Source organism: Dasypus novemcinctus, chromosome 2 (assembly GCF_030445035.2).
Source record: "Dasypus novemcinctus isolate mDasNov1 chromosome 2, mDasNov1.1.hap2, whole genome shotgun sequence".
Classification (NCBI taxonomy): Eukaryota; Metazoa; Chordata; class Mammalia; order Cingulata; family Dasypodidae; genus Dasypus; species Dasypus novemcinctus.
Window position 1 is genome coordinate 176,768,399 of NC_080674.1, and position 72,089 is coordinate 176,840,487.

The window sequence follows — 72,089 nt, forward strand, 5'->3', positions numbered from 1 at the left end:
CACCACACACACACACTTTGCTAAACAGGCTAACATTTCATTGTAGTCTTAAAATATATCTAACCTTACTATGCTAAGAAAACAACAGAAATGACTACCAAAAAATGAGAACATACATACATAGCTTCTTCTATTAAAAACACATGATTATTGTTATTTTTTATTTACCAGATGATGTTCTTTTTATTTATCTTTTCTAAATTTTTAAATATATATATATATGAATGTATACATTTTTAAAAAGACACTTAGATTCACATGATTATTTGAGTCTAATCAGTTAGTCTTACTGCCTCCTGCCCCTCTACATTGTAATTTACTCTGTGGACCTCTTCCAAATTAATCTTTCTGTAATACTGTTTTTATCATATTTCTCTATAGCTCAAAAACCTCCCATCGTTTCCCTTTACCTTGAGATAAACTACAAACACATATCTTTTCTTTGCAGTCAACATACTCCTACTGTCATATATAAAGACCCCTGCAATCTTATTGGTGTCCACATTATCTCCTAAACTCTTAAGAAGATGATAACCTCTGTGACCTCTCTGCTACCTCTGTTAGTCATCATCCAATACATGACAGCAGAACCCTTGCATTATTGTGGCAACCAAAAATGTCACCACATATTTCTAGTCACCTGTTATATTGAGAACCACTAACATCTAACCAATTTATTCTTATTTTCATCCCACTTCATTTGATTTATTCAGGACTTTTTTGATCATAAGTAAGAGGAACCCCCAATCAATCTGGCTTAAGCAGATAAGTGGACTTATTGACCAATGGAACTGAAAAAATTCAGGAATATATATCTTCAGATACATCTTGATTTAATCATGTCTAAAACACTTGCTCTCACCCTATATATCTTCTATATTTGTAGATGGACCCTCATCTTATGTTGGCTTCCAGTAGAATCAAACTTACCCCCTCATTGTTCCACTTCAAGCAGAGAAGAGCTTGACTCTTTCCTAATCACTCAGACAAAAGTGCCACTTCGGTTCTGAATTGTCTTCCCTGAGGTCATGATCCCACTTATAAAGTAGCCACTGTGGCCAGGAGAACATAACACTCCTTTCTTTGTGTACTCTTCAAGCCTAGGGAGAATATAGACTAAGATTAGGGGGTTGGGGAGGGCAGTTCACTAAAGAGTTACTGTTACTAGAAAGAAAAAAATAACGGACCCTGGTAACAAAACAAGAAAAAACTGACCTATGCAAAATATTCATTACTTAATTTTAGGCAAAAAAAATTCAATTCTTACCATTTGTTTCCAAAGCTATAAAATGGAAATTATGACTGAATTGCAGATAGATGGTGTGAGTTTAAACATGGAAAGTATTTAGTGTAATATCTAGCATATATGTGCTTAAAACATGTGTTCCCTTTCCATTCCATCTGAAGTACCAGTTAGAGATGGCTTTTAAAATAATTAATAGATAGGCTTGAGGACGAGGCAATCAAAAGTGTTCCCTGACCCATCTGAATTGAATTCAGTCAGTACACCATAGCTTGGTCCTAGTAAAGCCTTCAGGATTGCTTCTGTCTGCTCTCATCTCCCTGTACCCTTTGAAACCATGATGGAATTTCTTGTGATTTCTGTTCAAAACTTTTTACCACCAAAGATTTCTTTCATTAGCCCCAACCATCTGTATCTCTTGATTTCAACTATTGCCTATTTGATACTTGCATTTTTTTTCTGTAAAACCTATATTTAATCATTCAGTTTCCTGTTTTAAAAATGAAAGACATGCCAGTTGGAAGTCCATGAACACCTTTTTTATATAATCCCTGCCTTAAACAATACCATCACCTAAATTAGCCTTCACTCATTACATCTCATAAACCCGAGAGGCATTGAGGAGCTTTGGGTGAAAATGGTTGGATGTATAAAACCCCATCCATTAATCCCATCGATTCCTCAAATTCTAATGACTTATATGGTACATGGCTAGAAAATCACTGGTGCTAGATAAACATTATGGTTTGTATGGTCAGGTTCCTAGCTTTGCACTAATTAGCTGAAGACTTTGGGCATTAGTTTAGCCTTGCTGAGCCACAGATTCTTCATCTGTAAAATAGAAATAACAATCCTCCATTTTCAAGGAGCATCTGAGAATTGGAAATCTATGTACCAAATTGCCTGACAGAGTGCCATTCAGAAAACATGCCTCACACTTTTTATCAAGATGATGGTTTTTGTTACACCTTTGCTGCCTTAGTTGGTTACGTAACCATTACCTATGTGCTATTCTTGTTATCTTGGTTTACTGGGAAACTTATCATGTCTATGAGTTCTTATTCCCTGCTTTGTATATTATAATGCTATAAAAGCATTATGGTACTCTATTAGTCAGGGTTCTCTAGGGAAACAGAATCAACAAGAGATACGTGTCAATAGTACATGGTTCTGTAAGGGTCTCTTAAGCAGCTGTGAGGATGCACAAGTCCAGGTTCTGCAGGCTGGCTGCAACCAGGGGCTGCAATGAAAGTCCAGTGAAGGTTCTTGATGAGTTCTGGGAGATGTTGGCTGTCCAAAGACGAGCTGGGAAATTCTCTCTCAATGCTGTAATCACATCCTCTTTTAAGGCATTCAGCTGATTGGGTTAACCGTTACTCATTGCTGATGGCAATCTCCCTGACTGATGTAATTATAACCAGCTATCTATGATTTACCACTGCTGTAAAGTCAATGGTGACTAAAGTCCATAAATGCCCTTGTATTACAATTAGCCCAGTGCTTGCTTGATCAAACAACTGGGCACAATTACCTGGCCAAATTGACACAATAGCCTAACCATCACAGATACCAAATAAATAATTATTGAATGAGTAAATGAATGAATGAGTGAATGAAGAGCTTGTCAAGTATACCTTTGAAAATGATAATGGAAATGATCTGGAGACTCTTACATGGGCTCGCTAAATTTGTGGGAATACTTTAAACCTAAGCTAAAAGACTGATTCTTTTTTTTTACAGGAAAAATAAACTCAGATTTTCAGAAAATAAGTTAAATCTAATTCAAGTATTTTAGATAATTTTAGACAACTCTATCTTTACTAAAACCTTGTTTAAACTAAACACTCATAATTGATTCTGATACGTCAGAAAGAGTTTAGAAAAGGGAGAAAGAAACAAAGGTCTGGGTCTGCCATTTCTATTCAGCAGTTTTCAGCTTTAAAACAAGGTGGGTGGACTAGGTAATCTTTCTGATTCCATTATTCATAGATTCTATGATCCATTGCCAAGATTTTGCAAATACATTTCCATACATTTCCAAGCATACATGCTCAGTGGAAAATAGAGCAGTTTCAAAATATATCAGGATCAGGGCGACTTCGGCAAAGTGTCTTTTATCAACCACGCAAAGGCAGACGACTACTACTGTCAGGAGCTCACATTCTGATGGAAATAAAAGTAAGCAAAAATATATAATTTGATATGAAGATCATGAAACAGGGCCATGTGATGAAGAGTGAGTCACAATGGCCAAATTTGTTGAGTGGTCCAAGAAAGTTTTTTTGAGGACTTGAAATTTGAGCTGTGCCTGGAATGAAGTAAAGAATCCAACCACAGAAGGATTGATGGATTAATCCTGGGAAGGGCCACTGCTGGAGAAAGACATGCAAATGTAAAGTGCTGGAGGCTGTCTGTGCTTAGAAAGTTAGAGCCAAAGGGCAAGAAGACTAGAGTGTAGTAAGATACATGACAGTAGTGGGAAAAGAACTTGGCTGAGTTAGATAGTTGCAAGATTGTACAGAGTGCTTTAAGAGTTTGGATTTTATTCTAAGTGCACTGAGGAGTGATGGTATCAGATTTATGTTATAAAGCCCTGTTGTATGAGAAATTTGCATTCCTAAAAGCTAGGAAGAAAATGATGGAGGTCCTGATCACATGAAAAGTACTGTTTTTTAAAAAAAGATTAAACATTGATTCCAAGTATCTACAACTATTTTATTCACACTCCCGAATCAGTGCTTAAGGAACAAGTTATAACATCGTTTAAAAGGAGCCAGTTATTGGCTGCCATACCCATTGCTGGCATGTCCATGCATTCCAGTAGTTTTTTTCTTTTTTAAAATGCATTTTACACCAGGAGAAATTGCACACAGTAAATGTCAAGGATTCACTGGGGGCATTACAGTTTCTGAGGCATGAAGCTAATACATATTTGTCTCATTACTGTCAGCAGATCAACTTTATTCTGTGGATGGCAAGGGCTCATAGCTCATAGGAGATGTAGTTACAAACGACCTTTGGGAGGTCGTGGGGACCAGAACTTCCAAAATTCACTGTGGCATCATGTCGTTAATAAGAAACTAGGGAAATGATGTTCATAGAATTTTTGATATTTGGCTTTCTCAGAGAAGCATGTTGGGAGGGTTCACATTTTTCAGCTCTGATTCATCAAATCTCAAATTGAAGACAGCATAGAGTGTTTGAGTGGGCAGCCTAATCCACTCCTGTGGTTTCCATATTGCCCAACAATTTTCCAGAGGTAAACATGTTTTGCAGGATCATCAGGCTGTTAATGGTCTTTTGCTTGACTAGTTCTAAAAGACAGAGGGGGAAAAATTCCCGATTTCTTGGTGAAGGCAATTATGCAGTAAAGCAACATTATTACTGATATTCCTCCAACCTCTGTAGGTTTATTCTTCATATTTAAAATCAGATATCATGATTTTTTATTTTATTTTCTAATTGTGTTTTTGCTTTTTTGAAACTACAATTCTCAAAATCTTTGTTTTTCCAAAAAATGTAGTGGCCAAAAACATCTGCAGAGAGCTTCATTTTGTAAGATATGTTCATAATCATAGAAAATAATATATCATAGGCCCTCAATTAATAATCACTCATTATCAGCAGGTGATTTATGAAGGGGTAGTGAGTTGCATAGTTTGAGGGATATAGTCATCTGCTTCCTGTTCAGTTCCAGCTAACCTAAATGCAATGTTAAGGGGCTTTCATCCTATTCCATGCACCACCACCTCCAAATTGGCCATGGCCCCACCACCAATATTGGGGAGTGTATAGGCAGTAATATTTGTAACATTCTCCGGTGTTAAAGGGAAATATACACCCACCATGACTGATAAAAAACTACCAGCATTTAAAACCTGACAACCATGAGCCTGTATGTGCCAGCCCCAGCCTATCACTGTATAGGTATCCTGGGCAATTGGAAAGAAGATTTTTTACATAAGGTCATCAGAAGGGCTCAGAAAGAATCGGGTAGGATTACTGCCCTTGGCAAAGTGCAGGCAGCTGTGGATGGGACAGATCACAAAGGAACGGCAAAGGGAAGGATAACTAGCCTACCCCTGAAAACAAGCAGAGTAGCCTGGTTCCTTAAATGGTAAATGACTCATTCTGAGCTTTGGTGAGGATTTCCGTAGTTCTCTCTTACTGGAGGGTTCTCACTCAGGCAGAGGCTGTGAAATGTCTCAAACTGAACTACGCTGTGGTCTTTGCAAGATTAAGTGGCTGCATTGACCTCCCTCCACAGGTCCCCATCTGTTTTCTTGCCTCCAGACCATTTAGTCTCTTGTCAATTATTGTTTACAGTTAATTTTCTGCCCTGTTCTTTCAGAATGAGCACCCATTTACCCTTATCTTCCCCCCAAAATAGTCCCTAAGTGATTGCAATTTAGAATTGTCAATTTTATTTGTAAGTGTTTTCTCCAATACAGACCTCAAGGGCCCAATTTGGAAGTCAAAATTTCATCATTGATTCATCTTTCTCTTTGCTTTCCTTTCCTTTCAACCCTATTCTTCCCTGAGGCAAAAGGTGAGTGTGACCAAATAGGAAAAATGGTCATATGAAGGAAAGAGAAAAAACAGAGAGCATCATTTGATATTTCAAGATAATATCTTGCTACCCATAAAAAGTCTTTAACCTAAATTATAAATGTAATGTTGTGAATCATTGTCAGAGAAAAGTGGGCTTAGATCTTATATGACTAAACATTAAAGTAACTAACTCACTAATTGAATTGCTAGCGTACCTCAGCCAGATTTTTGCCTGCTATTGCAGCACAGCAGATACCTGTCATGCATGCCAACAATTATGGGGCCAGCACGCACAACTGCCATCACTAATCAATCCGGGTACTATCTCCTTCTGAGCCAGGACGAGGTCTCAGACTCTTTCTCTACACTTAAGCTACTACTAACCTCTTGAATGTGGTACTAGAAGTGAAAGTACTTAATTAGCATAGACTAACATGTGCACTTTTTTTCCCTTATAGTAAATAATTAATCCTCTTTTGGTGCCCATAAAAAGCAACTCATTGCATTTGCTATTTTTATCCACATCAGAAATCCACAGTAGCAAGAATATGCCATGTCTGTATGCCCATGTTTGAGGGTGGATTTCCAAATGGAAGAAATAAGCACACATGATTTCTACAGATATTCACAGTGAGAGAAATGATGGATTATTATTTATTTAATTTCACTTTTCCTCCAGAACTCTTTCTAATGTTATTACCATACCCTATGTTCTTTATGGGCATTTCAACATCTTATCAAAGAGATGCCTAGCTATGAATCAATAAATGTCATGCTTGCTAATTAATTTTAACCTGAGAACAAGTGATTGGTGTTGTGATCACACTAATTAATATTTTTCAGATAGATGCTGGTTAAATTCATTGTTCTTCAAAAAGTTGTAGCAAATCAAGAACCCAACTTTGTATCCCCTCTTTGGCAATAACTATAAGAGGTTGAGCATGTGAAAGTCTCTAAAAATATTGAAAAGATAATATATATTATATTTTAACTCAATATAGGTCTGAAATAAATGTCTCATTTTGATATTTATCTCAAATTGGTTTCTTTGATGTTTATTCCTATGATTAATGATCAAGGTATGTACACTCCAAGAAAAGTCATTTGCATTTAATCCCTCCATTAATATGGAAGTGGATAAAACAATGAGGATTGAATGTAGACATTTTCCAGAAGTTCAGTGCATACGATATTCAACCAAATAAAAAAGTACAGTATTCACAAGTCAAAACATTCAAAGAAATACTTGCGTAAAGCCAAGATTATGACAAAAAAAAAAAAAGTATCAGTTGAATAACATTAGATAAACATATACTGTAGTAGAGAGGGGGTGTATCAAAATTATGGGTAGGCAATTCAGGATGGCTATTCTAATTTAGCAAAGGATGTTCTCTGCTCCATGGAGTTATTCACGGATCCAAGATGACAACAGTTCTGCCATTTTCGGAAGATGTCTTTTTAGAAAGGCCTAGTCTTTTGTCATGCGATCAGGTGGGAGTTAAGAGCATATGGAAAAGAATTCAGAGGAGGTTTGATGGGTCAGGGCACCATTACCGTAATGACTCATATTCTGCTGGATAGAACTTATTCATTTGGCTATACCTAATTTCAAGGAAGGCTGGGAATGTACTGTAACTTTAGTTTTATGTGAAAATTCTAAGGGAAAAGGGAAAGGACAGATGGTGGTCAGCAGTAGTTCTGCAATAGGGTAGCAGTGAGAACAGGTGGGAAGCAGGTAAAACTTGCCTAACCTTGTTTAACCTAGTGTTTTCCAAACTTAGTTAATCACGAAAGCTTCATTATAAGACACCTATGAAAACATCGCTGACAAAATACTAACGTAGGGCAAAAATTCCACTCATATGCCCTTAATTTAGTTGAAATTTCCGTTAAAATTTATGTGAAGCAAAACCCCTGGCATCACAGTGTTACAATCACTGCATTTGTAAAGTTCTATGCATGATTGCCATTTTCATCCCTCTGGTTTGGACAGGTTTGGTATTAAATTTTTGCAGGGCATCACCTGGCATCAGGAATCATTCACCCCCTTATTTTCACCCAGAGCTTGCACACTTTTTCTTACTATAAGCTAAAAATAACAGCACTGAAAAAATGACAGAACACGTTTTATGAAGGCATAATATAACCCACTGCTGGGAACATGTCACTCGAGGCAAAAACAGTTAGATCTGCTGGCTGGATGCTCTTCTGATGTTTCTCCTTAAATAACTTCATTATTCAATGAGAAGCATTTCAATTATTTAAGTGACATAAAAGATGAGGTTGTCGTATTTATATCTAGATTGTGTTTACTGATTTTTAAGTCTTCTTGTCTATTTATATTGGAGTTGTAAGCACTTACCAAACCCCATCTGGTGGGGAATCTCTCTCCATGTTTAGAGAAACAGAAGATTTCTGTGCCCTGCAAGTTTCTCTGTTTTCCCAACAGGGTCCCTCTGGTAACTCTTTGGCTGCCAAGTGTCATCCTGGCTTTACTAAAAGAACTTTGCCGCTTGCCTCATCAAAAGCTTTTACTTTTGTTCTACTAGAGCTCATATAGCGTGCACTGATATTTACCTATCAATGATTTATTTTCCCATCCATGTTGTATACTATTGTTAGAGTTTGCTGTCATCATCATAATAAAGTAGAAGTAATTTATCACAGTCACCCTCATCACCACCACTATTTATTTAGTGTACATTATTTACAAGGCACTGTTAGCTTCATAGATATCATTTTATAACAACTTAGAAATAGGAATTATAATGTCCATATCATAGATGAGGAAGCTGAAGAAGAATGCCCAATATTAAAACAACAACAACAACAAAAGTCAAAACCAAATTGATTTTGGGAAGTAGATTCAGGATTCTAACAGGTATCTATTATATGTGCTTTCTTTTTGCATTGTCCCATTCTCCTCCTAATGTAGAGATAATAGATTTGAAAACACATCTTTACCCTTCTTTCCTCACATAACCAATTACGTGTGAATGCTATGATATTTGCATTTGTAAACTGAGAGCCTATGAAATGATGAGGGCTTGAAATTAAATAATCCAGTAGTAGAGAAATGGAAAACTGCACAGAAGAAAGGAATGAATGAAAATGCCCACCATAACCTCAGTGATATGGCTGATAGAGGCAGGCATCTTCTTTAGCATTCACAGCCAAGAACAGCTGTTAGCAACAAGGACCTTATTCACAGGGCCAGAAAGTGGGATATGTAGGTTCTACTCCAGGGAGTTCCATGTACATTTTATTCCGGGAGTTGTGGGCAACAAAACTCAAGCAACTCATTACAGAAGTTCTGCTTATAAGTAAGTCTTTGATGGGCTGAAGGTGATGGCTTGGGCACAATTTGTGTTCAAGAAATAGGAAAAAAGAAAAAGAAGGTAAGAGTAACAAAATTAAGAAAGCTGTCTTTAAAAATATATTTAAAATTGACATGTATCCACTAATAGATACTTAGATAATTGGTCGCGAGATAATGAAGAAAAGCAGGAAGGAGGGGAGAAGGAGAAGAAAAGAATAAGATGGATAGGCGAGGGGAGGGAGGAGGGAAGGGAGAAGAGAGGGAGGAGGGGAGAGGAGGGGAAGGGAGGAAAAGAGAAGATTCAATGAACTTCTAGGGTTTCCCTGACTATTTTACATATATAAAAAAAGACCTGAGCTCCCATCTTAAATGTACTAATTATGGTTCTTTGAATATAAACAACAAAAGATGAGTAATGGTTAATATAATGAAAAAAGGGGGAGGAGAGCAACTGAACAACTGAAGACCCACATATCAGAACACATTTGGAGCGAAAACAGCTCCTGAACATTGGCAAGCTGAGACTAATGAAAGGTCCCTTCAAGCTGCTTACTTTAGGATGAATTTGCTTCAGCCATTTTGTGTCCTTGAGCCATTTTGCGAAAGAATCAAAAATGCTTTAGAGTTTCCTAGGTAAAGCACAGCCCCGGTCGCTTGTCCACTACCTGCAGAAGCTAAGGAGAGGAGATGTGCATGTTGGTTGGCAGTTCTCACAAAGCCACCCACAGTAAGAGAGGAACAGCTCCTTCAAGTGAAATCCCACGGGTGTTATGAGAAAAAGAGTGCATGGTTACTGGGCCGGCACTGCCAACTGAAATTTACCATACTCTGAAACTGTGCCCTGGCCAAAGATTCCCCTTTTCCTGGCACGAAGAACCATATAATCATCTGTGCTAACATGACCGTGTTGCTTCAAACTTCTGTTCCTGAGCATCTCCAGATCACTTATTGCCCTGCCCCTGCAGGCTGCACCAATTCACCCGAGTCCTATCTTGTCTCAAAACAAGGTAGGAAACCTGTGGTTTATCATCCTCCAGAGCAGCAATAACACACCATTCTGGTCTATTAACTCTTGTGGAAGGTTTGTGGATAAAGACAGGGGATGAAAGCACACAATGGGAAATAACTTAAAATTGGATATCAGATGTGGTGCTTGTGAAGTTTGCCCTCATTCCCCTTCACAGGAGCTTCTCAGGGGCTCTGTCTTGTTAGGCCTCAGGGCACTGCCTCATGGATTCAGCACCCACCCATCTTTTATTCTCCTGCTTCTGTGAATCCTAAGCCTCTCGCTTCTCCCAGCATCCTCCTTCTCAAGCCTCCAGGGAACAGTGAAAAATTCTCGTTACATTATTATGCAAAGCAAATTGCCCTTTCTTTGTTTCCTTCTCTCCAATCCTGGCTAAGCCTTAGGATTTATCCCTGCATATTCAAATAAGATGCTTCCTTAAACAAAAGCTCTTTCCATCCTGGTTTCCATGTTTAAGGGTCTCAGAAAGTTTCAAAACTATATTTCTTTTACATTCCTCAGATCAAATTGTTATGCTGGGTTCAAAATCAGAGTATCAGCGCTTTTATCTAAGGGATTAAAAAGGGATAGGGACAAACAAAATAGAAATTTTATTTTCTCCCTCTGTCAAAAAAAAAGAGGGGAGGGCTTCCTTGTTTATTTTTAAATTGTATGTGTAGGAGAAAGAGAGAGTGAGAGAAACTCTTCAGCAAAATGATTTTAATGGCCATATCCACCAGGATACGTTTAAAAACACTCATTCCTTTTGCTTACCTGTGTATTTATTAAATTTATATTTACCATTTTCATAATTGAAAATAAATACAAATAAAAGTCAAATAGGATGAAAAATAAAGATAGACATAAGGTACTTCAGAAAAATAATATTACCATTGGTGGACAGATAGATTTACCAATAAATTTCTGCATATTAAATGATCTAGGAAGATGTGACTGAGCAATTGACTGAATAATGATCTTAAAAGATATTATATAAATATTTTATAACAGGTAGCAGAAATTTCCACCTCTGCAAGTGGAAAAGATTAAAAAAGAAAAACAAAAGAAAAAGAAATGCCTCTACCACAACAAATATTCCTAACAAGAACATTGACAAGATCTGGGTATAAAAGACCCTACTGGTTGTGGTATTGCTAATATCAGGGGGTACAAAATGGTTTTCAAAGGACCATATCTGGTTTATAGGGATATTTTGTTTGCAATGCAATTTTTAAAAAATCATTAAATCGTATTCTTTATGTTAAAATAAGAACATTTACAATGCAAATATCCAGATCACTCTTTTTCCCCTTCCTCCTCCTCCTTCTCCTTCTCCTCCTTTTCCTTGTCCTCTTCTGTGTCTGCTTCTATGACAATAGGCTTTCATTTCTGCCTAGTAACAACAGGCTGATTAACATTTCTCCCAACGTAGACGCAGGGATGCTCCACGGATCCAGATCCACTTGGCTGGAAAAGTCCTTATTGAACCACAGTAGTTGTGATCTGACACTGATGCCCTCTGAGGACATTTTTTGCTTCCCCCCTGGGGAGGTGTGTTCCTAGTTTCCATGGAGACTCCTCTTCTGGAGAGCTCTCTGTGCCTTGGCTCAGGCAGTATCCTCTATTTGATCTGTTACAACTTTCCCTCAGCAGCTGGCTTTTAGTTGTCCCCTTATGTTGGGGTCACTTGCCTTGCAGGTGTTTTTCTTGGACAGCTTCCCATTCAAGACAACTAAAATTGGTTCCCTTTTCTTAGAGTTCACATCTGTTCTCTGCTCCACCATTAATGAAAGGGCAGTTTATGTCTACTCAGCTCCCTCTCCTCCTGTCTTCTGTTGCTGGTCTTTGGCCTCTCTAGAAGGTCTTAAACAACAGAAAAGGTTATTTTTAGCATCCTGTTCATTGGCAGAGTCTGAAGATCTTTTACAGGAAGTCTACTAATCCTTCATGCTGTTAATATCCATCATAGCACATATGTAGTTACTTGATCAAAATACTTGTATTTGGTTTCACTTCCTCTCTAACTCTTGACCCATGGATTAGCTGGTCTCTTAATCTTCTGGTAATTGCTTCAGAGTCCCCAGCCTCCAAGTGTTAGAAAGGATCAGAGGAATTATGTTTATTTCCGCTTCTTTGTTTGTCACAAGAGTCTGGCACAAGCTTCCAAATGGATGAACATAGACTTGAGTGCAATTCATTTAAGAATGTGGGAGGCCAGGAGGAGGGCTTGTTTACAGAAAAGATGATCTGTGTCTGGTTAACCACCTAAGCCAGTTGTGCTGTTCTATAATGATGCTCCACTTCTCTGCTGAGTAAAAAGTTGAGTTGAGCTGATAGAGAAAAATCTGCCATAGCAAATTGACCATGAATAAAACAAATTTACAAGTTTCTCCTGGGTGTCTGAGTATCTAAATTGAATTACCTGTCAGCTGCCCAAATTATTTTACTTGCTGCAATTGAAATTCTTGGTGGGATTGGTTTTTTAGAAGGAAAAAATAGAAAATGAGTTGGAAATGATTGATCAAACTTGAAAATAACAGTATATAAAGTCACTTCTTTCATGCAACCAGGACACCTTCCACTGCATTCTTCTCTCATCTATCTAAAAAGAGAGAATCAAAGACAGAAGAACCATTTTAAATGGGACAACTATTTTACTTGAGGTTTACTGATGTTTCTTTTATGTGACATTGAAAGATAAGGATTCTAATCATTTTAGGATCTGACTGTATTACTCTCTCATTTAAATTAATTAAGATTGAAATTAAGCCATGAATGAAGTATGAATTAAAGTAAAAATATGAATAAAAGTAAAAGAGTAACAAAGGATGCAGCTCCTCTAATATATAATGTATTTGGATTATAGTGTTCAAATTCCATCAAGGAGATTTATTTTTCTTCTTGCAATGATCCATTAACTTTTGTCATTTCCTGCTCTTCTCTGAGGAAATGATTTCCCTATGTTTTCTTCTAAATGTTTTATGGTTTTACCCCTTATATTTAGGTACTTGATTTATTTAAGATTAATTTTTGTATGTGGCATAAGCTAAGGGTCCAACTTCATCTTTTTACATGTAGACAACTACTTTCCCCAGCACTATTTGTTGAAGAGACCATTATTTCCTTATTTAATATATTTGCTACCCTTGTCAAAAATCAGTTGGCCACAGATATATAGGTACATTTATGGACTCACAATTCTGTTCCATTGGTCTATATGTTTCTCCTTGTAGCAGTACCACACTGTTTTGATCACTGAAGCTTTTTAGTAAGTTTTGAAATCAGTCTGAGATCTTCACCTTTGCTATTCTATTTCAATACTGATTTGGCTATGCAGGGTTCCCTGTGATTCCATATGATTTTGAAGTTTGACTTTTCCATTTCTGCAAAAAAAAAAAAAAAGGCTGCAGGATTTTGATAATGATTATTTTGAATCTGTAAATTGTTTTGCGTAGTATCTTAACAATATTATCTTCTTATCCATGAACATAGGCTGCTTTCTCATTTATTTAGATCGTCTTTAATCACTTTCAGCAGGGGTTTATAGATTTTATCATACCAGTCAGTCACCTCATTGATTAAATTTATTCCAAGATATTTTATTCTTCTTAATGCTTTTGCAAATAGGTTTCTTTAATTTTCCATTTTGAAGTCTTTTTGCAGCTATCAAAACTCAACTGATTTTTTTTTTCATTTTAATTGTGTAGCGCACAACTTTTCTGAATTTGCTTATTAGTTTTAGTAGCTTTCTTGTCGATTTTGGGGGGGGATTTTTTACATTATGTCACCTGTCCCAGGAGTTTTAAACTGAGCAAGTAGACAAGAAAATAAATCAAATTAAATAAAGGTTCCAATATAGATACCTTTGATTTATTTTTCTTGTCTAATCACTCTGGTTAAAACTTTGGGGACAATGTTAAATAGTAGTGATGAAAGTAGTCATCTTTTTCCTGACCTCATGGGAGGGCTCTCACTCTTTCATGAGTGAATGTAATATTTGCTTTGGGTTATTCATAAGTGTCCTTTATCAAGCTGATGATTTTACCCTCTATTTCTATTTTTCTGAGTGTTTTTACCATGAAAAGATGTTGTGTTTGTCAAATGCCTTTCTGCATCCATTTAGAAAATCATATGATTTTTTTCCTTTATTCTATTAATGTTGAATATTACATTGATAATTTTCTTATCTTGAATCACTGTGTTATTCTATTCAGTCTGATAACTTTAAATACCATTGATGAATGATAAATCCCCAAATTATATCTCCAGCATCTTAATTGCTTCTGAACTCCAGACTCATGTAATAAATCTGCTCTTGAATGTGTCATATAAAAAGCAATCTCAACATATCCAAAACTGAACTTTTGATAGCTCCCTGCAAAAGTCCACTGATACCTCCACTGCTGTCTGCCTGTTCTTTGACTCCTCTTTTACTCATGTATCCATATCTAATTCATCAGGAAGCCCTCTTGGCTCTACCTCACAATGATTACCCTCTAGCCACCTCTTGGACTTCCATCCCAGTTCCAGACACTGCCACCGACATCTCTAAACTAGATTAGAGGGAGTCCACTAAAATTAAAGTGTGATCATATCAGTCCTCTGCTCAACACCCTACAATGTTTTCCTATTTTGCTTAAAGTAAATGCCTCCATTTTTAGAATGACCTAGCTGGCTGCTTCACTTACTGACCTCATCTTCTACTCTTCCTCCCAATATCCACATTGGAACTCCCACCTTAGAACTTGTGCAGCAACTGTTCCTTCTACCTGAAACCCTCCTGTCAATAGCTACATAGTTAACTCCCTCACATCTTTTGAATTATTTTTCAAATGTGATCCTCTAAAACATAGTCTATCCTGAACTCCATATTTGCCTCACTGGCCACTAATCCCTGACCCTATACTTCTGTTTATCCATAAGCTAATCTATCTATTTTTTCAATTTTTTTTTGTAATACTCATCACTATCTAATGTATCAGATAATATACTTATTTATTTACTAATTTACTGTATTTGCCATAGAATATAAATTCTTCAAGGGCAGTGATCATTATCAGTTTTGTTCACTGATGTCTTTCAAAAAGTCTAGGACATTTTCTGGCATGTAACCAGAAATCAGTAAATGTTTGTTGAGTTTATGAATAAACACTTTCTTTCCAATGGCACTGAGTACAGTAGCATGTATGGTTGATTAGTTTCCTATGTTTGCCATAACAAATTGCCTCAACAGTGGGGATTAAAGCAAGAGAAATTTATTCTCTCACAGTTAAGGGGGCCAGAAGCCTGAAATCAAAGTTTTGGCAAGGCTATGCTCTTTCTGAAGGCTCTAGGGGAGGGTTCTTCCTGCTTCTTCCTAGATTCTAGTGGCTTCTTGCCTCTTTCACCTTTTGTGACTTCTGGAAAACCTTGACCTTCCTTGGCTTGTAGCTCTATCCCTCTAACCTCTGCCTCTGTCTTCACATGGCTTTCTTGCCTGTGTATATCTCTGTGAATTCTTTCCTCTTCATATAAGGACACCTGCTATTAGATTTAGAGACCACCTCAATCAAATGTGACATCAATTTAACTTAAGTGCAAAAACCCTATTTCCAAATAAGAAACCTGTGGTAGAATGAATCATTACATAAAGACATGCTCAAGACCTAATCCCTGGTCCTGTGGGTATGAACTCATTTATAATTAGGATTTCCAAAGTATCCTGTTAGAATGAGACCAAGTGAATCAGGATGGGCCTTAATCCAATATGAAGGAAGTCCTTCTAAGTAAATAAAATTAAGACATATGATACAAGTCACAGGAGGAGACAGAAAAGGACAGATTACCATGTGACAGAAGCAGAGATTGTTTTGAATTCCAGCAGGCCACCACCAGAACACTACCAACTTTGGAGAAGGCGTAACCCACTGACATCTTGATTTTGGCTTTGTAGCCTCCAAACCATGAGCCAATAAATTCCTGTTGTTTAAGCCAACCAATTTATGGTATTTTCTTAAAACAGTCCTGGAAAACAAAGACAGTAATATTCTCAGGTTCTGCAAGGACAAAATCGAATGAACTACTTATGTCCATGTTTGTTGTTATTGTTTGACTTTTTTGCTTTGCAAACATAAGAGTATTTAATTATGTTCATCATTGTTTTATTTTATATGCCAGTACCTATTTTCTTTGGATAAGATGCCTTAATTCTCCTTTGATTTCACTCTTCTGCCTAAAATTTGTACTTCCAATCCTTACTTTATTTTTAAATTTCATATTGGCTCAGGGATTTTTGACTGACCTTGTAGACTATCCAGATAGAAGAGGTCTCAGAAAAAAATATACTCTAATGACTTTATTCGTAGGCGAGAACATTATGGCACAGAGAGGGGAACCATTTTCTATATAATGATATAACTGTGCTCCAATTCTCCCAGTTCTATTTCTCTTCCACTGTAAACCAAGATGGGAAGCACATGGCTCTCTCCATCTCTTTCATAATTTGCATTCCTTATGCAGCACAGTGATATCACAGACAAACTAGAGAAAATGGGTCTTAGAAATAGGAACCAAAGCACAAATTCAGTCTTTTGAACATAGGAGGAGCTCGAACAAGAAACTCAGTTCTGTATGCCCTGATAGCATTTCCCTGCTATCATTTCAGAGGAATAGCAGAGAACTAAGTTGGGATTGGGGGATAGCAATGAAACCCAGTGACCTAATACTAGACTATTGTTTCTCAAGCAGATTTGAAGTACTTAAGTTATAGGACACAAGTTGAATTGTGACTATCACACAACACAGTGATCAAGACAGAATTAGACTATTTTCCTTAAGTCCTTCTGTGTGTCCTTCAATCCTCTCAGTACCTGTGCAATAGATACTACACTATTCTCATTTTACAGGTGAAAAAAGATCAAAATAATTTACTAATTTTCCCAGTGTTACACATGTAGTAAAGGTGAGGTAAGCCTAAATTTGAACACAGACATGCAACAATGTCCTCTCAGCAGGTTCATTATGGGGTGGGTGAGGGTAGGGATTTAGGACTGATAAAATACTTTAGCTTCAAGTTTAAATTGATTTGAGGATTAGTATAGAGTCAGTCATATAGAGAGGAGGATATGCACACATTCAAGGGAAAGGTAGAATAAGAATGGTTAGAAATAAAGTGAGATGAGGTTGCTGTTGTTGTTTTTAATTTCTTCCAAGCTGTACTACTGCACTATTTTGAAATTTTAGCATTATTCATGGTATGACCTAAGTGACATTACGAAATAATATTTTCCACAAATATCATTTAAGGTCAGTGATTCCACTAAAAGAAGCAATTCTCAATTTTCCAATAAATAAGCAAATTTTGGAACATCAGTAAGCTTTGGGGGATAACAAGTGCCTCCTGAAATCATTGTCCCTTGTCACAGAGGGGCCCATCTAATGAGGGGTACTATGTTCCCACCATAAAAAGCAGTTGGTTGCACATCAAACTGCATGTGGAATGATAGGGATCGCTGAAAATTTGCTGGACTGGCAGTGAATTAGTTTTTTGGTGTCCTCCGGGATAGACTGCCCTGTGAGAGTTTGAACCTATCAGTTAGCTGTCAAATTTCATTTGACACCTCATCCAAAATTTAAAAGGGGCTGCCATCTGAAGTCAGAGATGTTCTTGGAGGAAAGGAAAAGGCTATTTCTTTCTGGGTTAGTAGGATAGAAGCTGCCAGCCAAGTGCTTCTACTGAGGACAATAAGCTGGCAGCTCTATACCAAGCAAACTTCACCAAATTATAGCTTCCTAATATAAGCAATTCTTTCTCAGCCCTAAACTAATTTTTCTCTCTCTTTGAGACAGAGAGCTCCCAGAGGCATGAAATCCCTAAGGGGACATTTAATACAACTTGCAGAACTAACACCTAGTGTCATCCAACAGAGGTTACAATTTGTAACTATGGTTGCTTTTTTTTTAACCTACAATTGAGTTTTCTATGCCCTCCTTTCCTTTTTCTGGACAATATATATATATGTGTGTGTATATATATGTGTGTGTGTGTATATATATATACACACACACATAAATTTTTACATAGAATGTCTTTATGTCCCAAAAAAGGGGCCCCTTTTTTTGAAATATGAAGTTTTTATTTATTTATTTAAGTATGTATTAAACTCATGGAAAAAATCAGTTCTGTACATTCTGTAGCAGCATTCCTAACTGAAAATGACCTCACACTTAGCTGACAGGTGGCCTCCCACCCCAAAGTCAATGCTTTCTAGGGCTCCCCAATCCCCACTCTGTCCTACCTTGGTTATCTGCTTTAAATTCTATTTCTTAGTGAGAGCTTCAACAGTTTTGGAAACTGCCCTGAAACAAGGACCCCTTGATGGATTCATGACTGACCTCTTGATTATCTGCGGCCATTCGAGGAAGATTAAAAGGGCATGGCATGAGTGGTACATTAGCAGCCATCAATCTGTGGCTCACTTCTCCTTCTTCCTTTCTCCTTCACACAGACTGATTCATCAAAGGACATTTGCAATGCCTCATTTCAGAGAGCCAGCTTCAAAGCCAGGCGCTATTTTACAAAGAAAAAAATGGTAAAGTCTCAGGCTAGATCCCTTGGAGGTGGGGAGGGCATCACCCTTTAATTGTCACTTGTAGGCTGACTCTGGGGGAAAAGAAAGATAGGTGCTTATGTAAGGGCAATCACTTGGAAATTGTAAAGGAAAAACGAAGGACTTTTGTTTTATCCCACAGTAATTTCTTTCTTAGTTTCTCTCTCCTAATCCTTGGTATAAAATCTGGACCCTTAGTAAACTACAGAGAGCATATCAAATTTTTAATTTAAACATTAGATTCTTAGGCAAATGAGGCTAGGTCCCTGCCTTTGCAATCTAATTCACATGGGAATAAATTTTATCCTTAGTCCATTATTTCATCAAGTTCTGTGATCACAAGTCTTCCTTTGAAGTTGCTTGGAACTCTGAACACAAATAGATTCTTCAAGTCTTGGAGTAAAATGAGTAATAGATCTGTCACTTCCAAGTTCCTAAGGCTTGTTCACATTCTTTCAACCTCAGGTCCTCATCCATGCTCTGGAAATGGCTGGAATTTGTATAGTATCTGAAGTTTCATCTGCCCCACTAAAAAAAATTGTGTTTCAGGTTACCTTTTTCGACAGGTTAAACAAAATAAAATAACTACTTAATGATCACCTTATATATGACACTCTTGAAAAAGTAATTGGATAAGGGGTCCCAGGAGCTAAATAGCCACACCAAAGATGATCTTCCAATCTGTTTGCCTAAATGGAACATTCAGTCCCTTTAGATCTATCTCTGGCTTGAGGAGAAATGTTACTGCTAATGTGGTCAAAAGTCACAATTTGGACCTGGCTGCTGCATCTCCGCATAAACCTATAAAGGCCATAAGCTAGTTATTAGTTCTTGTGATAGAAGGAAAGAAAGGTATATAGCCAGGGTGCGGTGAAAACAAAGTTCTGGAATGGGAGACCACTGTCCTAATTTGCCCAGGACTGACCCAGCAAACTGGAACAGTCAGTCATCCTAGTGTGAAAACGTGGGTTTTAGCATCATGTCTCTAGCTTCTTCATAATCGACTTCACATTCCTTTTTTCTGTATTGAGTAGATAGGTCTAGATCAGAAGTTTTAAACTGATGGTAGGAGGTTAAATCTATTTGATTTGGATGTAAAACAAGTATGAGATTACACATAAACTTCTTAAAAAATTTTTTTAAACTTGTTTTAAAAAGTAAGAAGGTGTGATAACAAGGAGTTCATATCCCCACCAGGGAACTGCAATTACCTGGAGTTGAACAGCATCTATCCATACAACATAGACATACTCAGCCTCTTTATGCATTTATTAATACATTAACTGCTTACCTCCTGTAGGTATTTAAATATGCAGCCCCTGGACTAGATCAGCCATTGACAATAAATCTGCATGATGCCCACCTGGTTTAGAGTAATGACCCTTCATCACATTTAAGAAAGAAAGATTGGGGTGTCCAGTTATTAATGCCCTAGTGGCCTACAAAACAAAAATGTTCATGTTTTCATTAGCATCCCCCAAAGAGACTCCAGAAAGCTGTTTTCATTTTGTGGGGCAGGGGGATGAATTTTTTTTTCTTTTTGTGAATTTGCCTCTTTTAGTTATTCATTAATGGAGGAAACTATAGAGGTTCTCTAAGATCTCTTGTAGCTCTAAGACTGAAAACTAAAAGGGGAAAATTGCATATTTTTTCACCTCTCATTGAGGATACATGTTGTTTTATCCTTTTAATGACTGAAATGCTTCCCACTTAAAGTATGTTGAAAATGTAAGCCTAACTCTGATTGCAAATCAAGTGTTTCCTCCAATATGCTTTTATGCATTGGGAAAAATGGGGCTCTTAGAGATCAATATGTGGCATTCTGCATGTTGTGATCAATTGGTGATTAAGTGAAAATGGTTTAGCTTAATTTGCTTTGAAAAGCTGTGCTTACGCTGATAAAATGTAGAAGTGTTTCTGAGATGAGATACAAGGAACAGATGTTTAGTATAAAATATTGATAGCACAGAGCAGAGATAAGCTTGGTATTTAATTTGTCTTAATATTTCCATTGCTACAAATTCAACAGCTTTTATCTTACTGGGTAATTACAACTCTCCCCCACCCCCCTACCCCACCCCACAATAGATAAAATAGACTTTTTTTCAGTGTTCTGTCACGTTTAAACTCTGTATGCATCACCTCCCTACCCTTTTCTCTGTGTTCCTCTTTCTTCCCCTAGATACTGCTTCCTTTAATTTCAATTGCAATCTTCAGTTAAAAGATTAGAGAACTTATTTGTAAAAGTTGACATTTTTAGGGTCTCTAATCATATTACCCCTGAAAATGAAGTGTATGTGTTAGTACTTCCCTAGAGAGCCGAGTTGCTTGCAGAGCTGGTAAAATGCAGTGGTAGAAACAATAAAACAGTTTTAAAAATTTTTTTGCTTAAATGATATTCAGGCCAAATAGGAGTCTCTACTCCGTGAGGTCATTCATGGATCCAGGCTTGCTAGTAAGTTCTGCCCTCCTCAACATATGACCTCTTTCTCTGGATGAATAGCTGTTACTGCTTTTGCCACTTCTATCAGATAGAAGGAAGGGGATTGGAGACGGTGTGTAAGACATCCAAGATAAAACATTAACAGCACCTGCAGGAAGTGACTCAGAAAGCACACACATCAATTCTGCTCACCTACCATTGGGTCCAATTTTTAACTGTAAGGGAAGCCAAATAGCTATTTTTACCATTGAGGAAAATTGGACTTCTTCTTCTAGCAATATAGCAAAGCAGGCATCCTGAAAGCCCCACCTAAAAAAAAAAAAAAAAAATTAAAGGCATCATAAATTAATATCATTATTATGTTTCTGGGATGAAGTATACAAGGGAGATCTTCAAGGAACAAAAGAAAGAAAAATTAAACAATGAACTTAAACAAAGGCTGTGAGCTGTGAGCATACATATTGGCCCTCCTGGCCAAGAAAATAAGCCTTGGATATGCCTGTCATAGCATTTAAATTTGAAGCTAGAATGCGACTAAAGTAACCCAAGGTCAGTTGTGCCCCTTGGCTCATGGAAAAAGCTACTTTTGAATTAAGGGGAATGTTAGATGTTGGAGTGAGACAATTGGGATGCAGAGACCGGTAATTACAGACAAGGATTTCTTGAGAAAATCCAACAGGAAGGGGTCTAAAGATAGAAACTTCTGCCCACCTCTGGCAGAGGCAGTCATGAATTTATACAGTACATCTATAGGTGGGAACATGCTTAGTGGGAGTAGGTCGGGGCTTGGGTAAGACCTGAGGCCTATAAGGATGGCTAGGGGGCAGTGGGCGCGGGGTAGTGAATTCTAGGGGTGTGGGAGGGGTTGGTGGTGTCATATGGCTTCTTTGTCTATTCTTGTGAGGAAATGAGCTGTATGTGGACACATAGGCCCTGGATGGGGGGCTGTTCTATGTCACGGGATGTGGCTCCTTCTGAGTAAATGGCTGGTCACATTTCCGCAATGGGTCAGGTTAATAATAATAAACTTGCAACTTCTGCAAGCTATGGCTGTTTTTCGGGTCAGGACCTAGGGATGAGGCCTAGTGCTGTCAGGGAACATCCAAGAAAATTATTATCAATGTAAGCTTTCAGATTTTCCAAAGAAAGGAACAATTAAATATGAGGTTCCATTCAAATATTCTCAAGAACATCAGGAAATGAACCATCATGAGTGAAGTAAGACTCAGCAGAAAGCAACAAACGAAAGATTTAGACCCCCCAGTATATCAGATCTTATCAGATACAGAATATAAAATGTCCCTGTATGAGTGTTTAAAAAATTAAAAATGGAATCACAAAAAGAGGAATCAAAAAGAGACTTGAAAAGTTGAACCAGAAGATCTGAATAAAAGAAGGAAAGAAAATCTAGAAATGAAAAATACGTTTCTTCAAATTACAAAAAATAATTCAGAATATATAACAACAAAACATACATAAAAGTGAGGTTGAGTTCTGGATTCAGACACGGAGAAATTCTGGGCCATACTTCATTTCTTGGGCTTAACAGTAATTCTCATTTGGGCCCAGGATATCACATATTGTCTAATGAAAAGTTTTCATCCATTTTTAGTGCCTACCCTTCTAACCACACTCGGACTCTATCTAGAAGCACAAGTGATCGCCTCCTTGGTAAGGCATTTCTTCTGAAACAACCCTTTTAAAGACCTTTACATCCTGACCCATGAAAGACTTTTGGATCTTTAGAACCACATCTCCATACAATAGAGAGTATTTGCCTTATATTTGCATAACTAAAACATTCCCACATATGGCTTTCACCAAAAATGGGAGGATTGCATCCAGCATCCATGTGGAATCTGAGCCTCCTCTTGACATAGAGGTGCAATGGACACAACCAATCCAATGTCCACATAGAAGAGGTGGCATTGGATTGGGAAAAGTGGACATGGTGGACGATGGGTATGGGGAAAGGCAGGAAGAGATGAGAGGTGGAGGCGTCTTTGGGACATGGAGCTGCCCTGGATGGTGCTTCAGAGGTAATCACCGGACATTGTAAATCCTCACAGGGCCCACTGGATGGAATGGAGGAGAGTATGGGCCATGATGTGGACCATTGTCTATGAGGTGCAGAGGTGCCCAAAGATGTACTTACCAAATCCAATGGATGTGTCATGATGATGGGAACGAGTGTTGTTGGGGGGGGAGAGGGGGGGTGGGGGGGTGGGGTTGAATGGGACCTCACATATATTTTTTTAATGTAATATTATTACAAAGTCAATAAAAATAAAAAAAAAGGAAATACAGCATTCTCTCAAAACCACTTGGCTGCTTTTAAATGTCACTTTTCTCCCTCATCCTCCAACCTCTAGCTTATATCCATCAAGGTTTCAAAAATCTTAGGCTAGGAAGACACCAGGACAATCTTTAGGCCTTGGCTTCAAACACTGGCCCCAGCAGCTTAGTAGATCCTTGCTCATCAGAAAATTTAACTGGGAATTTTCTTCATGCCCTATACTGTATAGTTTTGAAACTAACAAAAGTGGGCAATGCCAAGGATTTATTTATTTTAAAGGGGACAGTCAGAATACCACGCCTTACATAGGGTTTAGTAAATGCACTTGGAACAAAACATTGTTTCTCAGACAGTGTGCTATATTATCATAAAATTCTTCCAGAATAATCAACAAAAGATCACCAAGCTATCTATAGCTCTTTGTGTTAATAGTGTACCAAATAATGTCATGTCAGTTTTCTTATTTAATCCTTATGAACCTCAGTGCTACAGGGCTCATTGTTATCCGATTTATGAAGAGAAAACTGAATCTTAGTACATAGCTAGTAAATTTGAGAACGATCGTTTGGGTCTCCTTGACCTTTTCCCTATAAAATTTGCTATTTATATTACACAGTATTGTCTGCTTTACTGAGAGTGGAGTTGTTAAGTATAATGCAATTTTTGAAAAAATTGGAATTCATATTTTATATAGTGGCTCTCAAATCTACAGAAACAGTAAATGTTTTATACAATAACCACAGTTATCTTTTGCATAATAACCTCAGTTGAATATTGAAAGTTAGGAAATGTGGTAGTTTATGTAAATATCTGCAATTAACCAGCTGTGTGACATTGGCCCAGTCATACAATTTCATAGGGTCTAGGCTACTCATATGAAAGTTGAGAATTTTGCTGTTTGTTTTTTGAATCTATGATTACTAATGGTTCTTCCTATTAAAAAGTTCTATGACATTTACATACTTTATCTCTAAAAATGCATATGTATACTTTTTCAATTCAAAAAAAGTTATTTGTCTTAATATTGCTTTTTTTAAAAAGTTGTGTCAGTTTGTGCAAGTCACATAACATTCCTTGACCACATTTTTGCCAACAATTAAAAATTTTTAAATCATACCATATTCCTTAGATTTTCTGTGGGTCTTGATAATCCTAACTGAGCTAAGTGAAGTTCTGGTTATAATGTATAAGGTATAACCAGATATAATTTATAAGACATAGGTAACATGGGAAACTATCTTTGAAATACATCACACAGCAGCACATTAAAGTATCCAATTAAGTAAAGTTCGCAAAATCAAATCTTAAATTGAAATGCAAACAGTTTTTAAAATTGGAATTCAGATTTTATTTAGACCTCATAAAATATAATGTTTCTTTATCTTCTTATTTTCTTTGTAGGAGCAATAGAAATAGTTATCTTATAGACATAGAAAAGAAATCTCATATTTTTATCTAAATCATAAGTTCACAAAATCAAAGTTTTGAGACAAAATGGCTGCACACCTCATTTTGTAAACTTCATCTCAGCAATGTCAATTGCTTCCACCTGACTTCATTATTTTCCCCATCTCCCCCAATGAACCCTATTAATATTAACACCTGATTATCCTACATTGAAGATCTGTGAAGAAAATCGGGTGAAAAGTTTGACAGTAGAATTTATTCATTGTAGAATAAAATATTTTTAATGACTTTCCAGAAGTCAGAGATGAAGAGATTTCTTAAATTTATTTGCATATATGCTCCAAGTGATTTTTCTTTGTTTCTTTGTTTTTGATTTAGTGTGAAGTTTTACCCTAGCACACTATGATGCAGCTGCAAACATCTTGGATTTGGCATTGAAAAATTGAGACTAGTTTTCAGGGTTCTAAAAGGGCACTCCTGTGACACTGGAAATGTGCCATACAAATTTCTTCAGTGAAATGGATAGGTATCCATTAATTAGACATTATTATTAATGTCATGTTCTGCGGCATGCAAAAGGGCAGAGTACAGAATCGAGGGCAGGACTGATGACTTTGATGATATATGGACAGCTTTCATGAATTACTTAAAGAAAATTCCTACTTCCTACCCTGTTGCACAAAATAATTAAAAGGTACTGAATAGGTTTGAGGAAAGAGAAAATCGGTATATAGATTGAATTTGTTTCTTGTTTTCTTGTTCTTTGCTATTTTCAGCAGCGGTAAGAAATCTCCAAAAGGTTACACAAGTTTAGGAAATCATACAATACAAAGAGAGTATGTTCATGTGTAATTTCGTCTAAGAATCTGCCTCAAGGAAATTCTATGCATGAACTTACTTTATAACTCCTTGGTGACCTCCTCTCCAGATTCAAGGAACTTATTTAATTTTTGGTTTGGGTGTATTTCCTAACTCTAAAATCTAGCACATTGTAGTCACAAAAACAGGAGGAACTGTTTTTAAGTATAATAATCTCATATGATAGGAATGATGAAATCTGAGTATTTATTGCTTAGCTAATGATATATTGTGCAAGGGCAGGGTTTCCCAGAATATTTTCCATGATACTCTAGCTTTTGGAAAAATAAAAAAGTTCTGCATTCAAATAGTGTAAGGAAAAGTGGTTAGATACAACAAAGCCGACTTCTTGTCCTAGAAAATCTAAGACTTTCATAGTGACTATGCATTGTGAGTCTTCTACAGCAATGTTTCACAAATTGAGCTGAATCATGTGCTTTATTTTGAATTAGACTATTTCACTTTGGAACACATATTGTGTGTCCTGTGTTAAGAGATTTATTCAACAGACATATTCCATGATCTTTTAACTTGAAAAGAGTTTTCAAAGAATGGATATATTTAAATGAAGTTTTCAGGTATGATCATGATGATGTATCATAGTCTATTGTGCATTATAGCTGCATGAAAGATCAACTAAAAATATAAAACCTTGGGTGAAAATAAAAACAGACAAAACACCAGGTTTTAATGTAGATGAAAGTAACATGCATTCCTTCAAATGCTAACATGAACCTGATAAATTATGTTTCATAGTGGTAAAGCAGCTAGTGTGGATTGGTCAATAGACTCTACTATATCTGATTTTGCATACTTATATGCATAATGAAGTATTTGACCAATCCAGTAGGAGAAAATAGATTGGTCTGCATGTAAATAAATGCTTATGTTAAATTAATTCAAATAAATTGAATACCAAATAAGTAATGTATTTTCTTCAGTATTCTTAGAAATAGGTTTTCAAAATTTATATATTTAGAGGTTTGCTTTAGTGAGAAAATAATAATGATTTGGATTAATACTTCAAATATAATATGCCTATAAGTGTGAGTCTCTTAATAGGTTGAGAATCTTTCAAATAGCCACCTTACTTAGCGAGTTTTTCTTCTTATTACTTTAATAACATAGCCTGTGATTTTTCTTTTTCTTTTTTTACAGTTGGAAAGTTTTAGGACCTGTTCCCTTTAAAGGATAACATAGGAAGTTTGAGTGATACTTCAAGAGAAAGAATGCCTATACTCAATATGATTTTTTTATCTACTTCAAATACTTGGAACTATATACTTTCGCTTCTATGCAACCTACTATGTACATTCTCAAGTCATCTATTTTCATTACATGAATTATTCTTAAAATGTATTTTAGTATTTTTGTATTCAAGTCCCCGTGTGAAAAATAATGGGAAAAAAAAATCAGAATCCCTAAGTTTTAATTTCCTGGATGCTAAAACAAACACCATATAATGGATTGGCTTAAACAATGGGGATTTTTGGTGCATGGCTCTGAGGGTAGGTGAAGTCCAAAGTCGAGGCGTCATTTTGGCAGTGTTCTCTCCTAGAACACTGTGGCATTATGGGGCTGGCTGCTGGTGAGCCTCGGTCTTTGGCTTTTCTGCTATATGACAATGTTCATGGAGGCCTCTCCTGGCTTCTTTCTCTTTGGGGTTCTGTTGACTCAGCTTCTGGCTGTTTCCTGTGGCTTTTTTTTTCTCTCTGTGTCTGAATTTCTTTCTGCTTATAAGGGACTCCAGTAATAGACTTAAGATCTACCCTGATTCATTTGGGCCATACCTTAACTAAAGTAATCTCATCGAAAGGTCCTATCCTATCTACAGCGAGCTCATACCCACAGTAATGGATTAAGATTAAGAATATATTTTTCTGGGGTACATGGCTCCAAGCTACCACATTGTATTTTTTTAAGGAACTCATAATTTATATATAATTTTATATATTTCTTAGATTCCATTTAAGAAATACTTTTCTTTCTGGGCCCGAGTTTACATACAATATCTCTTATACTCATGAATCCTACCTGAAAAACTCCTACCTGAGTTAAGGAAGCAAGAATCAGTAAGAAAAGGAGAAAGCAAAGTTCTTCCTAGTACAGCGTCTGGCACATATTAGGACCTTACAACTCTCATTGTGATCTTTGAATGAACAATGTTTTAGTTTTCTAGGCTGCTGAAATGCAGACACTGTGAAATGGGTTGGCTTTTAGCAATGGGAATTTATCAATTTACAAGTTTACAGTTTGAGGATAAGAAAAATATCCAAATCAAGGCCTTGCCACAGTGATGCTTTCTCCACTCAGGACCCCTGATAGCCATCCTAAACTCCTCAGTCACGTGGCAAGGCACATGGCAGTGTCTGACCGGCTCTCTCTTCCACAGCTCCTTGCTTTCAGCTCCTTGTTTCCATGGCTTTTTCTCTTTTTGTCTGAATTTCATTCTCTTACTCCAGTAAAAGAATTAAGACCCACCCTGGACCACACCTTCACTGAAGTAATCTAATCAAACCTACTTAAATAAGTTTACTCCCACATGAATAAATTAGTTTTAAGAACATACTTTCAGAGGTTCATACAGCTTCAAACTCTCACACTCCAGTTTGGTCCAGTTTTCTTTTGCCCATGTGAGGATTTTTAGGGAAGATTTACCCATATGAAGAAGAATGTAGTGATGCCCACTTTTCATCTCAGTTCTAAATTTGAACGCTTTTATTTTCGGTTCATCAGTAGATACGTAAACACTTCTATCGCAACTATCACATTTTTGTAAAGCGAAGTTGAGCTCAGTGTCTGTTGAAAATATATATTTTTAAAACCGAGTTAGTGAACTTGAAATATATAAACTTTTCACTTCTTCCTTTTATATCCATAACTAACTCTGGATCACAGCTACAAGCCATGGCAAAAAAGGCTCCAGATCTCCAGATTTTGGCACTGCTCCTTGCTTGCTATGCAACCAACATGACTTATATAACTTTTCTGATGTTCACTTGCCTCATCTGTTGAATGAGGGAATTCCTTCCCCATTCGAAAATTTGGTGATATAATCCCTCTAGCCCTATACACGGAAAACGTATTTATTCCACAGCCACTGTCTCCCCTAAGTCGACTACTTTTAGTAGTAATTAAAATCAATAGACGACTGAAATTAAACATGAACGTTTCTGTAAAATAAATTGGAACATTTATCCTAATGACAGTATAATCAGTAAGAGATGTCTATTTTATAATAATAATACAGTGGTTAATTGGGAGGGGAATTGGCAAGGGCAAACCACCTGTTTGAAGTAAACGTCAGCAAGTTTCAGTTATTCGGTTAAACAGCACTGATCCTGAATGTTGTAGTGTAATGACTTAGTCTCAGTGGGTGCACACCTCTCCTTTTTAGTTTCCCTGAATAAAAAAGACTTGCAGTCCTGCTTGCCAATAGAAATTTACAAAAACAAACTGCAGTTTCTCTGCAAAGTTACTTTTACGCATTCTTTGCCAGAAAACTACAGTGTAGCGATAACCAAGACACAGGAATCTGTTAAATTATGCTGATTTTTGTTTTGTTTTGTTTTATGGAATGTGTATGTATATTCTGAGAATAGAAAACTCACACACAGCATGTAACCTTTTCAACTTTCCTCAGATTAAAAAACACACTGCATTGCTTTATTGCATTTTCCCGCATCAAGGGACATATTTCAGCCGAAAAGGGCAAACCAGGAAATTTACTCATGAAAACCAATTTATATAAGCATATGAATAGTATAACTATTCCCATAGTACGTCTGGTATTCATCTTGAGAACTCTTGGGAACACATGAGTGATCCTCAGTGCAACTTCAATTTAGACTGCGTTTAAATATAGAAAGGAAATGAGGTTGGTCCTGGGCTTTTTTATTATTATTATTATTTTCTCTCTGGTATCAAGTCAACCAGTGTGATGGCCTGTGAACTCTTTCAGCATTCTCTCTGCAAAATCAGAGTGTGACAAGGTGTCAGCATTGACAGATCAGTAGTGGAGATTGAGCAGACCTGAATTAATAAAGGTCAAAATTGTCAGCAAGAGGAGTGCCCGGTGGCATGCGAGGACTTGCTCCTAAATAGCATTTGAAAAGAGAAAAGTAGTTCCACACCAGAACCTAAGGCACCTGGACAAACCAGGGATATGCAGAGATTCTTCTCTAAAATAAATACCTACTCTAAAATAATTTTAAAACGGTTCCCCCATTTCTTCACCTCTCTCTCCTTAAGTGCTCAAAACCCTTCAACTTCTTCATAGAACACACTCCCCACCAGTGCTTGTAAGGGAAGAGGGTCCTAGCATCCCTCCACCTTCATCCTTGCCTTCCCCTCCCTTACGATGGTTTCACAGCAATTTGTAGAAGCTAAATTGTTTTTCCTCTGTACCAGGTAATTTAGCCATCGATTCCATTCTGCCTGTATCATTATCTCATCATTTTGCATGTGTCAGTCCCATCTCTTTAGCAAAAAATCTAAGAAATTCAGCGGGGAGTTTTTGTATTTCTTTTACATCCCCTAACGTGTTGACTGAGTGCCTGTGTGGACTCAGTACGTAGTAGATATCTTTACTGTAGTTGATGAGGAAAGAAGATTAAATTAGTTGTATTTTAGGGAGAAAAGAACTTTATTCAGCCCATCAAATGTATTCTTCAAAATCGCCAGTGGCAATGTTGTTTCAAAATAAATAAAATCAATTAGTACTTTATGGTATAGGAATATTAAAAATCTGGGACATAATCATTTCTGGAAGATTTTCGATTTCTTCCTAAAGTTTTCTTTTTCTAATTAGCCCTAAGTTTGCCGGCTTTCTTGTCTCTTGATCTTTTATTTATAGAGCAGATCCAGATTCCTTTACAGAGGAAAATTTATTTTTACATTTCCAAACTCAATTACTCTTTGGGTTCTTAGTTTCTAATTTTGTGTATATGAAAGTATAAATGCACGTGTGTTAGCCTTCTGGCAATTGCTTCATGATGTCTAAACAACTTCCAAATTATTTGAACCAAAAACAAAAATAAGTGTAAAGATACATAAGAATTGTTTGGGAAGCATGCCCATACCAGCACATTTTAGATCTTTCCCCCCACACTGTCTTGGCAGACTTTAGCTTAGAAGCAAACAAATTTCTTCAACTCCCCAAATTTTCATTTATGCTCCCATGAATGGCTGTTAAATAATTATATTCAGTAAGAAATAATTTATTTGGAAAGTATGATAATACAAATATATTTTTTTCTTTCTATACCTATTAGGAAAATAAAAAGTACATGCTATACATATTTATTAGGTTGATTTAATGCCGGGGCCCTTTTCATCTTTTTGTTCTTTGTCCCAGTACTTTTAGTCCCATGTGACAGAGTCCAGATAAACATTAGGCAACCTCCTGCCACTCCATTTCGACAGAATAATTATTTTGTGAGCCAAAACAGTTTAAAAATACCATTTCAGTGTCTTTAAATAAAATTGCAACCTGAAACTTCTTTGAAGATTTTTTTTTCTTTTTTAACATATCAGACTTTCAGGGAAGGAAAATGTTAAAACACAGGCTCTCCCCTAACTTCCCTTTTAAACTTTTATCTTATAGGCAATCATTATCTAAAGTAGTTAAGTGGTTTTTTTAATGACATAGTTTGCACTTTCTCTCATTAAGCATTTTTTTCAAAGTTAATCCCTTAAGATAAAGCCACATAGTATTATTATTAGTAACTGTATGAGTCAGCCGTAGGGGTGGTAAGGCAAAATACCAGAAATTTGTTGGCTTTTATAAAATGTATTTATTTGGGGTAGAAGCTTACTGTTACCAGGCCATATAGTGTTAAGTTACTTCCCTCACCAAAGTCTGTTGCCAAGTGTTGGAGCAAGATGGAGGCCAATAAGGGTTCAGCCTCCCTCTTCCTCTGAAGGCTCTGTGGTCCCATCTTCTTCCAATATCAGCTGTAGGCTGGAATAAGTCTAGTCTCTCTCCCAGGGCTTGTTTCCCTCTGGCTCAGTTGCTCAGGGCTCTCATCTCCACAGCTGCAAACTATCAGGCGAATGGCTTGTCTCTCTTCCCAGGGCCTCTGCCATGTCTAAGGAACTGTCTCTATTCCTCCATGTTCTTCTCCTGTGCATTTACTTCCCAGGGCTCCAATATCAAAACTCCAACTCTTTCCTCTGCCATGTCATTTTCTCTGTGAGTCCCTACCCCTTGGTAAGTGGGGATTCAATGTCCTATTGATATGACCCAATCAAAGCCCTAATCATAATTTAATCATCCCAGAGGAACATATCAGTTTATAAACATAATCCAATATCTATTTTTGGAATTCATAAACAATGACAAACTGCTACAGTAGCCAATTACTATGTGATCTGGCTTCAAAAGGAAAAATGGTTTAACAATTTACCTGTGTTATTTGTAAAATCCCAAGCACTCTCATATCCCCAAAATGGTTGTATATTGTGGAATATGAAATTTTCTATAACATGAAACTAACACTTTTGACCTAACATTGTAAAATTGGAGGATTTTAAACTGAGGGAAAACTATTAAAGATTAATTAGAACAAGCTCCTCCTTTAAATAAGATTTTTTTCCTAATGAAAATTAATAGATTTCAATGAAGAAGAAAATATTGGAAAGCTTATGAGTGAAAAATCACCTATAATCTGGTAGATACCAACATTTGTAGTAAAATATTTCTAACTTTTTAATGTGTATACAGAAATCTGAGCTACCTGTATATAAAAAAATGTATATCTCAGATTGCATTTTTGAAGATTACAGATTATAGATTATAGATTTTAAAACCTATTTTTATATTAAAAAATATATCCTATGTAGTTTCCTTTGCCATTAAATATTTGTTATAAAATATGGCAATACAAGTGTTTGGTATTTTATTTTTAAGATAATGAATTATTTGGGTAGTTTTAGGTTATGTCTATTATAATGTTATAACTAATGTTCTGATGTTTTTACTCTAAATTTATGCCTTTATGCATAGCTCTGTTTCCCCCATATGCACATTCATTTTCCTTCAGGTGATATTGTAAGGTCCAAGTCATGTACATTTTTTAAATTGATATTAATACATTATACTCCAGAACATTTAATTTAAATTACCCTGCTCCAAATGTTTATGATGCTATCTCATGGGTTCATTTTTATTTCCTATGATTTATTTGTTTATTTATGTGTCAAATATATTTCTCTTATGACTTCTCTGTACCCATTTATTTTTGGTAGGATATTTATTGTTTTCCCAGTAAGGTATATGCATTCTCTTGCCAAAAATACTTTATTAATATCTTCTCTATTTCCATAATATCATTGACATACTAAGTTTAAAAATGTTAAGCATTTCTAATATTAGTGAATTATTAGTTTGAAGATTTTTCAGCTTTCAAAATTCTGCCTTTCTTCGTTAAATATAATATATGCACATATGTGTGTGGTGTGTGCATGCACAGAGGCAGTGTTATACAAACACAATGCCTGCGATTCTCCTTCCCTTCCATTACATGTTTTCCGTTGCTAACCCTCTCCCACTTTCTGCCTTAGCTATCACAGTTTCATGAGAAAGGCAAAAAGAGAACCAAGTGAAAGACATGTTAATGCTACATATTATTTGTAGTGGACCTATATGTTGTAACAGACATTTTCACTATAAAATTGTATTTCATTTACTTTAATTGAAGTATGGAAAACAATCTTTTTTTTTTTTTCAATTTTTTTTTCTTTCCCCTTCCCCACCCACCTCCCCCACCCAGTTGTCTGCTCTCTGTGTCCATTAGCTGTGCATTCTTCTGTGTCCACTTGTATTCTTGTCAGTGGCACCCGGAATCTGTGTCTCGTTTTGTTGCGTCATCTTGCTGTGTCAGCTCTCCATGTGTGCGGTGCCATTCCTGGGCAGGCTGCACTTTTGCTGCACTATGCGGCTTTCTTTCCAGGGTGCACTCCTTGCGCATGGGGCTCCCCTATGCAGGAGACACCCCTGCATGGCACAGCACTCCTTGCATGCTTTAGCACTATGCATGGGCCAGCTTATCACACAGGTCAGGAGGCCCAGGTTTGAACCTTGGACCTCCCATGTGGTAGGTAGACACCCTATCTGTTGGGCCAAATCTGCTTCCCATGGAAAACAATCGTAAATGCATCCTACTTCAGGATTTTACACAAAGGAAGGGTAACAGGAGAGAAATTAGTTTTACTATTAAAAAGTGTACCTCTCAGGATTCTTAATCCAAAACCAAAGTATGAAATTAGAAGTAAAATATATATAATAATCTTTTTAAGCTTAGTGTCTTGTTTTATTAAGAGGTGTTACTAACAGTCAATAAGGACTTAAACATATGATAAAGATAGGCTTATCAGGGTTATAAAATGAAAAATAGGAACATGGACATAGGTAATAAAATATAAAAGTGAAATTGACTAGAATTTCTAGAAGTATAGAATTTAAATATGGTGATAAAGAATGAATATATAATTAAATATTTTCTTTCTCACTTTTCAACTTGTAAAAGAGATGCAGAATTATTCAATGCCTCAGTTCTAAATCAAACCTCAGAATGAACTAAGTCTTCCAACGGACATGATATCCGTAAGACAGTAAAATTAAGATTGATTGGTATTAATAAATTTATTTTCACATTGCTTTCTTGCCCCACTTCTAATATTATGATTTCTGGTTATTGTACTGACATAGATTCTAATTAAGTTGGAAGAGACTGAAAAATCTTCAACTTTCTCATTTAGTAAAATGAAGCAACTAAGACACTGTGTACTTGAATGCTTAAAGTCACACTGGAAGTTAGTAGAAGACTTTAAATAAAAGCTACTTATTAGGAAAAAAATAAAAGAAGTTTCAGACAGTGCTTAAGTATTTTTCCATTTTGGGACACATATATCATTTTTCCAAAAATTCCTTGAACAGAGAGTTTCTTATATATGTAATTAACTTACTTAAGATTATATAACATTTTAGCAATAATATACATAGTTAACATAATTAGTAGATCATTCACTCATTTAGAAAATATTTATTAAGCATTTACTATGTGCTAGGCTTTGTGGTTCATTTAAAAAGAAATTAGTCAGAGAGTGTGTGTCCAGGCATTTAAACAACTGATTCAATGCAAACTTACTTTTATCAAATTCACTGATTCTTTGAAGTTACCATGTTTTCATGATTGTTTATGCATCATGTATACATAGTCTTATAGAAAAGACATTATATAAGGTCATAAGTATATTTCTTTCTTTTATAAAGAAATATTATCAATAACATTTCTTATTTCATGATCATGACTGGGTCTTAGAATACTCTCTAGAATTTCTTAAATATCAGAAACACACAGACTATACTAGGAAATTGCAGATAAGTGCTCTATACACAGCCAAGAAACAAGACTCACAGAATCCTTTGAAAGACTAAACTTGGTCTATTTGATTACTATATTACTGTACAAAGTGGTGGCTATAAATTAACCACAAATTACTATAAAAAGTAGGATAGTGATTGACAATAGAATGATCCACAAATTATTGATATGGGTAATAAAAATCAAACTGATAGGACATTTGGGTTCCTGGAAGGAAGTATGAATAAGAAACAGTAAATAGCCTTAAGGAGAGTGCAGTCTTTTGAAGAAATCAAAGTAGAAAGCAACAGTAGACATGTTTTGCTATAGCATGCTGGTAATCTTTGGGTCTACAAAAGTTGCCAAGCTGCCTCATATACATGAAAAGTTTAAAAGGATATAAACCAAGGCCCCAGTTGTGAAATGGGGCCATGAAATTGGCAGCAAAAAAAAAAAAAAATTACCTTTAACTGGATATTTTAGGAAGTTCCTGGAAAAGTTTCTTTCTTTTTTTTTCTTTAACCAAGAAACACATTTCTTCCCATCTTCTGAAGATCTCCAGAAAACTCTTCTATGACGACTGGGTGACCCAAGGCAAGTGTGTGAAACAAAGAGTTTCTTCCTGAACTTTTAAAACCAGCTTACATTGCATTTCTCCTCACTTTGTCAGATGGTCTACCCCTTCTGCTTCCTCCTTTATCTTTCCTTGCTGCTGGGTACAGGTTGTCATGGAACTCATTTATACCTTTCCTATTCTAGATAAATGCTACCAGCTGTTGCTAGGAACTACCTGCCATTAGTAATAACTCATTAGACTCGACAGTGCAAATCTCTCCTACATGGCAAATGTTAGCTGGTAGACTTTATGCTGATGAAACTATTTGAATCCATTTTAAACCACTGAGTGAACCTGAATTTGGGAACTGGATAATGCCTCTGATCAGCCCATTGTGCACCTTTCATTACTTTTTTATGAATTCACTCAGCATCAGACTCATTCATTAGCAGTGAACATATTTAATTTCTCATTTTAGTTCATCCCTTTTACTTTTTAAACAGTCCTGGCTGGCAGTAAACCTGAAGTCAAAAAGCAGATGCTGCCTCTAATTGGGAAACTCAGATAGGGTATTTAAAAAACAAACAAACACACATTTTGTCTGATTTTATGTCAACCTTCAGTTGTGTCTGGGGCATAATCAATGAATAAATTAATAATTGAAAATAAATTAGTAAATAAATGAATGGATGAATGCGTAAAAGATAACACTTAATGCTCACGTTTCCTACTAAGAAAAAAGAGAACAAAGAAAAGATATGATAGAATTAAAAGAGGAAATAAGCAGGGAATGACAAACAGAGGCAGATATTGTTAGATAACACTGTAAATTCCCTATACTTGTTCAGTATATAGTAGATAGTCAATGAGAAATTATTACTTGCACACTGCTCATTTGAAAAAAAAGTAAAAAAGGAGAGAAAAATGGAGAAAGTAACAAAGAAATTATAAATAATAAAAAATGTAAAATATTGAAAGTTTTGTAAATAGAAATCTAATAGAGAGAGTTCTTGTAAACTCATGCAACATATAGTAAATTAGAATATTTCACAAATTTGGCTGACAAACCTTCAGACTATTTTTAAATTATTGTAGAGGTGTTTGAACTTCAAGTTTATAACCTTGACATGGCTATAATGGAAAAAATGTAAGCTTCTTTTGGATTGCTCATTAGTGCTTTTGCATTAATTAAAATAAATAATCAGTTTCTAACCTAACATCAGGTACACTTCTTGAACAAGCTATATTTAAAGGTACTGCTATATTTCTATTTTTCTAATTAATGCAAAATAAATAATATTTTAAAACAACTATGAAAAAAACTTTTTTTTTTAATACTCCATTTTAGGAATTGCAGAAAGTAACACAACATTATTTCATTCTGAAGTGCTTTTTGGGTCAAAGTTTAACCTGATAGATGAGTTTTTAATGTACCTGCTGGAATTACAATACAACAAACTTGGGAAGTATGTGGAGGTAGAAGATGAGACTCAGAGCCCCAGGGCTCATGCAGAGAACAAGACAGACTGCTCTGTATGGCAGAGGACCCAAAGGGAAAAATGCATTTGTGTGTGCATGTGAGTCCATTTGTGTGTGCACTTGTGTGTTGCGTGCAGTGAAGAGATATATCTTGATTATGAAAGGTGTTAAGTGGATCTTTTTCTGAAAGATTCAAAGCATTTCTTGATTTGGATGATTTTTTCTTTTTTTCTTTTTACTTTTTAGTTCTCACCCTCAAAATACTACAAAAATAACACAAGGAACATCGATGTGCTTTTTTAAAAATATTTTTTTTACTAGAGAGGTTTTGAACATATAAAACAATCATGTGCATGTGTAGAATTCCTATTTAACAGCCCTCCACTACGTTGCTGTGGAATGTATCTTACAGATTGAGTTAATACCATCAGACGATTACTATTAACTATGGTCTACAGCTTTTGCATTGATGCAAGAATATTACAGTATTGTAATATTAACTATAGTCCATAGGTTAAATTAATTGTATTTTTCCCATGCTTCTCTACATTCTTGCCACCTCATCTATATGCTTTTTATCTAGATTAGCTTATTGTTAGTAGTTTACCCTATTTTTTCTATCATTTGTGTGCTCACTCCTTGTTTCTCATGCTCTCTATAGATGCATAAATACATAGTTAATTTTTCCGAAACATTTGAAGGTAAATTTCATATGATGGCCTTTCATCCATAAATTATTTAGTGTGGATTTCCTAGGAATGGGAATAATCTCTTATATAACCACAGTGCAGTCATCAACTTCATAAATTTACAACAATACAGTACCTTTGTTTAAACTACCATCCATATTCCCCTTGGTCAGTTGATCTAATAACGTCCTTTCTAGCAATTTTTCCTCACCAGTAGAGAGTGCAGATTAGTGATAGGTATGGCATTTAGTTGTCATGTTTCTTTATTTAATACAGAGCATTTCCATAGTGTATTAGTCAGCCCAAGGGGTGCTAATGCAAAATACCAGAAAATGCTTGGTTTTTATAAAGGGTATTTATTTGGGGTAGGAGCTTACAGATACCAGACCATAAAGAATAAGTTACTTCCCTCACCAAAGTCTATTTTCATACATTGGTGCAAGATGGCTGTCAATGTCTGCAAGGGTTCAGGCTTCCTGAGTTCCTCCCTTCCTGGGACTTGCTTCTGTTTCCTCTGTGAGCTTACTTCCTGGGGCTCTACCTTAAGGCTTCAGCATCAAACTCCAACATCAAAAACCCTCAACTCTGTCCTTTGCCATGCCTTTTACCTGTCCCCACCCACCAGTGTCCTAATGATGTGGCCCAATCAAAGCCCTAATCATAACTTAATCATGCCCAGGTGCAGACCGGAGTACAAACATAATCCAATATCTATTTTTGAAATTCATAACCACATCAAACTGCTACACTCTACCCAGTGAATTCCAAAAAGAAAGTACAATATTTGAAAAAAACTTAAATCAGTAACAATGCAAGTACTAAATCATATCACAATCAATTTGAAGAAATAGTTTGTCTTGGGGCAAAGTCCTGTCTGCTATAGCCCTCCGAAACTTACAAAACAATTTATCTGTTTCCGATACACAAATGGACAGACAAAGGTTAAATATTTTCATTACAATAATGAGAAATTGGGAGGGAAACATGGGTCCTCTACAGTTCAGTAAACCTGCAGGGCATCCTCCATTCCATTTCAGTCTGAGAGTCATTCTTAAGGTGATGGTTTCTTTTCCTTGGTGCCTTATGGGAACCCACCCTTTCCACATGCTTGCCCAATGGCCATTTTCTTGTTTCCACCATCATCAAGCTATCCCTCCAAGAGTGTATCTATTTTTCGAATTCATAACCACATCAAACTGCTACACATAGCCTTTCTTAATCTTTAATGACATTGACATTTTTGAAGAATAACTCCCACCCCCCCATGTTTAATAGAATATATCTTAATTTGTGCTTTTTTGGTATTTCCTCCTGACTATACTGTGGTTGTACATTCTCACTGGAACGTTGCCTAGGAGATAGTATGTGTGTGCATACTATTTAGGTGCTCGTACCGCCCAGATTTGGTCAATGGGCCCTCTTCAAGTTTGCTTCTCTATCCATGTGATATGCCCCACCATGCTGATGAGAAATTTCTTACTTTTCAGCTTATCCTCTACCTACCCTGCTTCATTCCTGAAACCAGGAATTTTTCTAAGTCAGCCTGGTTTCTTTTAAAGGGTTTTAACATTGGAGACCAAGATCTAGATGTGAGGTACGCTCATTGCTGCTATGGTATCTCTAATTGGGTACCTTTAATATGCTATCTTTAATTGGAAGGGCCAAGAATAAGAATGTGTGCATAAGCAAACACACACAAGTACAAATATAGTCATATTTGCATATACATACTTGTATGTATGTATTCATGAACATAGAAACGTGCATATACTTACAAATATATATTTTAGAAATTACTAAATCATTTTCCTCATCTTCCACTGTGAGAATTCTGGTCCCTAACATCATCAAGACATTTACTCATTTGCTCAATCCTATTAATAAATCTGAAATAGCTTGAGAATTTTCTTGCCTACACCATTAAAATAAAACTAATAAAAAAGAATTCAGGTTTATATACACTTCTTCCACCTCCACCTCACCCTGTACCCTACCCTGCCTGAGATTGAAGTATTCATAAGAACTTAGATTAGTTCTCTCTTTTTTTCCTTCCTGCAGTGTGGTTCTGGTTTTAACTTTAAATAAAATTAGTTTCATTCGTTTAGTTTCTTTGCATTTTTCCTCTTCTCACTCTTAAGGATTTAATTTTTGGAATATATGGAATATTGACATGCTGCTAAAGTCAAAACTACACATAAAGCTATATTCAGAGAAGTGTAACTCTCTCCTGTATTCCTTCTAGAACATTTGTCCCACTTTACCCCTTATAGTTAACCATCTCCATTATTCTCTGTCTCATGATCCTTGCATTTCTTTTTGTAATGATCAGCTGGTGTATGTAAGTTTTCTTACTTTCTAATTTTTCTAGTGCAAAAAGTAGCATAGCATTTATGCTCATGTATACTTTGCTTTTTTAACAGTATGTCCTGTTCACAGAGAACTTCTTTCTTTTTTATAGCAGCATAGTACTCCATGGTATTTTATCAATCATCTATACTTGAAGATTTAAAAATTTCCTTTTTTTTCCATTTTTTCTTTATTTTTAAAGGAGCTTTAGATTGCATAAATGTTATATTGAAAATATAGGAGATTCCCATATATTCCACCCCTTCCCGCATCACACTTTCCCCTATTAATAACATCTTTCATTAGTGTGGTACATACATTACAACTGATGAACACATATTGAAGCATTGCTATTAACTATGGTCTATAGTTTACATTATGGTTTATACTTTGCACCACACAATTTTATAGGTTGTGACAAAATGTATAATGGCTTTTATCTGTCATTGCAATATCATGCAGAACAATATCAATGTCTCAGAAATGTTCCAATTTTACCCTTTCCCTCCCCTCAGAATCTCTGATGACCACTGTCTTTGTATCAATGTTACAAGTTTCTCCATTACTAAAATAATAATGTCTAATTTAGTCCATAGTAGCACTTCACTCTTAAGTTTGTTCATTCATCAATCTTGAGGATTTTGGGATGGTGATGCCCACTCTGCTTCTGATTGAGAGGGGGCTTATATCCCATGGGGCATATGAATGAAACTGTCTTGCTTGCAGTTGTAGACACCTCAATTTTTAGGATGATTATTATCCATCATCATCTTTCTGTAGTTGTCCTGGGTTAGTCTGATGAACTGGAGAGTAGGTGATGGCTGCAACTCTGCTGATATTCAGGGCTCAACCAGCATAAAAACAGCTGGAAAATTTAAGTCTCTGGAACATATATTTAATGGGTATAGTGCTACTTATAGGTTCAAATAAACAGGGCAGTAGGACCATGTGTAGGATGAGTCTAACTCTGAAACATTGGGGACATGGGTTAATATATATTCCAAGGTAAGTGCCACCAATGGATTACCAATTTCCTGGAGTTATCTGCCCTGCCTGTAGTATCTAGATGTCTCTAAAGTCCTCAGGAGTACCCCTGCTTGAGGCACTGTTTACTGAGAGATTCTCCTGAGACATGCATCAGTGTAAATGAATGAACTCCCTACTCACTTTGAAATTTCTTAGCCATCAAAACTCATTTGTATTTAATATTTCCCCCTTTTGGTCTAGGACTTTTTCTAAACACATTGCTAGTTGACACTTGGCAATAATCCCTTGGTGCCAGGGAGGCTTATCCCCAGGAGTTATGCCCAACACTGTGGGGAAGGTAGTGAATTTATATGCTGATTTTGTCTTAGAGAGAGGCCACATTTGAGCAAGAAGGAGGCTTTCAGGAGGTTAAATCTTAGGCAATATATATTACTAGGCTAAATTTCAATTTCACAAGAACAAGGTTTGTAAGTACAAGCATCAATTTCAACAGCCTGGCAAATCAGTCTTTCTTCCTTTGGTAGGCACTACTCATGTCCTCTATTTTTTTTTTAAGATTTATTTTTATTTATTTCTCTCCCCTTCTCCCCCCACCCCATTTGTCTGTTCTCTGTGTCCACTTGCTGCGTGTTCTTTTTTTGTCCGCTTCTGTTGTTATCAGTGGCACAGGAATCTCTATTTCTTTTTGTTGTGTCATCTTGCTCTGTCAACTCTCCGTGTGTGTGACACCATTCTTGGGCAGGCTGCGCTTTCTTTCATGCTGGGCAGCTCTTCTTACAGGGTGCACTCCTTGTGCATGGGGCTCTCCTATGTGGGGGGCACCCCCGTGTGGCACAGCACTCATTGCATGCATCAGCACTGCACAAGGGCCAGCTCCACACAGGTCAAGGAGGCCCGGGGTTTGAACTGCAGACCTCCCATGTGGTAGACAGATGCCCTATCCACTGGGCCAAGTGCGCTTCCCTACTCATGTACTCTAGAGATTCTTGCCATTCTACAAGAGAATATAGCAGGATTCCCTAGGATGGGAATTCACTATTCCATTGATTATCCTGTGGGTCTCCACCCACTGAGACAACAACCCATGAGCACAAGAACACATTCATATTCTATAGAGGCATACCCCAGGTTCACTCCTCCCCACACATCCTCCCACCATTGATACCTGTACCTGTAATCCTCCTTTGCCACAATTGCAAGCCTTCTGCATCCAAAACCTCCCTAAATACAAAGCCAACAATGGTAATAATAATAATAATAATAATAATAATAATATTTTTGTATCATGCCTTTCATCATTGTAAGATTTGTTATCATTTACATATATTGACAATTTCTTCTGTATGTTCCTTCAGTGTCCTTTTTTTTATTTTCAAAAAAGATATAGGTTACAGTAAAGTCACAAAGAAAATATAGGGGATTCCCATATATCCCCTCCACCCCAGAACATCCCCAACAATAACATCCTATATGACTATAGTACATTTGTTACAATTCATGAACAAATATCAAAGCATCGTTACTAACAATGGTCAAAGGTTTACATTATGGTTTACCTTTTGCACCGATACTTGTATAGGTTCTGACAAAATGTATAATGGCCTGTATCCATCATTGCAAAGTATGCAGAATAATTCCAATGCCCCCAAAATGCCCTACGTTCTAGCCATTCTTTCCTCCCCCTCCCCTTGGAACATATGGTACCCAATAAGTTTCAATTTTTGAAGACTAAGTTTCATAGTTACATGTATTAATATTGAGAGCTTTACATATTGGTTTGTTTATTTTATTAGGCTTTGCCTGTATACTCGGGATGATCTTGCCCCTCTATTTGAGAATGTAGCAGGACTTCCCAGAATGGGAGTTTATATTTTCTTGTTTATTTTGTGGGTCTCTACCCACTAAGATAATACCCTATGCCAAGATGAACATATTCATATTTTCATAGAAGCATGCCCCAGTGTACCCTTTCCCATGTATTCCCACTTCACCAATGCTCAGAACCATGACCCTACCCTGCCATATTAGCCAGTAAAAGCATTCCCATGATTGTAGTTTCAATTGCAGACCTAAAAACCACAGTTCACCTCTTCCTTCCTCCAGTCCTCCCCTCATTTCCATATATAGTCCATCCCAAACCCCCACCCTGCTCACCCTCATATTCCAGCACCATTGCCCCCACTCATGTCCCTGAAATATCATAACCTCCTTCACAGCAAACCACCCCTTTCCACCTTAACATGGGTTCTGCCCATATTGAGAATTAGCTAGCCACAGTCTACCCCCTTTCTGTCTCCTGATAACTTATCTTCCAGTCCCTAGCTCTGTTAGTCTTCTCAATAGGCTTCAGTCATTTCAGTGAGGTCTTGTAATAGTTGTCCCTTAGTGACTGGCTTATTTTGCTCAACATAAGGTCTTCAAGATTCATCCATGTTGTTGCGTGTGTCAATACTTCATTCTTTCTTACAGCTGCATAATATTCCATTGTATGAATATACCACATATGGATTATCTGTTCATCTGTTGATGGACACTTTGGTTGCTTCCAACCTTTGGCAATAGTGAATATGGCCCCTGTGAATATTGTTGTGCATGTATCTGTTTCTGTCCCTGTTATCAACTCTTCTGGATGTGTCCAGTGGGATTGTTGGATCATATGGTAATCCTATAGATAGCTTCCTGAGGAACCACCAAACAGTCCTCCACAGGACTGCACCATTGTACATTCCCACCAGCAGTGGGTGAGGTTTCCCATTTCTCCACATCCTCTCCATCCACTCCAACACTTGCAGTTCTCTGTTTTTTGAAAAGCTGCCAGTCTAATAGTGTAAAGTGATATCTCAATGTAGTTTTGATTTACATTTTCCTAATAGCTAGTGATGATGAGTATCTTTTCATGTGCTTTTTAGCCATATGTATTTCCTCTTTGTAAAAGTGTCTATTCCAATCTCTTACCCATTTTTTAAATGGTTTGTCTTTTTTATTTTTGAGATGCAGGATTTCTTTATATTAAGCCCTTCTTTATATTAAGCTGGATATTAAGCCCTTATCTGATAAGTGATTCCCAAATATTTTCTCCCATTGAGTAAACTGTTTTTTCACTTTCTTGACAAACTCCTTTGAAGCAGAAAAGTTTTTAATTTTGAGGAAGTCTATTTATTTTTTCTTTTGTTGCTTGTGCTTTAGGTATAATGTTTATGAAACCATTTCCTGCTACAAGATCTCACACATGCTTCCCTACATTATCTTCTAAGAGTTTTATGGTCTTGGCTCCTATAGTTACGTGTTTGATCCATCTTGAGTTAACTTTTCTATAGGGCATGAGTTGGTGATCCTCTCTCATTCTTTTGGCTATGGATGTCCAGTTCTTTCACCGTTTGTTGAAGAACCCATTCTGTCCAGGTTGAGTGGGCTTGTTGGACTTGTTGAATATCAGTTGACAATATATGCAAGGATCTACATCAGAACTTAAGAAGTTTCTAATATTTTGCAGTTGCTAATAAGGCTGGAATGAATAAACAGGTGCTGATGCATTTTCAAAGCATTGGAGGTGTTTCCTCAGGGTAAATTCCTAGAAGTAGGGCTGCTGTATTGAAGGGTAAATGCATAAAGGTAGTTTGATTAGATTTTGTCAAATTCAGGTTCATAAGGGTCGAACAGCATTTGCATTCCCACTGACAATGGCTGAGAGTGACTTCAAATCTCATCAGATTTGTCAAGCATTTGAATTTTTGCCAATCTGGTGATTGATAAGTGGTATCTCAAAGTAATTTTAGTAGCACATTTCTTACCCTGAATGAAGATGAATATCTTTTTATATATTAAACACTATTCTATATATTTCTTTAAATGAATTGTCTCTTCAGGACATCTCTATTTAAAAACATCAGAATATTGGTGTAGGAGTGCTTTATCCAATCTTAATGACAGTGATAGACAACAGATAAACTTGTACTAAACCAGAATATTTATTCTTTCAGTGATTCATCAGAAAACATCAAACATTGTTAATAATAGCAATAATACAATTATCCTAAATCCTCAAAATTTAAGCATACTTAGAATGTCTTCAGTGCCATGCTTGTGTTTACCCTACTGCACGCAGTGAATATTAATATTAATTCAATTTTAAAGATGAACAACCTGAATATGGAGAGGTTCTTCACTTCTCCAATAGCATATATTTATTAAGGGCTCAAGTCAGGACTTGAATCTAGGCCCATCTGACACCAAAGTCAGTTTTTGTGCCTAGGGTCTACTTAGTTGTTTCTCCCTGTATGGAGGCCACAGAATGTGATATGAAGCAAGATTTTCTTACAGTACACCACAGCAAAAAACTCAAACTGGACTTGCTTCAGTGGAGGGAAATCTTAACCTTTGAAGGCAATTGTACAACATTTTAAGTATCCCTTAACCTCAAATGGTTATCTAAAATTTGGTCTTATTAACATTCTCTACTGACTGATTCTTCATTAGGATTTATGAACTTTAAGCTACTTTGGTGATAATTTCTTCATGAAATATAAGACATACAGTAATGAAAAGGAATATAAATGTTAGTAATATTAGTGAATAGAAATTGAACAGAGAACTTATCCAGAGGAAGAGGCATTGGAATTAAGGAGAGATTTTCTTCCCACACTGCTTCCTTTATCTCAGAGAAGCGAAAAAGGACGTAAGGGATAAACATGAGGTCATTTTAGCTCACAAGGGAGGAGACCTGCTTAAAGTGAAAAAGGAACCCATGATGAGTAGGTTTCCTGAAGCTACTATAACAATTGACCACAAACTTGGTGTTGAAACAACAGAAACTTACTCTCTTGAAGTTCAGGAGACCAGAAATTGGAAATCAAGGTGTCAGTAGAGCCACAGTAGCTATGAAGGGTCTATGAGAATCATTCTTTGCCCTTCATAATTTCTGATTGCTATTCCCTAGCTCATGGCCACATCACTCCAGACTCTCTTTCCATCTTTGCATGGCCTTCTCTTTTGTGTTTCTTTTCCTCTGCATTGTCTGTCTAACCTCCCACTTTCTCTATTTTATAAGGATTTGGCATGACATTTAGACCTCCTTGATAATTCAGGATAAGTACCTCCTCTCAAGATCATTAATTTTATCATTTTACTTGCCATATAAGGTAGTATTTCCTCTTTTGCCATATAAGATAATATATACAAGTTCTGGGGATTAGGACGGGGACATATCTTTTTGGGGGCCTCCTCTGCCTATACATGTGGTTAATCATAAATGATTTAAGAGGAAACAGGGATGGGCTTCTCAGTTTCTAATGTGCTCTGGATATTTGGAGGGAAAGAATTGTGGGAAATGTGGTGTGTTCATCTTTCTGGATGTCACTTTTACCATTGTCTGGAATCAGAGAACTTTAGATGATCAGAGCATCCAGCTGAATGAGGTTTAGTAATTGTTTCCGTGTTTTACTGGCTTAAAATTTTTGGTGTTGTTGGTAATATGCCCTAATAGTAGTCACTGCATTATAAATTTATAAAAAAGAAGCCATCTGAGGATGTCTGGATTATACTGTAAACAATTCTGAAAAGGAGAGAAACGGTACTTCAAAACCTTTAAGCTTCTAATGAGCTTAATTTTGGACCTTGGAAACAATAACAAAACATGTGATTGTAAAGCTTTCTAGAAGGGTGAGATCACGGTGTTCCAGGCTCAATGATTCAACTGAAGACATTGTTCAAAAATGATGTCATCAAGACTGAGCATGTCATGTTTGAGACACGTTGTGCTTATTGCTGTTGCTTTACACAGTTGATCTTAAACAAAGCCTACCTTTAAATGTCATTGTAAAGGGCTTTCTCCTCTTTGTTTGTGGATCAGGTCATACAATTGGTAAATATTATTGCCTTGTATATTTTCCTAATGCCTGTCCATCAGAAAGTTTTGGCCAGTACTACATTTTGTGATTTCATCAAAATATTTTTAGTCATTTAAAGAGTGATGTTACTTTTTACAGTATATTCTACAGGCATTCAATACAAATTGATCAATTGTAGAATCTGATAGTTGGAAGAGAATTTAGAGGTAAGCTACCCATTTGATAATTGATTTTTTTTTTCATACAAACACTTTGCTAAAAGGGCATCTAGTTATTGTTGGAATACCTCCAATGTCAGGGAACTCACTACCTTAAGAAGTACGTTCCGCACTACGAAAAAAAAAATCTTACATAAAACATGAGTTTCTTTACATAATTTTCAGACTGATCATATGCCTTTTCTATCATCTCTTTTCCAAGCTGACAATCCTGAGGCATTTCTGCAATACCTAATGTGACACTGTTTTGAGTCACCATCGTAGGTCTTGTCTAAACACAGAGATAGTGCCAAGTCACTAAGTCTTTACTAGAACTGACTGGAAGCATTTGTGATTTCACTTTAGTTGAAAGTGGGAAGAAACTATAAAGTCAAAGAGTGAGAGGGGTATACAGGTTATGGGCTTAGTCTGGTGACTGTGTCCTGGAGGAGGTCTGGAGTTCCTGTAAGATTTAGGTTATTGGTAGGTATTGGTATGTATTTTGCTTAAGGCAAATGAGAAAGTTGCATTATAATTATTTTAAAAATTCAGAATTGTCTTATAGAACCCAAGATTGGGACTGTAGTCAAATTTCAAAAGAGATCTAGAGCAAGGACCTGTAAAGCTGCAAGAAACCCAGAAAGTCTGTTCATTCATTTTCTCTTTCTTTGTATATCTTTCTCAATTTCCATCTTATTTCTTACTTTCTCCATACATCACATGCATTTATCCTTTTCTTTTTTTGTCTTTATTTTTTTAAATATTACATTCAAAAAATATGACGTCCCCATATACCCCCCATCCCCCTCACCCCACTCCTCTCCCCATAACAACAATCTCCTCCATCATCATGAGACATTCATTGCATTTGGTGAACATCTCTGAGCACCGCTGCACCTCATGGTCAATAGTCCATATCATAGCCCACACTCTTCCACATTCCACCCAGTGGGCCATGGGAGGACATACAATGTCCGGCAACTGTCCCTGAAGCACCACCCAGGACAACTCCAAGTCCCGAAAATGCCCCCATATCTACAGATCGGCTTATAGGAACCTCTTGACTCTTAAGTTTTAGAAATTCTTCTTTAAGATTTACACAGATAAACCAGCTATCCTTCAGTTCCAATTTCCAATTCCAAGAAGAGTTTAATTGCCCCAACTTAGCTCAGGTTACAAGTTATTCCTCTTCCAATCAGTTAGAGCAGAGGAGCTAGGAATATGGGGTGATGTTGTTCAAATATCATTGTTGAAGACTCAGAACTAAAGATCAATCAGGCAGGTTCAGGAGGTAGATGGCTCTAGACAAGGACTGGAAACCCCCTCACTGTCTACAACAGGAGAATGGCACCTTTAAGTTCAGCAGGGTTTGAAAATAAACAGAATAAAATGTTCTCTGTAGGAGATGACTGTGGTGGAGCCAGAGGATATGGAAGTGACAACTGGATTATTTAAGACATATTTTAAGCTATAGAAAAAGGGAGAGAGGAGCTCTGACTTTCCTTTCTTCTCTGAATCAGTTTAGAAAGGGATTTGGGAGAGATCTAGTACCTAGAACTAAATTTTGTGTTAACTTTTATGAATCTAGCTTGGTGGACAAGATAAAGGAAGGAAATTCAACACATAAATCTCTTAATATATTCCAAGAGCAGATTTGTTTAGTTGTCAATAACATCACATTTTTGTCTCATAGTTATTTATAGTCTGCTTAAATTTAGATCTTTTTACCATGTGCTATTGGTAAGTCATATCTCAATCTACCTATACTTACCATGTGTCCCTTTGTAGAGGTCTTGATATTTGCCCTGGTTGAATTCATTACTTGGTTCTTCATTTCATTGCTTTTTTTTCCCCAAACAAATCAATTTTATTGATACATATTAATAAAGCATACAATTTATCCAAAGTGTGTAATCAGTGGTATTTGGTATAATTACACAGTTGTGCATTCATCACTTCAGTCAATATTAAAACATTTTCATTATTTCAATAATAATAATAAAAAACAGACAGACAAACAAACAAGGAAATTCTTCCCCTCTCAATCTCTCTGTTTTCCCTGTTGTACATAGTTGCTATTTCTGGCTATTTTTGCCCAATTATTTATTTGTTTATTATGCAGTTTTATTGAGATAGATATATTCACATACTGTATGATCTATCCAAAGTGTATAATAATGGCTTTTTTTAGCTGCTAAAAAAGCTTTTATTGTAAAATTGTTAAATAAATAGAAAAATAGATGGAAAGAAATTACAAATTGTAAAGGAGAATGCTAGGCCAGGTTAGATTTAATATAATCAATTATAAGAAATAGTATAGCAACAAGCATTCATAAATGTAAATAATAATTCTAATATAAAGATCTTAATTATAAAATAATTCTAATTTTTATATTATAGCTCTAACTATTGGACATAATCTTTAACAATGAAATTAATTATTGGTTTAGTTATTTAATTTCCATCTAGGCCGTAATTCTTTTTGTATAATCAAATTCCTATTTGGGAATTCTTCTGCTGTAATTCATTTCATTCCATTCTAACATGACTCTCTGGATCCTGATTCAATAATCTGATATGGCAGCTATTCCTTCAACTTCATGTTAACTGAAATGGCGATTGCATGTTGTATTAGTATCCTAGGGCTTTTTTAACAAATTATCACACACAGGCATCAGTTTCTTAAAACGACAGAAATTCATTCTCTCACAATTCTGGGGACCAGATATTTGAAAACAATGTATGTCAGTTTTGGTTTCTTCTGAAGGATCTGAGGGAGAAATTGTTCTTTGCATCTCTCCTAGCTTCTGATGGTTGCTGGCAATCTGTGGCATTCCTTGGCTTATGACTGCATCTTTCCATTCTGCTGGCATCTTCATGTGGTCCTCTTTGTTTCTTTGTTCCTGTGTGCATCTGTGTATCTGAATGTCTCTCTTCTTTCTCTTATAAATACGCAAGCCATTGTATGTAGTACCCACCCTATGCAGTGTATTAATCAGGGTTCTCTGGGGAAAGAGCACTGACAGGAGATATCTGTAAATAGTATGAGATTTTATAAAACTGTCAGACATTACCGTGGAAATGCACAAATCCAAATTCTGTTGGGCAGGTTGCAGACTAGAGGCTCTGATGATGGTCCTTGATGAGTTTCCTAAGATATGTTGGCTGTCTGCAGTAGAGATGGGAATTCTCTCTGAAAGCTGAAATCACTTCCCCTTTTAAGGCCTTCAATTGATTGGATGAGATGTTAATCATTGCTGATGGTAATCTCCTCATTTGATTGTGGATATAAATAATCAGCCATAGGGAAATGGACTTTGGCCCAGTGGTTAGGGCGTCCGTCTACCACACGGGAGGTCCGTGGTTCAAACCCCGGGCCTCCTTGACCCGTGTGGAGCTGGCCATGCGCAGCGCTGATGCGCGCAAGGAGTGCTGTGCCATGCAAGCGTGTCCCCCGCGTGGGGGAGCCCCACGCACAAGGAGTGCGCCCGTGAGGAAAGCCGCCCAGCGTGAAAAGAAAGAGCAGCCTGCCCAGGAATGGCGCCGCCCACACTTCCCGTGCCGCTGATGACAACAGAAGCGGACAAGAAATAAGACGCAGCAAATAGACACCAAGAACAGACAACCAGGGGAGGGGGGGAAATTAAATAAATAAATAAATCTTAAAAAATAAATAAATAAATAAATAATCAGCCATAGATGCAATCAATTCACTGATGATTAAAGTCCATGAAATGCCCTTATATTACACTTAGCTCAGTGCTTTCTTGAACAAACGACTGGGCACCAGTACCTGGCCAAGTTGACACATTAGCCTAACCATCATACCCAGTATGACTTCATCTTAACTAATTACATCTACAAAGACATTTCCACATAAGGTCATATCCTGAGGTTCCAGATGAATGTGAATTCTATGGGGGAATCTATTCAACCCAGTGCATGTGGAAGCCATGAGGGAGTGACAGGGTATTAAAAATAAGGTAATATGTGTAGTAGAATGGGCCTTCGGTAGGGTATTAGAGGTCTGTATTCTGATGCCAAATACGTTACTTGTATGAATTTGAGAAAGCTATCTAATTGCATTATGCCTTTTTTTATTCATATATAAAAGCAACATTTAAGAATAAATTGGGAAATACTTAAAATACTATATAAATTTATAGAACTCACAGAAGGTCTCTAGTTTTATGTATCAGGAACTGCCAAATAGGATGTCCTGATGTGAAGGGCCAGTTGAAGTTTCCTCTGAAGCAGAAAGCTAAAGCTGTGGAATAAACTTTTATTGAAGGGTTATACTTGTTTCCAATTGAATGGCTTTGGCACCCTTATCAAAAATCATTTGAGAATAAACATAAGGGTTGATGTCTGAGCTTTCAGTTCAACTCCCTTGGTCTATATACCTATCCTCATGCCAAGACCGTGGTGTTTTGACCACTTTACCCTGTAGTAAGTTTTAAATTCAGAAAGCATGATTCCTCCAACTTTGTTCTTTGATTAACATGGTTTTGACCCTTACCCTTCCAAATGAAATTGATGATTGGATTTTTCATTTCTACAAAGAAGGCTGTTAGAATTTTGATTGGGATTGCCTTGAATTTATAAATCATTTTTATTAAATTGACATCTTGACAATATTTAGACTTCTAATCCATAAGCAAGAAATGTCCTTCCATTTATTTAGGTCTTCTTTAATTTCTTTTAGCAATGTTTTGTAGTTTTCTGTGTATAAGTCCTTTAAAACCTTGGTTAAGTTTATTCTTAGATATTTAATTATTTTATTTGCAATTGTAAATGGATTTTTTTCTTAAATTCATCTTCAGATTGTTCATTACTAGTATATAGAAATACTACTGATGTTAGGATATTGATCCTATACTCTACCACTTTGCTGAATTTATTAGCTCCAGTATCTTTGTTGTGGATTTTCATAATTTCTGAGTAAAAGAATCATGTCATCTGTAAATAAGGAACATTTTATTTTTAATTTTCCAATTTGATTTCTTTTTCTTGCCCCATTGCTCTGACTAGAGCTTCCACCAGAATATTGAATAACTGTGGCGACAGTGCACATGCTTAACTTGATGCAGATCTTAGAAGGAAGTTTTCAGTCTTTTACCATTGAGTATGATGTTAGCAGTGGGTTTTTCATATATGTCTTTTATCATGTTGAATAAGTTTCTTCCTATTACTAGTTTTCTAAATGTTTTTATCAAGAAGGTTCTGGAATTGTTAAGACTATGGTGATACACAGGAAAATTACAACTCATACAACTTATGGATGATAGGCAATAGTAATACTGTAATATTTTTGAAGCAATGGCAAAGAAAATATTATGACAATTCTAAGGGACAAGGCTAGGGGGATGTAACAGGGATGGGATTTTTTTTTTTTTCTTTTGGAGTGATGAAAACATTCTAAAATTGACTCAGGTGATGACAGCACAATTATGTGATGAAAATGAGAGCTACTGAGTGAACACTTTGAATGGATTGCACACAAAGTATAGGACTATATAACATAGGGGATCCTGTGGCGGAAGATGGACCATGGTTAACAGAATAAATATGAGAACATTCTCTCATGAACTATAACAAATACATAATTCTAATATAGGGAAGCGGAAGTGGCTGAAGCAATTGAGCTCCTGCCTACCACATGGGAGGTTCCTGGTTCAGTTCCCAGTGCCTCCTAAAGAAGACAGTGAGCTGGTGCAATGGGCAGTTGCAGCAAGCTGATACAACAAGAGACACGAGAGAAAAACATAATGAAAGACACAACATAGCAGGGAAAGGAGGTTCTTGGTGCCTCCTGAAGAGGACAAGCAATACAGCAAGCTGATGTGACAGGCAGATGCAGCAAGCTGATGCAACAAGATGATGCAACAAGAGACAGAAAATAAATAAAATCACAATGAGAGACAACAAAGCAGGGAACGCCAGGTGGCTCAAGAGATTAGGTACTTTCCTCCCACACTGGAGGTCCCAAGTTTGGTTCCTGGTACCTCCTAAAGAAACAAGGAAGATGAACAGACACAGCAAGTGCAAACAGTGAGGGGGTGGGGAGAAATAAATATATAAAAGTAAATATATAAAAGAAATCTTTTAAATAATACTAATACAGAATATTAATTATTGAGTGGGTTGGGGGAAAATACACCAAATGTAAGGCATGGGCTATAGTTAGTATTAATTATTTTGATGATGTTCTTTCATAGTTTGTAACAAATGTTTCACAACAATGTGAGATGGTGGGGTGATGTATGGAAGGACTGTATGATGATATGCATGTTTGTTTTTTAAGTTCACAACTTTTACTTTATACTTATAGTTTATGTATATGCATGTTCATGTATGAATGATATACTTCAGTAAAACAATTTTTTAAATGAAAAAAAAAAGAAGGGATGTTAGATTTTGTTGAATGCCTTTCTCCATCAATGGAGATAATCATGTGCTTTATTTCCCCCTTTGTTCTGTTAATGTGGTTTATTACATTAGATGACTTTCTTATGTTGACCTACCCTTATATACCTGAGATAAAGCCCAATTGATTATGGTGTATAATTCTTTTAATATGTTGTTGTATTTGGTTTGCTAGTATTGTTTTGAGGATTTTTGCATCTATATTCATAAAGATATTGGTCTGTGATTTTCTTTTCTTTATCTTACTTTGCAATAAGGTTGAAGTTGCCTTATAAAGTGAGTTAAGTAGTGTTCTCTCCTCTTCAATTTTTTTTTTGTAAGAGTTTGAGCATGATTGATGTTAATTTTTCTTGGAATGTTTGGTATTAATAGAATTCACCTGTGAAGCCATCTGGTCCTGGACTTTTCTATGTTGGGAAGTTTTATGTTGTTATTGTTGTTTTTATTACTGATTCAATCTCTTTACTTGTAATCGAGATTTCTATTCTTTCTAGAGCCAGTGTAGGTTCTTTGTGTATTTCTAGGAACTTGTCCATTACATCAAGGTTGTCTAATTTGTTGGCATACAATTCTTCATAATATTTTCTGATGATCCTTTTTGTTTCTGCAGTGCCAGTAGTAATATTCTCATTTTAATTTCTGATGTATATATTTGAGTCCTCTTCTTTTGTTTTAATCAGTCTAGCTAAAGTTTTGTCAATTTTATTGATCTTCTTACAGAATCAACTTCTGATTTTATTCACCCTCTGTTCTTTTATTTCCTCTATTTCTTTTATTTCTGCTCTAATTTTTGTTATTGCCCCCCTTCTGCCCACTTTGGGTTTAGTTTGCTGTTGTTTTTTGAGTTCCCATAGTTGTGTGGCTAGGTCTTTTTTAATGTAAGCAGTTAGAGCTATAAATTTTCCTCTCAGCATTACCTGCAATGCATCCCATAACTTGATAGGTTGTATTTTCCTTTTCACTCATGTCAAGATATTTCCTGATTTTGTTTTTGATTTCTTCTTTGGCCCATTGATTTCTTATGATTGCATTGTTTAACTTCCCTATGTTTGTGAATTTTCCAGCTCGATACCTGCTATTCATTTCCAGCTTCATTCCATTCTGGTCAGATAAAATGTTTTGTATAATTTGAATCCTTTTAAATTTATGAGACTTGTTTTGTGACCTAACATGTGGTTTACACTATTAAGCCCTTAAGAAGAATGAATATTCTGCTGTTTGAGGATAGTGTCTTAGATATGTTTGTTAGGTCTAGAACATTTATATTACTCAAGTTTTCTGTTTCCTTATTGATCTTCTGTTTGGATGTTCCATCCATTGATGAAAGTGGTTTATTGAAGTATCCGAATATTATTGTAGACCTGTCTATATCTTTTTCAGTTCTAGCAGTGTTAGCCTCATGTATTTTGGTGCACTGTGGTTAGGTACACAGATATTTGTGAACGCTATTTCTTCTTGGTGCTTTGTCCTTTTTATTAATATATAATGTTCTTCTTTGTCTCCTTTAACAGCTTTTGACTTAAAGTCTATTTTGTCTGATGTTAGTATAACAACCCCAGCTATTTTGTTCACAATTTCCATGCATTATCTTCTTCTATCCTTTCACTTTCAACTTATTTGTGTCTTTTGGTCTAAGATAAGTCTCCTATAAATAAGTAATAATACATTATGCTATTTTCTCCATTCTTCCAATTCATTTTTTTTTTGACTGGGTAGTTTAATCCATTAACATTCAGTGCTATTACTGTAAAGACAGGGTTTACTTCAGACATATTTTCCTTTATTTTTTATATGTCATATCATTTTGTATCTCTTTTCCTTTATTGCAGTCTTCTTTATTATCCTTTAGCTCCTCAAATATTCTTTCTGCCCCTGTTCCCTTCTCTTCTCCATCTGGGATTCCCATGAAACATAGGTTGTTTCACTTCTTGTTGTCACACAGGTCCTCAGTGACTGCTCAGTTTTTCTGTTTTTTTCTCTGTTTGTCCAACTGTATGATTTCAATTGTCTTTAACTTCACTGATTCTTTCTTCTGCCTGTTTGTGTATGCCTCTAATGTATTTTTAATCTCCATTATTGTATTTTTCATCCTCATAAGTTCTGTTACTTTTCTTTTTATACTTTCTAAATTCTTCTTATTGCTCACTCATTTCTTCTTAATATCATTTAGCTCAATATCTTTATTTAGTTTATTTCTATCCATATTTTCCTTCAACTCCTTGAACTGATTTAGGGGATATGTCTGAACATCTTTGATTAGTTGTTCCAAAGTCTGTTACCTATGAAGTTTTCATTTGTTCTTTTGACTAACGATATCTTGCTGCTTCTTAGTATGGTTGTAATTTATTGGTGATGTCTGAGTATCTGATTATTTTGAGGTGCTAACTCTGAAAATCAATTTCTCCCTATTGCCTAGGGTTTTATCATAGATTGGCTATATTTTAAAGTTCTTTTTCAAGAGGACCCATACATAGCTGTTCATATTTTATCAGGTCTTCTGCACCTGTTTCTTGCCATAGATATGTGGTGAAACTTTTAAGATTGCCCTTTTATGTGCAAGTATTTCACCTCCAGGAGAATGTTTCATTTCCTCTGCTTCACCTTCCTTAGGTGTTCTGTTTTCATGTGTGTGTACTGATTTTCCTCCCCAGGTCTTACAATTTGCTCAACTCTTCACCCTCACTCAGTGACACCTTTTCATTACAATTTGCATCGCTAGGACCTGTCCTGCATTACTAGTTAAGTTTCCCTTTTCTTTTTTCTGTCACTGGTAATTTCCACATTAGGGGATCCCTCTGCAGGGAGCCATAGAAGTTCAGCATTAAAAATTGTCTGTTTATTTATTGTTTTCATTTATGTACTCCAGTAATTTGAGACCATGTTGGGTATATGTACCTTTTGCCCACAGTTCCATCATAAGTCCCTTTTGTTTCCCTGGGGCCTTTTAATATGCACAAGCTTGCCAGCTACTTTGTTCTATCCTAGGTCCATGTGTCTTGGGTCCCCTGCCTAAATGTGCATGGGGTTCTAATTTGCGGCCATGTAGTCTGAAACTATAGCAGGAGATACGAGGGCTGGAATACTAATGCTGTGTGACTTTTTTTTTAATGAGGTCATGGGGATTGAACCAGGGAAGCAGGTGCTCAACCACTGAACCACATTTGCTCCCCTGCTGTGACTTTTTTTTTTAAATTCATTTTGTAAAAATATTACATTAAAAAAATATGAGGTCCCATTCAATACTGTGTGACTCTTAAGCTAGGGGGACTGAGTGAGAAGGAGGGATGAGACTGGAAGGCTTGAGTGACAAATTTCCTACTTTCTTTGTTAATATTTTTTTTCTTCAATTTAGTATTTATGGAGTTCTCCAATCTCTATAATCCTTCAGAGTCCTAAGCAAATAGGAAACGTCATTTATTTGTTTATTTTCCTGAAGGAAGACTTTTCCATGGGATGTCTTGCATGCCATCTTGATGATATCCCTCCTGAACAATAATTTGTTCCCTTTGTATCTTAATTTACCAGGCTGCAGTGACAAATGCCATATAATGGGTTGGCTTAAACAATGAAATTTTTTGACTCACACTTTTGAGACTAGAGAAATCCAAAACTAAGGCATCAACAAGGTGGTGCCTTTATCCCCAAGATGAGTCACAATTTAGTGCTGGATGCTAGCAATCCTTGGGGTATCTTGGCTTAATATCCCAACCTCTCATCACATGGCAATGTCTTCTCATATTATTATTAACAGTACCCCTATTTACCTTCAGGAAACCATGTCTTCTCCATCTCAGTGGATCTGAACCCTGGTCATAAAAGTGGACAGGTGTCATACAGTTAACCAAATGGACTCCTTCCTTCTGTAAGCCACAGCAATAGAATCATGGACAAACATGCAAATCAGGTTATTTCAATCAGAATTTCTCTTCAGTTAATTTAATTATTGAGTAGAGTGGCCAAGAAAAAAGCAGTTTCACCAATTCATTAGTTCTTGCTGTAGATCTTCAATACTGTCCTAGTTCCTGTCCTTCCCTAGATATTATCTAAAAATCTTATCTTTAATCTTAAAATCTGAAATCCACAACACACATTTCATAAAAAAAAATATGCCTGTCTGTGCTGGTTCTGTTACTTGCAATGAAATAACAAACAGCATGACTTTTAAAATAACAAACAGCATGATTTTTAAAAATGGGATAAAATACAACAAAAGAATTAAGAAAATGTAACTCCCAATAGCCCAAGTGATTCTTGCATAATCTAAGCCCCCATGAATTCCGCTTTTCCCACTTATGCCAGGTAGACCCAGTGTCAGCCTTGCTACTCCCATGGTTCTGCTCTGTGGCCCTTCATCTGAGCCAGTTACGCCACTCACTTTGTTTCCACATCAACTCCTGCATGCCCCATATCCAAGCAGATCATACTTTCTCTTGAACACTGGCTTCTGAGTTCCTTCTGTCCCATCATAACCTGATATTATTTCTCTGATCTTGACTTATACCCTTTTTTCTTTGACCAAATTTTAAAATCAATATTAAAATTAACTTCTATATTTTTTCTGACCACATGTGACCATTCCTAATATTCTGGAGGTTTTGTGTTTGTTAGAGGGTTTTGACCACAAAAAAGAAAATGTTTTCTTCCTAGTGGAACTATAGCCAACATCTCTTTTTCTCTTTTTTTAAAAAAATATTTTTATTTTTAAAGAAGCTTTAGATAACATAAATATTACATAAAGAATATGAGGGATTGTCTTATGTCCCACTCTCTCCCCCTCCCATACTTTGCCACATCAACAACATTCCACATTAGTGTGGTATATTTGTTAAAATTGATGAACACATATTGAAGCATTGCTACTAACTATGGATTACAGTTTACATTATAGTTTATACCCTGTCCTGAGCAGTTTTTTAGGTTATGATAAAATGGCCTGTATCCATCACTGCAATATCATGTAGAACAACTCCAATGTCCCAAATATGCCCCCATATTACACCCATTCTTCCCTCTCCCATCCCTTATAACCTCTGGTGGCCACTGCCTTTATATCAGTGATAAGAGTTCTTCCATTGCTAGAATAACAATAAGTCTATAGTAGAATAATAATAAGTTTATTTTAGTCCATTGTTCTTTCCCCAATCTTGAGCATTTGGTGATGGTGATGCCCACTCTGCTTCTAATTGAGAGGGAACTTATATCCCATGGGGCAGATGGATGGAACTATCTTGCTTGCAGTTGCAGACACTCTCTGTCCCTTGGTATGGGTGTGTCCATCATCATCTCCTTGATTTTGTCCTGGTGAATCCAAAGAACTGGATAGTAGGTGTTGCAACTCTGCTGAAATTCAGGACTCAACTGGCACTTGGATGGAGCAAAGACTTAAGTCTCTGGGTTATACATTTATCAAGTATAGACCTAATTATAGGTTCAAATAAAAAGACCAGAAGAGCCTGGTGTAGAGAACCTACAAATAAGTGCAACTCTGTTACACTGGGGAGCATAAATTCCAAAGTAAGGCCCACTGACAGGGTTCCAAAGTCCTGAGCTATCTGCCCTGCCTTACAGTTTCTTGATGTCTCAGAACCCTCAGGAACCTCGCTATTTGAGGACCTGTTTGCTGTGGCAGTTGAGATCCTACTGAGACTTACATAAATGTAACTTCTGGAATGACCTCCTGACCCACTTTGAAGTCCCTTAGCCATAAAAACTCATTTGTATTTACCATTTTCCCCTTTGGGTCAAGGTCCTTTTCCAGATGCATTGCTAATACTCCCTTGCCCTCTATGTCATTGGCAGGTATAGTTATTATCCATTCCTGCATAGAAAATACTTTAGCAGCTTGAAGCCATAATACTCATCTCACAGTTTCTGTAATCTGGAAGCTTGACATGGCTAAACCAGATCTTCTGTTTCAGTAGCTCTTAAAGGCTGCAACTGAGGTGATAGCAAAGGTTGTGGTCTCATCTCAAGGCTTGACTGGGAAAGAATCAGTTTCCAAACTCACTTCTGTGGTAGTTGGCAGGATTTGGTTCCTCAAAGGGTGTTGGACAGAAGACCTCAGCTCCTTTCTGGTTGTTTTCCAGAGGCTTTTCTCAGTTCCTTGACACCTTGTTCTCTCCATGTAGCATCAGGCTGCCAGAGCGGGTAAGCAAGATCAAAGAGCGAGTACAAGCAAGATGGAAATCAGTCTTATATAACTTAATCTTGGAAGAGATACCCCATCACAAATTTTTGTATTCTGTTGGTTAGAAGCAATCCATGTTGGTTAGAATCCAATCCCACACTCAAGGAAACAGGATTAAACAAGACCATGAATACCAGGAAGCATATCAGAAGCTGCTAGCAGCAGTGGGCTTACCATATTTTTATGTTCAATTGTCAAAATGATATAGTAGTTTAAAATCCAAACATGGACAGTGATAACGCAGGAAAGCATACAGAATTCACTTCACAATGCCCTCACAACTCCACGTTTTCTACAATAGCATCTCTATACTTTTTAAGAGAAATGTCACATACATTTGCTATTGAAATCATTTTGTTGTCATTTTTAGTTTCATTGAAGCATGCTTTTGTGAAACCCTTGGTGTGATGGTAGATGAGACAAAATTCCTCTTTTCTTATGGTGCAGTATTGCACATGGACCCCAAAGACAACCAGCTGTAGTGTCTTCATCCTCCTTCAGTCACAATGTGAATACAACTAACTTGGTTCTGTTGGGATGTCAGTGACCCTCAGGCTCACAAGTTTGCTAAGCATTTGAACTACTTTCCTAGAGAAGAATGTCTACATGGATTTCCATATATTTTATAGCCAGTCTTTTTCTTTTTTATCATGTTTTTAGGATATTACCTTAATATCACAGTTCTCAATTTCTTTCAAATCTAATTCTTGTATGTGTAATGGAAGAATGAGGATTGTGTGTGTATATGTTTTCCAAGTCACTGTCTTCCTTGGTATGCTTAAATCTCAGAATTTCATATTTTGGCATTATATGCTTCTAATTGTCGCCATCGCTCATGAGTCAGTGGATGGATAATAATTGACATGCATCCTGCTTTTACGATGACAGAAGTGGAAGGGAAAACTTAAAAGTATATAGCTATTTAAAGTCATATATATATATTTGTTGTTCAATGGTTAGGTTTCTGCAAAGAATTGGGTAATGAATTTTACAATTTAAAAAGTAAGAGCCCTTTTCTAACAATTTTCAGGGAAACAAATCCATGCATGTTATTTATATTTTACCATAACGAAGCAATAAAAAAAGTTTAAGGGGCCAGAGGTAAAACATCTATAAAAACTGGATTATTGGTGAAATCAACAACACTGCTAAACTTAGCTGCATTTCTTTAGTAAAAACATACTCCATCCTCTCTATTATGAGAATTCTCAATATGAAATCTCAGGGATAATCTGTAATGTTCAATCTTAAGTCCTTTATTCTTCTAGGCACCTTCACAAATTGCTCTAATGATGTTTTTTACTTTAAGATACAAAAGATGTCAGTGAGGTGTCAGTCTTAAAAATGTCTGAGAAACTCCATTTGACTCCAGTGGTGAATCTTTTCATGGATGCTTCATCTGGAGGTGTCCCTAAAATGGTAATTGATGTTTTCCAGCCATGACATCATAAAAATGCACATGCATACAACTTTGTGCTCACATTCATGCACACACGAACACACACAAGAATGCATGTACCCGCACACACTGAGGAAAATACAGTTCCATACAACATCACCTCGGACTATCTCAATACAGTAGCACTGAGAAGGTCGAATCTGGCCTGCAATCACCTTACATTATGCTATGAATATGATCATATCACCTTCAAATGGATGCCTGAGGGTACTACTGAATATGCTTCTAGGATGTGCTACAAAAACTTTTGGCAAGCATTTTAAATATTAATCCAAACTTATAAATGTTCTTACTTAAATTTTTAATGTTTTCATCATACTAGTTTACTTTGTTTCACATTTTGAAGGCATAAAAATAAGATAACATTTCTTTTTAAAATTCAGATTATCAGGTAAAGCATTCCCCTTGCAAACAAGAAAATAGCATCCCCTCTGCAACAGGCTCTCCTCAAGAACTCTTAGGGATATACTCATAGCAAGCGGCCAGCCTTCTTGGTTACAATCGCCTAGTAGATGAAAAGTAGAAAATTCAACAAACCTGCAGGTTAGCCCTGTTCTCTGCTCTTGATGCTGTTGTCCTTGCCAAAGAAGTGACCCTGCAGGAAACCAACAATTCCTCACAGTCCAAGGTCAAAAATGGAGAGTGTGGGGGTGTCTGAGTTGTGTTGCCCCTGTGAATGCCCATAGTTTCTTGGGGTGGGAAGAAGATGCATAGGACTTCTCTCTCTCTTTCCTTAGAGGGTAGTCACTCAAGCCTGGGCTCTTTTGGTAACAACTCAAATACATATTCATCTTACTTTTCTTATTTCCAAAAGCATGCAAAAGCTGTAGCCATGTACTGTTGCTGGAACCAGCCCTTCATCATGCTCCTCTAAGGTTGCAAACTCCCAGGCCCAGAAAGATAACATCGATGCATGAAAGAGATGGGGTCTGTAAACCCTTACTTTATCGCATGATTGTCACCATGTGATAATAAGGACCTTAAGAATATGGGTCAATAAGAGAATTGTATGACATTGGGTTTTACAAGAAAAAAACAACAACCAGAAATTCATATTTTCATGGGAAATATTCTTCCTAAATGTTAAAAGCAAACGTATGTATTAAAAAAAAAAACACTTATGGAAATAAATCAAAAAACATCTATAAGTCAAATGTGGCTTATGAGGGTTCAGTTTGCAACTTCTAATCTAGGCCTGGAATTGGGATCACATCAGCTTTATGCTAAGTCTCTTGGGAATTCCAGAGTTGGGTTCTACTGATTTTAGGAAGAGCCTCAAGAAAAAAGTCAATTTTTCTATTATATTGCTCCTAGTGGTCTCCTTGACTTTTCCACAAATATTTATACTTCCTCCTCAGGAACCTTAGTGCCCAAGTGTATTTATGGGGAGGGGAAGACATTGTCAAAAACAATTACATTATTTGTTCAGAATAGTTGGTTTCTATTCAATTAACTTTTTCCAAAACAATATCTCTACATTGACTTGTAGAAATAACTGGCAAGTTCTGCTCCAGCACCCTGTTGTAATCACTTTATTTTAAAAATATATTAAACAATCACATGTAAAATTTAAAAAAATAGTTAAACTTGAGGCAGCAAGGTAATCTTTTCATAGAACATTTTTGTCTTAGAAACAGATATCTGAGACATCTCTTCTAGTAAAGATCACCAGTTATACATACGTACCAAAACACACCATGTGCTAAAACGTAATCCAAAATATATGAAGTTATTGCAGAACGTATGGTTGAAAATGCATCAAAGTGTTCCTCAGTATAATTAAGGATACAGAGGACATTGTGGTCACCTAGAGAGACTGAATATGAAGAAAATAAAGATATATCCAGTATTGTCCCAAGATAAGCCAACACCTAATGTCTGGGTAGAGGACATCTTGCAAATTATAAGGAACAACCAAAGGGATAAAGAAAATCAGGAAAATGTAATGTCCAAGGAACTATCGGATCCATGAGGATGTAATGTTTCCAGAAGATGGTACTGAACAAAAGGGCTAAATGTTGTTGAGAGCAGGACTGGTATAATCATAATGACTGGGAATTGTTGGTGACTATAGTAAGACTTATTTTGGTACAGTAATGGAGGCAGGAGTCAAACTGGGATGAGGGGAGAAGAAGGTAAGCAGTAAAGAAATGGAGGCAATAAAACAAAAAAGAAGGATAAGGAAAACTTTCCCTAGGCATTTGCATGTCAGAGGAGGAAAGCAATTAGGTGGTAGCTGGAAATGCAGGACTGGATAGTTTTAAAATGGGAATGACAATTGTATATTTTGAAAAATCAATGATAAAGATCTAATAAAGAGGAAGAGATTAAATATGCAAGGAAGGAAAGGGACATCAAAGATGCAGGAGGGAGCAGAAAGGAAAATAAAAAGGGAGGGAGCCAATATACTGGAAAGGAAGAAATGAAGATAGGTATAGGTAAATTTGTACATTTAACAGTGGAAAGATTGAAGTCTTCTATTATTACAGTGTTTCATTTCATTAAATGGAATTTTCAAATTTGTAAGCTAGATAAAAGTAAGGGATTTAAATATCTGAATATTTTCTTTCTCAAATTTGCCTGGGACAGTGTATACAACTATTGACAATTACATCTCTCCTCTTCATTTCACAAACTCGAGTTTTCTCAACAACCCAGAGTTATTAACTACTGTGCTTCTTTAAATCCTGCTTCTGCCACTTATTAGCTATGTGGACCTGGGCAAACAATTTAACATTGCTTTGCTTCAGTTTTCCTCTCTGTAAAATAGAGCTGATTAAAGTGTTACTTTGAAGAATAAATGAAGTAATGGCTTGTAAAGGGCTTAGGACAGTAAATGCCCAGTACAATTGGGTATTATCCCAGTTATCTATGAAAGAGTAATTATTACTCTTTCATATACTCTTTCATAGATGAAATCAGAGTTACTAACATATCATTCTCAGAATATGAGCTAAAGTCTTTTTTTCTTAAGATTTCTCTGCAATGAGTTTATTATGCTTTCTGCATCTAGTGTCCCTTGGCAATCATAGTATAGATAATTATTTGTCTTTTGTCTCAGATATATACAAACCTTGTCACCTACATGGAGATCTACCTCAGTCTTTAGTACTCATTAGTACTACCTGAAACTAGCCAAGCTAACAAACATAAATAGAGCTTAAAGCTATTATGAGATGCCACATGATAATGATGATGATGATGATGATGATGATGATGATAATAATATGCTGACATTTCTCTGTGGAGCATTAAAAAGTTGAAATGAGACAAAGAAAAGTAATATTTTAATGATTAAAAATAAAAATTTCCATTTGCTTGTTATTTTTGTCAATTTTACCAAAAATAAATTGAAATTTTCTGTCTAGAAAACTTCAGGTGAGTTACAATGGATCTTGTTTTTTCATTTTAGTAAAAGAAATCGATTATTAGTTTGGCTTCCTGGGGACAAGACTTCCTTTAGAGAAGCAGATTCATCTAAAATGGAGGAAAATATTTAGAGAGAGAAACTGTTGGATAAATTGGGAATAAGTTTTTCTTCTAAGTCTCCTTGGCCTTTGATAAGTCAGTGCTAGAAGTTGTAGTAAGAAACAAGCATTCAAGTTGCCAGTAGAATATTATTTGTACTGACTCTCCATTGAATCAGGGAAGAGAACCCCAATATTTTAATTTCATTCTTTTAGCTCAGTTCCATGATATGAACACATTTTATCCTTATAGTATACCATAGTATGCCATTATAGTATAATTGTTAAGGGAGGAGCCACCTGGGTTCTACTTGGTATCAAATTCAAGCTCCTAAAATTTAGCCTATCTCAGGGACATTGCCTAAATTACCCTGAGCTTCTATTTAATTCAAAATGAGGCCATTGATTTTTCAAAAAACCATTAAAACCCTTTTTCATAGCACTGACTTCAGCCCTACTTGTTTTGAAGGTTAAATGGCTTAATACACACAATTACATGGAATAGTGCCTGGCATCTAGTAAACAGTTATTAGCTCATTTTGTATTGTTTGTTTGTTTTTAAAAACTGTTGTCTAATCAGAAAGTGATACATATTTAAAGAGAAACTGTAGATAAGAGTGGATAAGGTTTACTCTGAAAAGACAAAAAAAATAAGGTTTACTTTGAGACATATGACCATGTAAAATCTTTCTCAACTTGGAACTATTAAGGAAACTGGGTGGTACAGCTGAACTTCTATATCATAATTCACTTAAAGAGAAAACCAAAAGAAAACAAAGAATTCCCATATATTCACATTATTTTTTTTAAATTTAGCAATTTTGTTGAAACATAGTCACATGCCATTCAATCCACCAGACATTCATTTTTTTGACAACTATTTTTAAAAGCTAAAAACTTAAATTCTGTAATCTCTTTTTTAAAATTGGGCTCCATCATCATTGTTCATCAGTAGAATATAATTAAATATAGACTAAAGTATAAAATGACTTTGAAAGAAAAATTTTAAAGTAATCCTAATTTTCACCATCATTTTCTTATTTAATTAGAGATTAAGATTTTTTACTTAAAAGAATCAAAATTGGTTATTCATAGGTTAATATTTGATATGGCAATAATCCTGCCAGGAATTTACCAACATATATATAAAAGTTCACATTTAAACAAACATATTTAAACAATACTCACTGTGTTTAATATAGCATGCTTTAATAGCAAAAACTGGAAACAATTTAAGACTTCATCAGTAGAGATTAATTAAATCAATTCTGGTGCTTTTGTACAATAGAAAAATATTCAGCTATTAAAAGAAATGTTATAGATCTTAATGTGCTTATAGATCTGCTTCAAAGTATACTTTTTTAAAATACAAGACTTGTATTGAATGATCCATCAGGTTACACACAAGCACAGGTTGTGCACACACACACGGGAAGCTTTTAGTAAAACAGCTTTCCAGATAGGGTTTTGGGATGAGAGGGTAGAGGTTTCATATCATTTTTGGTACCTCCTGATACTGTTGGTAATGTCTAATGTCAACAATATCTGGGTGATATGATTATGGATCATTTAAACTTCCTTATCTTTACTTCTCTGTATTTTAAAATTACAACAGATTTTATTCAGTGTATTATATCAAATATTTTAATAAAATAACCCAATTCTTTGATTATTTCATCTGTGTTAGTTTGTGCCTTTCATTTTTGTTTTTCATCTAATGTAATTAGTTAACCTTTTAAAATTTCATCATCTGAGAATTTAGCAAACTACTTGATGTGCATGGTATATATTTAATAAATTTTGTAATTATATGATCCAATATGGTACATTATAAAACATAAACCTTGAAATAAAATAGAAATGGATTTAAATTACAGTTCTCCAATAAATAGCTGGATAATTTCTTAGTGTTCATGACTTCACTGAATTTCCAGGAAAATAAAACTTAAATAATAATTCCTATCTCATGAGGCTTTACTAGTGATTACATGATATATTCTTTTTAAGACCATGCCAGTATGATTGCCACATAGTAACTCTTCAATAAAATCAAGATCTCTTTCTCATTTCCCTCTTTCTACTCATCATTTAAAAGTCCTCTATAAGCTACCATAACCTCCATTCACATTGATTCACACTGATTTCCTAAATTTGAGTTCCTAGGGGAATAGAAAGAAGTAAAACTACCCAAAGATAACTTCACAAAGGATGAGGAAACTCCCCTCCCCTCAAAAGGCAGTAAAAAGTTGGCTAAGGGAAATTAATTTTTAAAAGATATTTTTCATCATTTTTATTACTTATGTACATCAATATATACTTAAGTAGAAAAGTAGGATGATATACAAAAATTGCCTTCAAAGGAGGTCTGAGAAGTGGCAGACAATATCAGTAATTTGAGAGATCAATGGAAAAGATTTATGTGGGATAATATATTGTCTAATTATAGAGATGCAAGTTGTGGCTGTATATTAGTCTGAAAGAATTATAGTCATTTTCACTTCTCCCATATTATTTACTACTTCTGATTTCCCCAAGGTGAAGGGCCAAGGGAACTGCCCTTTCAGAGTGTTGGCTGCTGTTGTTCTTGGAGGTAGGGGTAAAACTTGGTTTTATTCTGTTTTAAATTACTTGTTCACTTGTTTTTTAAAGTTGGGTTAGAGAATTTAAGCTTTAGGCATAAGCTAAAAGTTTGCCTGTGTTTTTTTTTTTTAATGTAGAATTATGTCATGAATTTAAATTAGGAGCCTTTTGTAAAATTGCCTTACCCAGTGGACTAACTGCAAAACCACAAGCAGTAAGAAAAATAAGGACATGCAGTTACTCATATATTTGGAATGTTGACATTTGGCACCCAGATCCGAGGTAGATGTGTACACAGTAGCTGTCTTTAATATCCTCTTTCAATAGGTTATATATTATTTCTGACTTGAATATTTCATCCCATATATAGTGAGCTAAGCAAACAGCTGTTAACCTATGCATAATTAAACATATTTCATGAGGCATTTTAGATATTATAAACATATCCATTCACTCATTTGCAGAGGACTGTGGTATGCCTGTTATTGGGTTTGAGGAGGTCATCCGATCATAATGAAGTTCAATGAAATTTAAAGAGTGGTTAGAAAAGTCTCAACCATAACCACTTGCTATCTATTGAAATATATTGAGAAGCACAGATTGTATCATCATGAAATTTTCACACATGGTGGATCTCCATTTGTTAACAGTCGCAGAGGGTGATGCTTGGCATTTTAAACTCCACCAGTTTTAAACTCATTATCATGTGAACTGATAAGATCTAGTACAGGGTATAAAAATGGGTCATTGTTGGCTGTGATTTTCATTAAATTTATCTAATTTTGATTTTTCAACTTAATAGTCGACTTGCTCTTTTTTAGGTGTGTGTTTTAGGAAAATGCAAGTAACAGTTTAGTCTTTGCTTTCAGATCATGGGATTCCCATATGTCTCAAGCTGTCTTCATGCAAGGACATAGTATAGAGTTGGGAAGGGCTAAAAGGGAGCCAGAAAGATTGAGAAACTTTTCAAGCAGTTGCTGTCTAATAGGCCCAAAGTTTGGATATTGATTTTAAAATTAGAAAGATGTGAGCTAAAATTCCCATTCCATTACTTCTAGGCTAAATGGCTTTGGGAATATTAATTCATTATTCATTCATTCAGACACTCAGTCAATAATATTAATGGGTGGCAACTTTCAGCATAGCACTGTTTAAACACCAAAGAAATGGTGATGGACTAAATTAAGTCCCTTTCTTCAGAAAGGCCACAGACAAGTGGAGGAAACAACAGGGACATATAACAAATGCTAATAGAATATTTAGTAGAGTTGGTGTGAAAAGAAAGGGCCTAACCATGTGGAGTCAGATGAGGTATGTCTACAAGAACAAATATCCACTGAAGCCAGAGGATGTATAACCACTTAGGGAGTGTGGAGCTCAGGGGATCAAATTGGCCAGAGTGTGGATTCCCAGGAACTGAATTGTTTATTTGAGGAACTGAAATGAAGCCTAACTGGTCTAGATGATTGGATAGGTTTGGAGAGGGCAACTAAAGACAGATCTTGAAGGCCTTGAAAGTGATATCAGAATTTTGGATTTTTTTTCCCTATGAGCATTACTATTTAACATTTCTAATGAATCCAATTCTTTCAGCTATAAACAAAGATAATATCAGTAACTCGCAAGGTCTTTATAAAGATTATGTGATATATGTGTACAATATGCTTAAAATCAAGACCAGGTACATTATGAACATTTTATAATAATAGCTATTATTCATTTTGTATTGTTAGCATTCTTGTCTGATAAACAGATTGGGATTAGGGGAAGAATAAGGATCAGTGGACAGGCAGAGCTAGGCAGGTCAGGGTTCATTCTGAGCCAATCTTCTAGGGCAATATTACAGTTAGTGTATTAGTCGGCCGAAGAGATCCTGATGCAAAATACCAGAAATGAATAGGTTTCCATAAAAGTTATTTATTTAGGGGAGGAGCTTACAGATACCAGGCTATAAAGCATAGGTTACTTCCCTCACCAAAGTCTATTTCCACATGTTAGAGCAAGATGGTTGTCGACATCTGCCAGGGTTCAGGCTTCCTGGGTTCCTCTCTTCCCAGGCTCAGGGTTCCTCTTTTCCCGGGGTTTGCTTCTCTTTCCTCTGTGTTCACACTTCCTGGGGCTCCAGCTTAAGACTTCAACATCAAACTCCAAAATCAAAACTCCAGCATCAAAAACCCTCAACTCTGTCCTTTGTCATGTCTCCATAACACCCTACTGATATGTCCCAATCAAAGCCTTAGCCATAACTTAATCATGTCCAGGTAGAGACCAGATTACAAACATAATCCAATATCTATTTTTGGAATTCATAACTATATCAAACTGCTACAGTTAGATAAATTCCAGCAGGTATCATGATTCTAAAGAGATTGGGCATAGAGCTGTGTTCTTGGCAGCAGCAGGGCTGATTTTCCCCATCAACTCCTAATAGCAATGTCTATTATGACATACTTTCGGTTGTCATGACTGGGGACAGGGTGCTCTATTGGCATCTGATCAAGGCCAAGGATGCTACTAAACATCTGGCAATGCACAGAATGAGCCCTCAGAACAAAGAATTATCTAGCCCAAAGGATCAGGAATACTAAAGTTGAGAAACCCTTGCCTTGAGCATGGTGGCCGAAGTTAGATCAGGGCCGTGCACAAGGTGCCAATGTTGAGTTCATGTCTTTAAATCTATCTTTTTAATGGTTGTCTCTGTCTTTTGCCTTTTTTCTCCTCTGTTATATTGGAATACAAAGTAAACATCATATGGTGAATTACATTTATAGTTTTCTCTGTCTCAAAGCTGCTGAAACATGTATACCTTCTCTAACTAATCAGCTTAAGCAAATCTATGCAGTGGGCGGTAATTGTAGCTGACAATAGCAATCATGTGTTCCAAAACTGGCAGTGGAGAAACATGAAGATTATGTGGGAGTGTCAAATCTGTGATTTAAGCGGGGCAGTGTCAAACATCTGCAAACAATATTGCTAGACTATCCAAATTAAACAAAACGATTTTTAAAAGGATTTTAAGTTAGTATACTATGTAGACTCTGGAAAAGATAAATTTAACAGACATTCCCTTACTTATTTTGAGTAAACTAAGAGCTTGTTAGTCACTGCATGTTATTGATTGTGCTGAGTTTCTATAAACAATATCTCGAAATTCCTTAGGGATTTTTAATTCCTTTTTACTGTGGCATTTCTTAATTGCATGTCAAATAATGAAGTGGTTGGAGGTGCCCATGTTTTATAATTTATCATTTCAAGATTGATTAAAACCAACTACTTCTGCAGTGTTTTGTGTGTAAGGTTTGGCAAAATTCTCATTTAAAAATAATTTTATAAGGTTTAATTTGCCATTAACAGTCCACATTTATTTTAAATATAGAATTTGAAATGAAAAATGGCACTCTAATACCATGTGAATGAATTGTATACGTGAATATCAGTGCTTAACATGCACAATTAAATCTTTTTTTGAAACACTTCCTTAAATGATGGTTGTTAAAACTGATTAACTCCAAAGTTGACTTTTCACAATGCACAGATGTCAAGAATTTCTCCCAGGTAAAAAGGGATTTGTATTAACAAATTAAACATATTGAGTGAAGGTTAGGGAAAAATAAAATAAGTGGAACTTTTAAAAGTTTGCTAATGTTCATTCAATTTTTAATCTATAATTCAGAATTAAAAACAATTGAATATCAGAGTAGGTTATCGATGTAAAACCACAGAATCTAGGGTAGTCTTTCAAACTACCAGTCTGATGTTATTCTTCTGCATAACAAGTATTCATGTTTTTTTTGTCATTCTTGGGATGAAAAACAAGTCACATAACATAGCCTAGTGCCTTGTGTAATCTCTGCCTACCTTTCCAGCTCCTCTCATACCAAATACTTGCTGCCACTGGGCCTTTGCACACACTATTCCCTTAGTTTGAAAGCTTCATCCCAATTGCCCTCTCACTTGTCCTTGATCACTCAGACTAAGGCAGATCTCTGTATAATACATGGTCAAGGCTCCTTAATCTCTCTTTCATATCCTCATCACTGTAGTAACTTTTACATTCATTTATGTGTATATTTGATACAGGGAAGAATAAAGAATTACAACCACTCTTGTATAGAAAAGATTTTTCCAGACTTATTTTCTAGTTATTCCTTGAGATGACACATTTCTGGAAGAGATAAACCCACCAGAGAGAAGATTAATAATTACAAATATGGCTCGTATTTATATAGAGCTTTATATTTTACTAAGTCTATTCTAAGTCTTATTCTCATTTGATCCTTACAGTAATCCCATAAAGAATGTAGGAAAGTCATTAATTCAGCAAACATATTTTAAACATCTACTATTAGGCTGACTGCTAGAGTTACAAATATAAAACTATAAGTTGCAACTTTACTTTCCTACCTTCAGGAAGATCCCTTTTTGGGGATGAGGGGTAAGGGCAGAGCAGATACAAAAACAATGAACCATAATAGAGGGTAATTACTGCTGTGTTCAAGATAAGAAAAAAGGTGGGGAGTAAATGAGAACAGGAAATGGTTAATTCTGTCTGAGGAAAATAAACAAATGGGAGGAGATTTCCAGGAAGAATATACAGCATGAATTAATGATAGTATTAGGAGAAGATGGAATGACTCTACTCAAGGGATTTGTTGGTGGGACATTCACTCTTTAAACTTAAAATAGTCCAGGAACCATTGCTCAGACTGCCATTGTCCCTGAGCTAATTGTCTAACTGAAAGACACTCATGTATATAAACCAAAATACTCTTGAGGTTGCAAATGAGAGAAAAT